Raw genomic sequence first — 72,089 nt, forward strand, 5'->3', positions numbered from 1 at the left:
AGCAAGCGTGGGGGACATAGGGAATTCCAAGGCTTCTTGGATTCCACAAATGTTCCCCATGCTTTGATTAAAATAACATCATGCTGGAAATGACCAAATGACCCATTCGCCCTTGACTGAATACAACATGTAGCACATAGGATGCCATAAGATGGTCTATTATTTTCAGGTTGCTTGTCCTAGACGGACCCAACCCCTGTGTTGAGTCCCCTAAGTCAAATGCACATGATGCAAATAAACGTTCCTACTAGGGATCCGGCATGTGGCTTTGTTATACTAGGTTCAGAACCTGGGTGTTTGTTCTAGACCTGGCTTACCCGAGCGGACAGCTCGAGCCGAGGGGGGGCAGCGTACCGGGAATACAGAAGCTTCACCGGCTTAGCAACTTGTCCGAACCTCGTTCTAAATTGGGATTTGACACTATACAGAAAAGAAGTCGTACGAAGTACACCCTTCTTCATGATTTAGAAGACTCAGAAAGGATATGGGTTTCGGCACAGTTTATATACAGTTCAAATAATATCAAAGCGGTAAAAGCAGCATTTAACACATTAGGCTCAAATATGTAAAAATCAGATAATAGATAAAGCCAAATAATAACAATTATTTTAAGCTCGAATTCTTAACCCTGAACCAGTGGTTCTGGGTCTGATCCCCAGCAGAGTCGCCAGAGCTGTCACACCTCCTTTTTCCGCACCCGGGAGGGCGCAGGGGAGTTTTTTCCAATTAAAGGACAATCGAAACGGGATTGGTTTAATTATTTCAGAGTCGCCACTTGGGAGATTTAGGGTGTCCCAAGTCACCAATTTTAATCCCGAATCGAGGAAAATAATGACTCTATATTATAGTCTGCGTACCAGAAATCCGGATAAGGAATTCTGTTAACCCGGGAGAAGGTGTTAGGCATTCCCGAGTTCCGTGGTTCTAGCACGGTCGCTCAATTGTTATATTCGGCTTGGTTATCTGATTTTAATACAATTATGAACCATGTGCAAATTTTATCTTTTACCGCTTTATTATCATTATTTTTTAGGAATGTGAACATCGCTTAAAACATATCTTTGGACTGTGTCACATGAAATGCACCCACAATCCGAAACATATTTTATTTGATGTTTTAGGATTTGGACTTGGGTCGCATGAAATACACACCCGAGTTTAAGAAAGTAGATTATTAAACGCGCGCCTAAAGAGACTAGCGTGTTGTTATTTTGGGAAGGCCGTGAAATTTGCTAAACGGACCTCCTGAATTCTAAGTAATTTTAAAACAAGTATTTACTGAGGGCCCCGCAATTTGTGTTTTTATTCGGCGAGGCTCATCTCATTCTTATTTTTTAAAAGGAATTTGCAACGTCATGGACATGCATCTCGGGCCACGTCACAATCAATGTGCCCGTGACTAGAGACATATTTCGACTCCGTTGAGATTTGGATTTGGGTCACATAAATGTGCACCCGAGTTTAGGGAGATAACATTATTAAAGGCGCGCCTAAAGCAACTAGCGCATTATTATTTTGGGTAGGGCCGTGAGATTTGCTAAACGACCCATCCCGGAATCTAAGTATTTAATACATATATTTTGTGAGGGCCCCGCAATTTGTCCCTTTTATTTGGCGAGGCTCGCCACATTTTTTTTTATTGTTTATTTATTTATTTATTTTAGAAAAAGAGACAAGGCTTAAAATAACTACATTTTTTGCTACTTTGCGAGGTCATGAGTTGTAGATTAAACTTATTTGATGAAACGAATATTTTTCCGTGGGATTAAAATTACTCCTATGATTTTAACATTACTACTATACGTACAAACAACTCTTAAGACAAGCATGTAGATAACAATAATCTTAGCATGAAGAAACAAAATGCGGAATAGCTACTTAAAATAATGAAACAAAGGAAGAGACATTCAACAAATCCGATACACAAACAGTGCATAGGAAATCCATATCATTTCATTCCATTTAAGCAAATATAACAAGTTTGGAAATGTATATGCAGCTGTTTGAAGCAAGAACGACAACCAAACTGTCCCAACAACTATCGGAAACCTCTCCAATGACGGAACCTCGATGTCAAACTCAACGATATCAGACCGGAAGCCGCGAGCACAACCCGACGACGACCTCAGACGGACAATAAAAAACTCGGACCCACAACTGTCAACGACCAGGGATTGTTTGGTTGCTGTTGTATTTTTCCGGCGCGACACCTTGTACGTGAAGCTGCAGTTAGAGGGGTCGTTTGGGCAGTTGACGAAGGGGGTGGTTGGACGACGCAGCAGCGATGGCTGCTTCTTGACGGGTGGTCGATGGGTGTCGCCGGGGGTGCGTGGGGGGCTGTTTGGACAGTGGTTTTGGGGTGAGGGTTATCGTCGCCGGTGGTTCATGGGGTGTTTGCTGGGGGTGCGTGGGGGGGGCTGTTTGGACAGTGGTTTTGGGGTGAGGGTTATCGTCGCCGGTGGTTCATGGGGTGTTTGCTGGTGTTTGGACGTGGAGATGGGTAGGTTTCAGTTGACGACGGGAGAAAGGAGGTGGTTGTTTGGGTCCTTTTGCTGGGTTCCGGCGTCGGGGTGATTGCTGGTTGGAGGTGGTTGTTTGGGTGAGGGTTTTCGTTGGTTTTGGTCCGGTGGACTGCTTGGCGACGGGGGTGCGACGGGCTGTTTGGGCAGTGACGAACGGAGTTGGGAGGAGCCGGGGTGGTGTTTGGACGGTGTTCGTTGGTTGTTTGGTCAGTGGTTAATGCGGTGGAGGAGTTGGGTTGAAGGGTGGTTTCCCGGTGAAGGGGGGGTCGGGCTCCTAGGGTTTTTGCTTCTTCTTCTTTAGGAAGAAGAAGCCTGAACAGTACCCTTTCCAAAATTGTTTAAAAAAAAAATCCGTCAAATGTGTTTGTCCGTGTTTTGTAATGTTTTGCCAAGAAAAATGAGCCCCACGCGTGGTGGGGTTCAAGGTTTATGTCCCCCACGCGTGGTGGGGTTCCCCATGTGTCCTGGACACGGTTTATTATGGGTTAGGTCCGAAATTAGGCCTAAAACCGGGTAGTTTGAACCCGAATATTATTCTTTTGCCCGGACCCGAGAAATAGGAAAACGTTGCTTAACTAGTCCTATGTAAGCAAAATAACTACCAAAAATAAGACTAGTATTCAAACAAAACTATATATTTTTTAAATATTTTTTCAAGATTTAAAATAGCTACAAAATATTAATAAAACTATTTTTGTAATTTTCGTTTTTTTTAAATATTAAGATAAAATATGAAGTAATGTTTTTTTGTATTTTTCAAAGTTAAAATGACTATAGAATATTAATAAAACTATTTTTTGTAATTTTCGTTTTTAATAAAGACAAAAAATATAAAGTAATATTTTTTTTGTATTTTTCCAAAATTAAAACGACTACAAAACATTAATAGAATTATATTTTTTGTAATTTTCGAATTTATATAAAGTACCAAAATAAAGTACAATTTTTGTATTTTTCAAGTTTATGAGAGATACATAAACTAAAATTTATATATATATTTTTTTTTGAAATTTTCTTTTTGCAATGAAATAAAGTAAAAATAGTTAAAATAGCTATACTAGTCCTAAATTAGATATTAAAGCTTAAGAACATAAAAATTCCCGGGGAGGGTCAAAAATCACGTGCTTACAAGTTTCAGAGGAGGATTAAACCGGAAGAGATTCAAAGAAAAGTAAAGAAAGAATAGGAAAATGAATTTAAAGAGAAGTGTCCCTTTCAGGGAAAGAAAGAAGGACTTATCTGGAGTGCATGCAAACTTCAATAGACATGACATACTTCTTGGACTGGATACCCGATCTGTGAAACTATCCAAATTCTCATAAACCCATTATGACCCGTGTTTTAAAACCGAGAAACCTTACCAGGACTCTTTCTGTGCCAATGGTTGTGAGGAATTTCTTCTTTTCGATCAACGACGCCCTTTGCGGGTTTTCGCCAATTGACCTCTCTCATTTCTCTCCTCACCGTCGCCTGATAGTGCTCTTTGTGAGTTTTCACTAACAAGACTCTCTCATTTCGTTTTCTCTACTCGTCATCGCCTTACGGTGCCCGTGTGGGTTTTCACCAATAAGACTCTCTCATTTTGTTTCTCTCAATCTTATGGCATTAGTTCCAAGCAACCGCATTCTCCGATTTTTTGAACATTCTCACCGATTGATCAGAAGGACTTGAGCAGGATTTGGGGTAAAAAGAATTTGGATTGAATTATAACTTTGGAATCATTCAGGTGGGATCATTGCCGAACCATTGTAACTTCTGCCCCAGTTTCAACTTTTGGGGAAATGTGGATTTTTTGTTTTGGTATGACTGAACCCCAGAGAGAGGCTGCCTACGTATCCTTTCGGAATCAAGTCGAACGTAGTTCAGGGAAAACTTTGTTTTTGATTTTGATTTGATTTTTTTAGAGACGTTTTCAGGTTCTAAAGAGGGTAATCAAAGAAAGGTAACCGGCTCAAAGGGTGAGCAAAAGGGTTGAAGTGTTTAGGATAGAGAGAATGAAAGTCTTTGTCATCCTAATCGGATAATATTGGTACTACAAAAGGGTTAAACGTAATACCTTTTGACCGCGTCTGCATTTACAGCTATTTCAGGGTCATTTCCTTCAATGTCTCCCAGGTACAATGCCCCTTTTAGCAACAATTTTCTGATAATCTATGGGCCCTTCCAGTTAGGAGCGAACTTTCCTTTTGCTTCCTTGTGATGAGGGAGAATACGTTTCAAAACGAGTTGCTCCACTTCAAAGTTTCTAGGCCGCATTTTCTTGTTGTAGGCACAGGCCATTCTTCGTTGATACAACTGCCCGTGGCAAACTGTGGCCATTTGCTTTTCGTCAATTAGGGTTAACTGTTCTAGACTGGTCTTGACCCACTCACTATCCTCAATTTCAGCCTCAACGATGATTCAGAGAGATGGAATTTCAACCTTTGCGAGTATTACGGCTTCAGTTCCATAAACCAATAAATAGGGTGTTGTCCCAACTGATGTGCGCACAATTGTGTGATATCCCAACAATGCAAACGACAGCTTTTCATGCCACTGTCTCGAACTTTGGATCATCTTTCTAAGAATCTTCTTGATGTTTTTGTTTGCTGCTTCAACAACACCATTAGCTTTGGGCCGATAAGGGGTCAAATTCCGATGTGTGATCTTAAACGGCTCACATATCTCCCTCATCAAGTGATTATTCAAGTTTGCAGCATTATCCGTAATGATGGTCGTAGGAATACCAAAACGGCAGATGATATTGGAGTGCACGAAATCCACCACTGCTTTCTTAGTGACGTCTTTGAGGGTGACTTCTTCAACCCATTTTGTGAAGTAGTCAATGGCAACCAATATGAATCTATGCTCATTTGAAGTTTTTTGGCTCGATTGGCCCAATCACATCCATACCCCAAGCAACGAACGGCTACGGTGCTGAAATAGGATGCAGTTCTGTCGGTGGGGCATGAATCAGGTCACCGTGCACCTAACACTAATGACATTTTCGTACAAAACTGAAGCAATCCTTTTCCATAGTCATCCAGTAATAGCCTGCTCGAAGGATTTTCATTGCCAGGAAATATCCATTCATGTGGGGTCCACACACTCCTGTGTGCCCTTCATGCATGATTCTTCCGGCCTCTTCGGCATCCACACATCTTAACAAGTTGAGATCTGGAGTCCTATTGTACAAGACCTCGCCGCTCAAGAAGAAATCGTTGGCAAGCCTTATAATGGTTCTCTTTTGGTCTCCATTGGCTTGCTCGAGATATTATTTGGTTTTCAAAAATCTCTTGATATCATGATACCATGGATGCATATTTGGTTCTGTCTCAACCATATTGCAATAACCATGCCTTTCTCAGATTTGTATTTCCAATGGGTCAATGTGGACATTGCCTGGATACGGTAACATCGAGGCTAAGGTAGCGAGTGCATCGACTAACTCACTGTGAAACCGAGGGACATACCTGAACTTGATGGATTTGAACAATTTGCTAAGATCTTCCACATGTTGACTATATGGTATAAGTTTAACATACCGAATTTCCCATTCACCCTGAGCTTGTCGGATAATCAAGTTCGAATCTCCCATGATTAACAATTCTTCCACATCTTGGTCGATTGCCATGTTCATACCCATAATACAGGCTTCATACTCGACAGTGTTGTTTGTGCAGAAAAATCAAAGTCGGGTTGTGGGTGGATAATGCTGACCAGTAGGTGAGATCAAGATTGACCCATTCCCGACACCTTTTGCATTCATAGCTCCATCGAAGAACATTTTCCAAGCATTGGTGTCTTCCGAAATTGTCTAAACTAAATTCACTTCCTCATCCGAAAAGTAAGTGTTCAGAGGCTGATATTCATCATCAACAGGGTTTTCAGCCAGGTGATCTGCTAGAGCTTGAGCTTTCATTGCCGTGCGAGTGACATAGACTATATCAAACTCGGTGAGCAGGATTTGCCAGTTTGCCAACCTCCCGGTGGGCATCGGCTTCTGGAATATGTACTTTAAAGGATCCAACCTGGTGATGAGGTAAGTGGTGTAGGCCAACAGGTAATGCCTAAGCTTCTGAGCGACCCAAGTTAGGGTGCAACAAGTTCTTTCCAACAGGGTATATTTGACTTCATAATTTGTGAACGTTTTGCTCAAATAGTAGATTGCATGCTCTTTCTTCCCGATCACATCGTGTTGCCTGAGAACACAGTTGAAAGAATTCTCCAAGACTGTCAGGTACAAAAACAAAGGCCTCTCCGGTTCGGGTGGGACCAAGACTGGTGGGTTCAACAGATATTCTTTGATTTTGTCAAAGGCTTCTTGACACTCCTCTGTCCATTTAATCGCTGCATCTTTCTTCAATAGCTTGAATATGGGATCACATGTGGATGTCAACTGAGCGATGAACCGGCTGATGTAATTCAACCTTCCCAGCAAGCTCATAACCTCTTTCTTGGTTCTCAGAGGAGGCAAATCCCGAATAGACTTTATCTTCGTTGGATCTAGCTCAATGCCCCTCTGACTGACGATGAATCCCAAAAGTTTCCCAGGCGGAACTCCAAATGCACATTTAGCCGAGTTTAGCTTCAAATAATACTTGTGCAGATGTTCAAAGAACTTTCTCAGGTCCCGAACATGGTCATCCTATGTTCTGGATTTAATGATCACATCATCCACATACACCTCGATTTCCTGGTGCATCATGTCATGAAAGATGGTAGTTATAGCTCTCATGCACGTTGCCCCGACGTTCTTTAGACCAAAAGGAATGACCCTGTAACAATAGGTGCCCCAGGTGTGGTGAAGGCTGTCTTTTCCGCATCTTCTTCATCCATAAAGACTTGATGATATCCAGAATAACAATCCACGAAAGACTGTATCTCATGTTTGGCACAATTGTCAACGAGGATGTGGATGTTTGGTAGAGGAAAGTTTTCCTTGGGACTTGCTTTGTTCAGATCCTGATAGTCAAAATACACTCAGGTTTTCCCGTCTTTCTTTAGCACTGGGACTATATTAGCCAACCATGTGGTGTATCGGACCACTCTGATCACACCCGGTTTCAACTGCTTGGTGACCTCTTCTTTGATCTTGTCACTAATGTCGGTTTTGAACTTTCTTTGTTTTTGCTGGACAGGGGGACAATCGGGGTAAGTTGGCAATTTGTGCACCACTAGATCAACACTTAATCCTGGCATATCATCGTAGGGCCAAGCAAACACATATTTGAATTCAAACAAAAGTTGGATCAATGCATTTCATCTGTGTGAATGCTTATCATGGTTTCTTGGACCTCTTCTGAACTACCCAAATTTACTGGCTCGGTTTCATTTAGATTTGGCTTAGGCTTATTCTCAAATTGTTCCAATTCTCGATTTATTTTCCTAAAAGCCTCTTCTTCATCATATTCCGGTTCTTGATTCATTATTTCACAATTAGACAGCGTGTTTGGATCTGGGCATGAAGTCTGCAGGCATGTCATGTTATTTAAAGCCGCATTATTAGAACTGAAAGAAGAAATAAGAAAAAGTAACAAAACTCAGAAAGAATAAAGAGAGATTCATGAACGATGAATATTGATTTCATTTCATTGAATTTTGAAGATAACAGGGTTTACATTGGAATTTAAAGATAGTAAACTAAAAGAAACATCCGAGTTACACCCTCGAATAACTCGTAATGTAAAAAAGGCGGCAAGACTGGACTATCGGGATTCCCGCCTGACTGGGAACGGGGTAGCCTTCCAGTTTTGCAGTTTGGCATTGGGCCCCATATACAGCACCTCAGCGGTGCTCAAGCCTTCTCCCGGCTAGACCATATGGGTTTCATACAACATCTGCCTCATAGTTCCACATATTTCTTTAATTTCTTTGGCTGTGAAGGCCTTATCATCTTCTTCTTCTATGTACTTGGGCTTGACGAATGTTTCATAAAGATATGGGATTGACTGAGGCAAAACCCAACCATTGTTCTTTCGTTCATTTGCCCATGTTTCATCAGCTCGTGTGGCTTGAAAACCCACACCAAAGAACTTCTCGCTAGCAGCCAGAGTGATTGGTTCTTTGATACCTTGTAATGATGTCCCGAGCCCCTTCTCGGGCTTATAACCTTGCTTGATCATTTCCTTAGCAACCATAATTGACAAATTTGAGAGAAAGGGTTGAGGACACGGGCTTCCTTCTTCACATTGGTCTGCGACCACAACCTCGAAAGCTTGATAGACTAAATGTTCGCTACCTTCCCTAGATTCGAGACATGGGACTGACGGGTCCCTATAAATTGATTGCTCGTCCTCTCCGTGGACTACAATCTCCTGATCTTCATATTCAAATTTCACCATCTGGTGGAGAGTGGAAGGTACGACCCCTGCAGCATGGATCCAAGGCCTTCCTAAGAGAAAATTATAGGAGGTATCCATGTCCAGTACTTGAAATGTCACCTCGAAATCCACATGACCAATAGTCAAAACCAAATCGATCTTGCCTATGGTGTCTCTCTTGATGCCATCAAAGGCACGCACACAGACATTGTTCGGCCTGATTCTCTCAGTCCCAATCTCCATTCTTTGCAAAGTTGAGAGAGGGCAGATATCAACTCCGGACCTGCCATCCAGCATGACTCTTTTCACATAGTACCCCTTACATTTAACTGTCAAATGGAGGGCTTTGTTGTGGGTGGCCCCTTCCGGAGTCAAATCATTCTTGCTAAAGGAAATCTGATTGACTACGAAGAATCTTTCCGCCATCGTTTCTAGTAGTCACAGTGTAGCTGATTTCTTCTCTGCTTGAAGTTGTTATTAGATTGTGAAACTCCTTTGTTACTGAATAAAGCTGGATTAGAGTTTATAGAGACAGAAGGATAAGAACCAATTTTGTTAGTGAATTGAGCTTGATTAGGATGACTTTTGTTAGTGAATAGAGCAATTCCTTCATGAACTTCAAAGACATTAGTAGTATGATTATCTAGAGATCTTCTACTTTCTTTTGAGATTATCATAGAGTAGGCTTTGTTTATGGAAGGAATAGGAGACATATTCAGAATTTGATTACTAGTCTGTGCATATGACTCGTTCAATCCCATTAAAACTGCAACATTCTCTGATATTCAAAGTGTTCCACATACCTTTTAGATTCTTCACATCCACATCCAGGGCAGGGCATATGTGCATCAAACTCAGCCCACAGTTCCTTCAGCTTTGCAAAATAAGAAGATACTGATGTAATGCCCTGTGATAGGGTGGCAATCTGTTTGTGCAAGTACAGAACTCTAGAGCCATTTACCTTCTCAAACTTTCTCTGAGATCACTCCACACTTTGTGAGCACTTATGGCATATACCATTTCACTCAATAATTTTGTGCTCACAGAGTTCATTATCCACGAAAATACTATAGCATTGCACTTCCCCTATAATTCATGAAGAGAAACATCAAATTTATCTATAGAATACCTTCCATCTACAAAACCTAGTTTACTTTTTCCTAGCAAACTAACACGCGTAGAGCTACTCCATAAGGCATAGTTTTCATGTCCAGTTAGATTAATTGAGATCAAGGATCTCCTGGAGTATCAGAAGGTTGAAGGAATAATGGATGATGTTGATCTATGACTGTAGTACCAACACGAGTGGGATCTACTACTGGAATTGAAACATCAGATCAAAATTAATTCGCATTAGCAGAAATATCCCCCAGTCCTGTGCCTGTACTAGTACCATCAGCTCCGATTGACATTGATGACCAGAAATCAGAACTTTGACTAGTAAGCAGAAAAATGGCCGATTGCTCAGTGACAATTCACTCACAACTTAGAGATGAATCGAAGCAATTGCAGGTACGAAACACGAAATGAAGACCTAGAACCAAAAATCATTTAGACTAATTTGCTTGAATTGATCGCCCCCATGTGCTCTGATACCATGAAGAGTTTTAAAATCTTCATTAATGATTAAGAGAGTGAAAAAGAAGAAGAGGAAGAGGGTTAGCTTCTGCAGAGAATCAACTCCATTTTTGTATTCATCAGAAGTGTTAGTCTCTACAGCATTCGTGTATATATATATACATGAATATCTACACCTTACTAATCCTCATTTAACTTAGCTAGTGACAGTTATCACTTATTAACAGACTTTACCTAACTAACCGATTCTAACTGCTTCTAACTGTCTTCTGCTTTAACTACTTTCTATACTTCAACACAAACCCCAAAAAACAACACTAACGTTTGTTTCCTACATATCTTCTGACCAAGCTCCGTCAATGTACCAGATCTTGTACATTCAAAATATTACAACAAAAAATATCCTTGGAAGAAACGGAAAAAAAAATGCATCATCCAATACCCATTGTTTTTTTTTCTTCTTTAATCAAAACCACAAGGAAAGTTAGTTTATAAAGTTAAATTTAAGGAGATGCCTTTAAAATTTATTCCTAAAGCATAACAACCTACAACAATTAAGTCCCGGGACATGTAGAATCTTTAAATATTTTCTTCAGCGTGTATATCAATCAAGTGAATTTTTCTCTGTGTTTACTTTTTCTTTTGGAAAATAACATAATGCCAATTGCAGAAGAAAAATTTATCCAAAAAATATCCATTTTAAAAATATTACACTGCATACCTATTTAGAGAAAAACGTTAATAAGAAAATACCAGCAGGTATTTATGTTCTATACCTTCGGGGTGTTTGAATGCCTTAATTTCACTATTTTTATTATACTATTCTTAGGGTACGCGCTTTGTGCGTGTACCTATATCATGAATATATATTTTTTTCAAAAATAGTTAACTATATTGAGTAATTTATTTGAGTTATTGAACAAAAAGTAATGAAAAAGATGTAAACTCTTAAAAAATATAAATATTGATCCAATTTAGCTACTTCAATAAATAAAACATTATGTATGTATATGCGTTATTATATTTTTCTTAGGACATATGTGGATATCTTATGAACATTATTTCTATTTTTATTACCTAATATGAAAAACAAATAACAAGTTAGACTATAACATAATAAATTTTGCTCTATTTTTTATTTTTTAATCGTCAATGCTCTTGTGAAAATAAATTTATGTAACTTAAGAATTTTATCAATTTAAAAAACAATTATATTTATATGATAATTTATAATAAGTTTGCAATTACTCCCTCCTTTCAAGTTTATGTGAATCTTTTCGCCTTTCAAGAATTAATTTGACTAATATTTGAAGCTAAATTGGATTAGGTTAATTTGATATTTTAAAGTTAAATTTTAGATATTCAAAAATTATACGAAAGATACTATAAATTGTAATATTTTCATGTCAATACGATGAAAAAAAATTAAATATTTTGGTCAAATTTAATATAGTTTGAATCTCGAAAAAGTACAATAACAACAACATACCCAGTAATATCCCACATCGTGGGATCTGGGGAGGGTAGTGTGTACGCAGACTTTACCCCTACCTTATGAGGATAGAGTGGTTGTCTCCAATAGACCCTCAGCTCAGGAAAGTATAAGCACTACATTATTGGAAATATAGACAAGAAGGGACAGTACTAAGAAGCCATATAAAAGCAGAATAAAAACAATCAGATAGTAAGGTGATCAACAATGAAAGAAAATAACGGTTAGTCAAGAAAACCTACTACCAACAGAAAGCGAGAGTGCGTGCCAATACTACTGCTATGAACACTTTAGATTACCTACTCTACTAACCTAATCCCCGACCTTCAAAACTTCCTATCAAGGGTTATGTCCTCGGTCAGCTGAAGCTGTGTCATGTCTTGCCTAATCACCTTTCCCCACCTCTTCTTTGGCCTACCTCTGCCTCTCCGTAGGACCTCCATTGTCAACCTCTCACACCTCCTCACCGGCGCGTCTGTGCTCCTCCTCTCACAAGACCAAACCACCTAAATCGTGTTTCCCACATCTTGTCCTCTATAGGAGCCACACCCACTTTGTCGCGAATAACCTCCTTTTTGATCCTATCTAACATGGTATGCCCGCACATCCATCTCAACATCATAATCTCTGCTGCATTCATCTTTTGGACATGAGTGATCTTGACTGGTCAACACTCAACCCCATACAACATCGTTGGTGTGACCACCACTCTGTAGAACTCACCCTTAAGTTTCGGTGGCACTTTCTTGTCACATAAAATACCGGAAGCAAGTCTCCATTTCATTCATCTCTCCCCAATGCGATGTGTGACATCTTCATCAATCTCCCCACCCCCCTTGAATAATAGATCCAAGGTACTTAATGCTCTCTTTCCTAAGGATGACCTGCTAGTCCAGCCTCACCTCTTCTTCCCCTGCTTGAGTCTCGCCACTGAACTTATACTCCAAGTATTCTGTCTTGGTCCTGCTCAACTTGAAACCTTTAGATTCCAGGGTCTGCCTGCATACCTCTAATTGAACGTTCACATCGTTTCGCATCTCGTCAATCAATACAATATCATTTGCAAATAGCATGCACCACGGCACCTCCCCTTGGATGTGGCATGTCAGTACATCCATCACCAAAGCAAACAAAAAGGGATGAGTGCTAACCCCTGATGCAACCCCATCATAACCGAAAAAATGGTCAGAGTCCCCACCCGCCGTCCTCACTGGGGTCTTTACTCCATCATGCATGTCCTTAATCAATCTAACATAGGCAACAGGTACACCTCTAGCCTCCAAACATCTCCACAAAACTTCCCTCGGAACTTTATCATACGCCTTTCTAAGTCGATGAACACCATATGCAAGTCTTTCTTTCTCTCTCTATACTGCTCCATCAATCTCCTAACAAGGTGGATGACTTCTATAGTCGAATCTCGAAAAAGTAAAAGGTTTTTTATAAACTAAAACTGAGGGAGTAATTAATTCAAAGACTTAATTATTTGTTCTCAATATTAAAAAATAATTTTATTTTTCCGCATTTGTGCTTAGTACTTTTCCAATAATATAAAATATAAAATAATTTTGAACTCCTTTTCTACTCGAATAATATTTTATCTTTATTAATTTTTTGTATAATATTTGAAATCTACATTCACTAATTTTAAAAATACTTAATTAGGTATAAACTTTTAATCGTAATAATATAAATAAGATCCCCCTTAGAATTCTAAGTACACTAATCTATAAGAAGAATAAAGGTCAGACATTTCATAAATATTTTCGTAAGCAAATGTAAGGAAAAGAAACGTAATACTCCTATTTTCCCAAAACATATTGTTTTAATGTCCTGAATATTAAGATTTTTTACATAATTCAAATAAGGAAAGATTTAATAATTAAGATTTTAGTTGATTTTAAAGTCCTAAATATTAGAAAATAATTAAATTACAATTTTATCTAATATAAAGTCTATTGTTAACGGGTAAATAAGGCGAACAATATTTCGCTAAGGGTTTTCGTGCTTTTAATATATGTCAAACATTTCATAAATATTTTCGTAAGCAAATTAAGGAAAAGAAACGTAATACTCCTATTTTCCCAAAACAATATTGTTTTAATGTCCTGAATATTAAGATTTTTTACATAATTCAAATAAGAAAAGATTTAATAATTAAGATTTTGGTTGATTTTAAAGTCTTAAATATTAGAAAATAATTAAATTACGATTTTGTCTAATATAAAGTCTATTGTTAAAGGGTAAAAAAGACGAATAATATTTCGCTAAGAATTTTCGTGCTTTTAATATAGTATAGATAGATATAGATATACAAAATATGAATTATATACCGTAGAGACATACAATATACTTATAAAACTGCAGCCGTTTAAATTTTTACGGGGCAAATTTTGTAAATGGGAGCAAATAAATATTTTACTCCGTCTGGGATAATCATGTGAATGTCCCTCTTCTTTTTTGACGAGATGCCGAGACCCATCAAATATAAATGTAAATTTGAGAAGAAAGTAAAGATCACTTTTTTTTTTTTGTTGCTACTTAATGTTGAAATATTATTGAAAGCATAAAAGGGTGTTTAAACAGAATTATTACAAACAGGGACTCATTGATTTGACGCATTCCTACCAAGTCTTTACTGAAAGTAATCAAAGCATGTAAAGGGGTAAGATCCCAAAATAAATTGGGAGAATGACACGGCTACCCACAAAAATAAAACTATTTATTTTTGTCTATTCTTTTTTTTTCACCCATAAACTAATTATATTTTTTACCCATTGTAATTTTTGAAGGGAATTTTTTCTTTAATCTCCAATTCTTTTTTATTTGTATCCTTCTTTTTTTTTCTCCTTTTCTTTTTTCTCGTTTTCTTCTTATTTTTTTCTTTTTTCCTTTTTTAATTTCATTTAACTTTTTTTTTTATATTCTTTTTCTCTTCATAATCTAATTTCCTTTACCATTTTCACTATTTTTTATTATTCATTTTTTATACAATAAGAAAAATAATTGAGATAGTAAATATTTGTTCACCTTTTTTTTTAATATAACTAGTACAATATACCTTTTGTTTTTTTTTTCTTTCTCATTTTTTAAATTCAATTATTAAACTGAAATAATATCAGTTGTCACTTGATCTAATTCACTGAATATCACATTGACTGTTGCTGGGCACCATAAATTACATGATCAGATTCTAAGAATCAACATGTGATTACCATGCAAATCTTGATCGCCTTCCCTATATATATTAGTACATACTATACCATTAGCAGTAATACAACCAATTATAGAGCAATAAAAAATAATCTACGGCAACCAAATCTCCATATATACAATTTAGAATAAAAAGATAATAAAATATTAAAAAATGCAACAAAAGTATAAGTAACAAAAAAGACTTCTAGTACCATGTTATACCAATATGGTATATATGTATACCAACAGAGTATATGATTTCTCTAGAATATTGCTACAACTATCTGCGACTATACTACTGTATCAAAACATTAAATGACACAATAAAAGTATGAGAAAATTACATGCTCGTATTGCAAGCTAAATATTCGCAAAACAACTTGCTCATTTCGTATATTAAGAGGGTATATAGTTGTATGGGGTCGTTCCAACAATTGCCTATAACAATAAAACTATATTACATAATACACATAATTTATGTCCATGAGCACACAAAAATTCCAGCATTGCAACTCATGTTCATATATTTCATAATAGAATTCATTTAAAATGCAGCTAAAACAACCAAAACAATGTTCAAACTACCATATGATACCAATATAGCATATAACTATACCAATATGGTATACAGTTTTACTAGTTAATTCCCGGCAACTATATGACTATACTACTATTACATAACACACATGCATAAAGAGAAAAATAAAAAAAAATAGTGTACCACATATAAATATAATAAGGTATTTCAAGATATTGTACTATATTACTATTATTAAAAGAAAATCAAATATTGTACCAATTAAATGCAGCTAATACAACCAAAAAATGATTCAACTAGCATATGATACCAATATAATATATAGCTATACTAATAGGGTATATAGTTGGAATGAATTGTATACTAAAATGGTATATTTGTATACTATTTGGGTATACAATACAAATTCGTCTTCTTCTCTGGTTCAACTATATTTCAATCCAAGTTTCTAAAATCTACTACAAAATCTCTACCAAATTGACTAAAACTTTAACTACAACCTCCAATCAACTTTCCAAACAAACCCATACAGGATCGAATCAAAACAATTAAAAACTCAAATAAACCAAGTTATGAGTTTCAAGCTTCAAGGTCCTTCGGTGGATTTAAATTTTTGTACAATAAATCTCCAAAAACTAGCATCAAGGGTACAATTTACACATCAAAGAACAATAACTAACGAATTTAAACAGTAAAACACTATAAAAAATCAGATCTGGCATTTTGAACTCATTCATATGGAGTTTCAAAAATTGATTTGTTCTTCCTATGAGGAAATGTGTAAGTTTCAAAATGTCACCATGTTAGATTAAGAAAAATGGCTTAAAAGTATGGTAAGACTAGGCGCACATCACGAGTTTGATTCCTATCAAAGGCTAAAAGCCTGGTATTTAACGGGGGCTGGCATATTATCCATGAAACTTTGAACCATACACCAGCTGTCTCTCAGGAATTTCTCTGTGATAAAAAAGAAAAATACATCATCTGTGATAACGACTAACAAGGGGTTGGTTTGGCTTTCTACAGATGGGTCCAGCGGAAGCAGAAACTTTTTGCAAGGCATTTCAACAAGTTTACAGGAAACTTGTAAGTATATACTTCCCGAAGAAGCAGAAAATTTTCCTGCTTTCTCTACGTATCATTTGCTTAAAATGTGTATCTTCATTTCATTTTAGCCAATCACCTAAAAAAATTCTGCTGTAAGTTTACTTTGGAAACCTTTATGACTTTCAGGTGAATGAAGAGCTGAGTTTGGAAGCTGCTCGGAGCTTGCTGGACTCATGAGGATTTTTTTCCTGAACTTCCAAAAAATAGTAGTATTAGTTTTATGGAAGCTTCCAAAAAACATTGTTTCTTGCTCAGCCTTTTTCTTCTAGTGAGTTCTTATTTTTCTTGGTACCTAAGAGTTTGTCAATATACATAGAAGAGTGACTGCCGAAGCAAAAACAAATACAGTTGTGAACTTTAAGAATTGGAGGAAGGTAAAATGATGAAGAAGAATAAGAACATAATAAAGACGGGTAAATAGTTTGGAGTGCATGAGTAGGAGTAGTAAATAGTTTGAGCCTGGACATTAAAGAGTAAATAGTTTGGAATTAATGGGTATAAAGTGAGATTTTTTTCAAATAAAATTTTGCTGTTCAAGGCCTGCTTTGTATCTTGATCTTTTTGTTGGAAATTGGTGAATTTTAGTTTTGATGATTAACAAATATGACAAATATATTGGGTTGATTGAAGGACATGGTGTTGCTGGGTTGGTCTTGCAGAATGCTGACACTTAATCCTAGCGTGAATAAGATTCATTTTTTAGAGAGATATTATCTTATTTCGTGTTTTTTGACTTGCTAGCCACCTAGATAATAGAAAATCTTGGTAAATCTTTATTGTTAACTTGGAGACCAAGTTTGTAAGGAAGTAGAGTTAAAGTAAATTTATTTTAGGAAAAGAATCATATTTTTCTTATACTTCCTTTATTCTCTAGGGTTAGGAGGGAGATCTTTAAGGGATATATTTTGCACGAAATTGGTGAAAATTAAACAGGTTTCTTGCTTGAAGATAGTTAGAATTGGAGTAGGAAACAAATAAAGAAAACCATGTAGTCATATATGAAGTACGTCTCTTATTATTTATTTCCTTTTATGATTTGGACTCTTCATGCTACTGATGTGTGGCTATAATTCATGGTTTAGCACATTATTTACCTAGCATTTTATATGCTTTAGTGATAAATTACACTTTATTTGTATGTAATAAGGTCCATTTTATGTGTAGGTGAATTGGAGATGAAAGTAGAGAAAAAAAAAAGAATACTTACAAGTCGAAAGCGTGCGCGGGAGCAGTTGAATAAGGAAAGCTGGCGATATACCTGGCGACACCAGGCTTGTAGCTAGCGAGAGACCTGGCAAGGCAAGGTAGAGGAAAGCTTAACCAGGCATTATGCCTGGCAACGCCAGGCCTGGGACGAGGTCCACCAGGCGTTATGCCTGGCGACACCAGGTTTGGGGCGAGGTCTATTCCGAGTTTTGAAGACTTAGTTCGTCTCCTGGTTTGACTAGGATTTGACCTACACGTTTTAGGTCTGTTCCTACACATATAAATAGTCCTAAAATGCCACTTTGAAGGAATTTTGCAACCGGAGTCAAGGATAGCTCGTGGCACAACCGTTGGAGTTAGAATCATCGATTTCTGCATCCCTTTATCCTTACTTTGTAATTAAATTATGAAAAATACTTTGGATATTGTTACTATGATTATGAGTAGCTAAACTCTTAATCTAGGGATTTGATGGAACCTATTGGAGGATGATTTTCCTGTTACGTTAATATAAATTTGTCGTAGTATTTTCTATATTTGTTCAACTATATTATTATTGTTGTTGATTGAAGGCCCCTCAATTAACTGTGCCTATTTAGTATGTATTACTGGGGATAGAGTGCATATTTAGGTAGTTATTGAACAACATCACTCCTAACGTATATGAGGGATCAATACGAAGGGTTTAATGGTGGGATTAGAGATAACAAAACCTTGGTGCAATCTGAGTGAGCTGTACTTAAGGCCAACTAGCATAATTCGAGAGAATATGTCTAGTATATTGTGGTAATTACTCGGGAGAGAGTTACCACAGTCAGAGTGCTCATGATCGGTAGAAAAGACTTAGGCAAATTTATTAGAAAATCTAGCGGAAAGGATTCCGACATTAGGGGAAATCATAACCTTAGATCATTTCAATTCTTGTCTACAACACGTTCATAGTTAGTTATTATTTATTGCATTTTCATTACGTAATATTTAGTTAGTAAATATTCAATTCGTTACTTAAATATTTCTGAAGATTTATTGCGTGAATTTGTGCGAGTCTAGCAGTTGTGCTTAATAGGTTAATTCCATGTGGGATTCGACTCATGACTTATTAACCGGAATATATTTGTAACGACCGCTTAGTACTTTTTATAAGGCATAGTTGGGTGTGTTCAAATTTTGGCACCGTTGTCGGGGATTTAACGGTATTATTAATTGCAGCTAAAAGAAGTTCTAGAATTCTTTGTGTGGACAATTTTCTTCAATTTAAACTAAATACATTGAAAGTCTAACATTTGTAGTCTTGGGTGTTACAGGTGCATGCCTAGAAACTCCTCAAGAATTGATGAAATGTTCGAAGCATTATCAGATCATAAAAAAGTTTTCAAGGCACTGAATCGTGCAAACAAGAAGGGCAAACAACAACAGAACTCAACAGAACAAATTGAACCAGACACGGGAGACGAAGTAAACAAGAGAAACAATGTGAATGGACCGAACAATCAAGGTGTGGTGCCTCTTGTGCTTGAAGAAGCATTGTATGATTGGGCACAACCTACCACAGACAACCTGGCAACCGCAGTTGCAGTCCCTCAGATACAGGCAGAATTATTTCAAATCACAAACAACATGAAATACTTGTTGCAGAACAAGGGGTTGTTCTCAGGGTCATACGTTGAAGATCCTCAGCAGCACCTGAAGAATTTTCTGTCGATATGTGTCACGCAAAGGCAACCTAATGTGACATTGGAAGAAATAAAGATGTTGTTGTTTCCATTCTCGATGACAGGAGAGGCTCGGACTTGGCCTAATTCACTCCTCATAAACTCCATCACTACTTGGGAGGAATTAGTTAAGTAATTTGTGAAAAAGTTCTACCCACCCAATAAGACTTCTAAACAAATTGATGATATATTGAGCTTCAGGCAGAAACCAACAGAAACATTACAAGAAATGTGGGGGAGGTTCAAAAGTATGCTGGTTAAGTGTCAACATCATTGCTGAAAATATGTCCACTCTAATGACGCAAATGAGTATCCTCACCAAAAAGATAGATAAATCAGGCCAGAAGCAGCAGGTACACATAGTTGACGCAACTAATGGGGCCTTATGTACGCCATACATTAACCAACCATAAATTTGCTCGTGGAGTGCAGAAGGTGACTGTTACACCCCATGTTTATGTACGTGAAAGTACGCCATAAGTAAATTGATATAAGCTCGGAAATGAGATGTTACATCCCATATTTTTGTACGTTGAAGTTTCATCGTAAGTTAATCACCATAAGTTCGGGAAAGAGATTATTTTGAGATTATAAGCATTATGCTATTTCAACAAGCGATAAGTAAATCCATAAAGGTGAGAGGGTAACCAAATCGAAGAAGATGAATTTCGTCGATGTTTGACAATTTAGGATAAAATACGGTCTGAGCTATAATACCCGGTATTTATGGACTAGTGCCATACAAGGTACCACATGACCATGATCGTAAGGTATATAAAGTGTGTTAAAAGTGAGTAGTATTTTAAGTTATTTGAGATAATCCTAGTTATGTGGATAATTGGTTAATTATTGGTTAATGGGAGATTAAAAAGTTAATCAAGTGATTAGTGAATAATTAATTCAAATATTTGGATAAGAATTACATCTCCCAACATGGAAGCACATCAAAGCCAATTGGTGACTCTTAAATCACAATGCAAGGTGGCAAAATTGGATGAATTTTGGTGGCCAAGTCTTCAAACCCCACCAAGACATTAAAACCCCTTCTCTAATTCACTTAAAGAGATGTTGATGTCTCTTTAACATCTTAGTAACATCTTCACTTCAGCAAATTCAAACAAAAGTGTTCATGCAAATCCTTAGTAACGTGACTTTATTCAAACAAGATCTCTTTGCATCTTAGCAACGTGGGATGTTGCAATTTTAAGGGAGTACAGTGCAATCTTTCGCAAGAATATCATACGGAATTTTCCCTACTCCAATCTCGCCATTACGTGATTTGTCATAATTGACATATATTAAAAGGATTTTCAAGAGAATCGGCTCAGGTATGTTAAGACTATCCCTTCTTTCCTTTTGGCATGATCTATACGACACAAATGAAATGAGCAAATGCACAACTTCCATAAATGACTCTATTCATAGAAGTATTAGAGATGCCTATGTTCTTGAATTCCCATATGTCTTATTGTTCTACCGTCTGTTCATGGGTCATATAAAATACATAATTTGAAAAGTTTACTTCATAATATTAATCGGAGGCATAATGGTCTTATGACACTCCAAAAGATTTTATTGACGTACTTCTCATGCATTGCATTCATTTATACATGTACATTGACCCATGACCAGATGGTGTGTTACATATATATATATATAATGTGTGTGTGTGTATGTATATGAGATATAGGAAAAGGTTACGACGTTATATACGCACCACCACATGATCAGCTGGTATACGTTGATAATTTTGCCCACAGTGGCCGAGATGATGTGATGGAATGCCCTCATAGGTTTGATAATGCTATGAGCACGTGTACCTATGCATGACATGACATTCATATGCATATGCATGACACTATGAGTATTTCATGATTTAATGAGTCATTCAGACTTACATGTCGAATCTTTTACTCCATGTTTCATTCATGTCTATTGTTCACTTATTTTCATTCCTTACATACTCGGTACATTATTTGTACTAACATCCCTTTTGCCTAGGGACGCTGTGTTTCATGCCCGCAAGTTCTGATAGATAGGTCGAGAGTCCTCCAAGTAGGCTATCAACTCAGCGGAAGATGTTGGTGCTCTCCATTTGCTTCGGAATTGCTTATTTGGTCAATATGATTTAGACATGTATTGATTGGTATGTTGGGGACCTATCCTGTCCGTATGACATTTATGTACTCTTAGATGCTTGTGACATATGTCATGTATATTAATGATTGTATGGCCTTGTCGGCCTATGTTCAGTATACGAGTGATTATTTTTGCCTTATATGCTTGTACGTCACATGTATATAAGTCAGTATACCAGGTTGGGTCATTTTATGTCGAGTGTATAAGCCCCCATGAATTGTACGGGATTAAAATACCCACGTAAGGTGAATCACATTGGTATGCTATGAAATACGGTTATGGAAGTATAGTATCGCCCCCAGGTGGATTAGGAAAGTCACTTCAGATATTCCTCAATGAGAAGTAAGCCATAGTGACAATGCATTAAATAAGAGGTTTTTAAGTTATTAGTGGTAGATTATAGATCAACGTTAAGGTGAATCGACAATATATGGATAAAGTTCCAACGTATGAGAGGAGATAAGGATTCCATCCTTTAGACGAGCAATAATAAGGAAGCATTGAAGGACTTGATTTACACGTCTATGATAAGAAGCGAGAGAGTAACCTGGAATTGGGTAGCATACCTCGATAATAATTAAACTAAGGTAAGAGTTATGGTATAGTATGACCTACCTAGATGAAGTAAAGTCATATGGATTAATAACCAGGTCTATGAACAAGATATAGCAATATTCATAAGTTCGACAAGGAACCGAGCAAAGAACTTCAGTATACCTATAGATGCCTAGAGGGACATCTTGTCAAGCTCTGTATAAGTTTACAAAGTGAGGTCTAGAGATTGGCTAAAAATAGGAGGAAAAAGGAGAGAAGAATCGCATAGGCGCACTCATAAGGTCAGAGTCGTACAAGCTTCATGATAGAAGGTAGCAACAGTTACGAGATAGGAAGGATTCCAGCCACAAGTCGTGATGTGAGAAAGAGGCCCAAAGGGAGGAATGCCCTGGCCTTTGGATTTATTCACAAAACACTTGCCTAGATGGCAAGGAGAGTACTAAAGTATTCGGAGGACATAAGTTATGAAAGTGATAAGTACATCAGTCAACATTCGAATGATGAAAGTTCCAAACGGGAAAACAATGTTACACCCCAAGTTTTTGTACGTGAAAGTACGACATAAGTAAATTGATATAAGCTCGAAAATGAGATGTTACATCCCGTATTTTCGTACGTTGAAGTTTCGTCGTAAGTTAATCGACGTAAGTTCGGGAAAGAGGTTATTTTAAGATTATAATCATTGTGCTATTTCAACAAGCGATAAGTAAGTTCGTGAAGGTGAGAGGGTAAGCAAATCGAAGAATATGAATTTAGTCGAAGTTTGATAATTTGGGATAAAATACGGTCTGAGCTATAATACCCGATATTTATAGACTAGTGCCATACAAGGTACCACATGACCATTATAGTAAGGTGTATAAAATGTGTTAAAAGTGAGTAATATTTTAAGTTATTTGAGATAATTCCTAATTATATGGATAATTGGGTAATTATTGGTTAATGGGAGATTAACAAGTTAATCAAGTGATTAGTGAATAATTAATTCAAATATTTGGATAAGAATTACATCTCCCAACATGGCAGCACATCGAAGCCAATTGGTGACTCTTAAATCACAATGCAAGGTGGCAAAATTGGATGAATTTTGGTGGCCAAGTCTTCAAAGTGGGCCACACCACCAAGACATTGAAACCCCTTCTCTAATTCACGTAAAGAGATGTTGATGTCTCTTTAACATCTTAGTAATGTCTTCACTTCAGCAAATTCAAACAAAACTGGGCATGCTAATCCTTAGTAACGTGACTTTCTTCAAACAAGATCTCTTAGCATCTTAGCAACGTGAGATGTTGCAATTTTAAGGGAGTACGGTGTAATCTTTTGCAAGTATATCATACAGATTTTTCCTTACTCCGATCTCGCCGTTACGTGATTGTCGCAATTGACATATATTAGAGGTATTGTCAAGAGAATCGGCTCAGGTATGTTAAGGCTATCCCTTCTTTCCATTTGGCATGATCTATACGACACAAACGAAATGAGCAAATGCACAACTTCCATAAATGACTCTATTCATAGAAGTATTAGAGGTGCCTATGTTCTTGAAATTCCATATGTCTTATTGTTCTATTGTTTGTTCATAGGTCTTATCAAATACATAAGTTGAAAAAGTTTACTTCATGATATGAATCAGAGGCATAATGGTCTTATGACACTCCGAAAGGTTTTATTGACGTACTTCTCATACATTGCATTCATTTATACATGTACTTTGGCCCATTACCAGATGGCATTATACACACACACACACACAAACATACACATACACACACACACACACACACATATATATATATATATATATATATATATATATATATATGTACATGAGATATGGGAAAAGCTTACGGCGTTATATATGCACCACCACCTGATCAGCTGGTATACGTTGATGATTTTGCCCACAGTGGCCGAGATGATGTGATGGGATGCCCTCTGAGGCTTGATGATGTTATGAACACATATACCTATGCATGACAGGACATTCATACGCATATGCATGACAGTATGAGTATTTCATGATTTAAAGAGTCATTCAAACTTACATGTCAAGTCTTTTACTTCATGTTTCTCTCATGTCTATTATTCACTTATTTTCTTTCCTTACATACTCGGTATATTATTTGTACTGATGTCCCTTTGCTTAGGGACGCTGTGTTTCATGCCCGCAGGTCCCGATAGACAGGTCGAGAGTCCTCCAAGTAGGCTATCAACTCAGCGGAAGATGTCGGTGCGCTTCATTTGCTCTAGAGTTGCTTATTTGATCAATATGATTTAGACATGTATTGATTGGTATGTCGGGGCCCTATCCCGACCTTATGACGTTTATGTACTCTTGGAGGCTTGTAGACATATGTCATGTATATGAAAGATTATATGGTCTTGTCGGCCTATGTTCAGTACACAATGATTATTTTGGCCTTATAGGCCCGTATGTCCTATGTATAAGTCAGTATGTCAGGTTGGGTCATTTTATGTCGTGTGTTCCCTCATGTTTTATTCTTGTTACTTCATACGGCCCTTTTGGCCCATTTACCCATGTTGGTGTAATGAGAAAAATACGTTACGTTGGTACTCAGTTGAGTAAGGCACCGGGTGCTCGTCGTGGCCTATCTGTTTGGGTCGTGACAGTGACTACCAGTAATATCAAGAAGATATGAACTATGTGGCCAACTATGGGGGACAGAGGCAAGGTGGTCAGAATTGGGGTCAGTAGAATTAACAATATAGACCAGCACAACAATAGTACAATAACAGCAACAATCCTAGAGCTATGCGACCACAGGGTCAAGTGGTGCCTTACCAAAGGCAATAGGGTTACAACCAACAAAATCAGCATCATGCTTATCAAAAACCTCAACAACAACAGATTGTGAGACAAGATGATGGGTTTGCTGAACTTAAGGGAATGCTTCAACAACTGATTGGGTCCACGGGAAAAATAACTGAGAGAGTAGAATCACATGAATCAGCGATAAAGGGTATTAAGATTTAATTAGGAATGATTTCGATGGCTCTAAATAATTATCCCCAAGGGACATTACCTACAGACACACAAATCAATCCAAAAGAGCAGGCCCCGAAATAGCTTATGGTAGTGAGTTTACAAAATAGTAGAGACCTAGATCTGGAGCAAGAAATTGCTCATGAAAGCCGACCTACTGAAACACTTGTGCCAGTACCCATTGAGAGAGATAATTCAACAGGGTTAACTGAAGTGACGGTACAACATGCACAAGAGAACGCCAGCAAAGAAAAAAAGGTTGCAAAAGAGACTGAGGTAGCACAAGAAACGATAGTAGAAGCAGTGCATGAGCAAGATAAAACTGAAATCACAGGGAAGAAGCGACCTCTAGCACCATTCCCAGAGAGATTGGCCAAGTATCAGAAAGATGAGTAGTATAAGAAATTCTTGGAGATGTTGAAGCAAATTCAGGTGAACTTTCCATTGATTGACACCTTAAAAGAAATGCCTGGTTATGCAAAAATAATGAAGGACTTGATGTCTTATAAGTTCAACTTTCAATACTTGGCCACGATTACACTAACTCAGACATGTAGTGATGTTGTGACGAGACCCATAGCTGAAAAGTTGTCCGATCCAGGGAGTTTCACAATCCCATGCACAATAGGCAACAATGCATTTGCTAAGGCAATTTGTGATTTGGGGCAAGCATAAACTTGATGCCCCTGGCTATCTAAAAAAGTTTATGCATTGGAAGAGCTAGACCCACGTCCATGTTACTACAGTTGGCTGTCCGGATAGTGAAGAGACCCTCTGGTATCCTTGATGATGTATTAGTACAAGCTGGGAAGTTTGTGTTCCCAGCAAATTTTGTCATTCTGGACTGTCAGGTTGACGAGGAGATTCCCATAATTTTGGGAAGACCATTCTTGGCCACTGCGAGAGCTTTAATTGACTGTGAAACTGAAGAGCTCAAAATGAGACTAAATGATGAAGAAATAACATTCAACGTGCAGAAATCTATGCGGCAACCAAGTAAATTTGCTAATTGTTCTCTAATGGAAGCCGTGGATGTAATTTTGGAGGAGGAATATGAGACATTGAACATTAAAGACCCTCTAGCAGCCTGTCTCATGAACTTGGATGAATCAAATGGAGAGGACTTGGCTGCATGGGTAGTGGCTCTTGAAGGCCAAGGTTTTTGGAGAAGGGAGCTCGAATTTGAGCGAAAACTCCTCCAGCTAAGCCATCGATAGAAGAGCCACCAAGGTTGGAACTAAAGCCTCAACCACCTCATCTCAGGTATGCTTTCTTGGGGATCTAACTCAACTTTACCTATTATTATCTCATCTAGTTTGTTAGATGTGCAGGCAAAACAGCTTTTGCATGTATTGATGGAGTGCAAAACTACAATTGGTTGGACCATTGCAGACATTAAGGGTATCAACCCGGCCTTCTGTATGCATAAGATTTTACTGGAAGATGGGCACAAACTTTGCTAAGAACATCAAAGAAGGCTGAACTCCAACATGAAAGAAGTGGTGAAGAAAGAAGTGATTATGTAGTTAGATGCGAGAATCATATTCCCCATTTTTGACAGTAACTGGTGTTGATACCCAATTTTTTCCTATATATTTTTAATATGCAAAATACTTTCAAAATAGTATATGTATGCATATATAAGTATGTCCAAATGTTTTATTATTTTTCCTTAATTTTTAAAAAATTTTAAATCAATTTATTGCTCTATCTTATCCAGAAAAAACCCAATAATTATTCCCAAAATTATCATTTTTGGTGATTCATTTATTTATAGTAAAATAGATCTAATGTAATTTTTGCATATTTTTACAAACTTATTTAGTATTTTTAAAGCTAAATTGCATATAATTGCAACATTAACCTCTTTTAGATTAATTACATTTAGGTCTTTTAAAATTAGGTCCAATATTTTTAATTTAACAATTATGTGTTGTTAATCATTTTAGTACATTTAATTTATTTTCCAAAATTATTCTAATATATTTATAAAATAAATAAGAGAAGAGTGGCTATTTAAAATACAGCCCAATTGTGTTTCAATCGTAACCTGAATTGAACCCCAATTTTAAACCCAATTACCCAGCCCAAATCCTAGTCATACCCGGCCCACGACCCAATTAGAACAACACGACCGGATCCTCTACCTACCCATTCAATCCAGGCCGTTGATCAAAATGATCAATGACCACCACCAACCCTTTCCTAAATTAATTCCTAACTACCCCCAAACCCTAACCATTTCTCGCCTACAGCCACCTTGAACCCCCCTTCTCTCTCAGTTGTCTCTCATTCCCCTCTCAAACCCTAGCCACCACCCTCAATTACAACCTGAAAATCTCTCAAATCCATGGCCTCCGAAGCCATTGGAGGCCTGTATCCACTTCCCTTGGCTTCTATGTGTTTGAGTACTGTGGTTTCAAGGCCAAATCGGAAAAGCTCGGTCCATACCTTGGTCGATTTCAGTTCTTATGGCTGTCTCCGGTCATCTTTGACTTTGCTCCGGATAGCCATGGCTATTCAAGCCGAACTCTTGACTTCTCCTGCTTAGATTGATGGTTTCCAAGCCTTTCTCACCATCTAGGGTTCTTCTAAAACCCTAACCTTTGAGGTTCTTCCGATTTCTTTAGATCTGTGTTTACTCTAAACTTTTAAATGCTTTCTCAAGGTTTCGTTCAAAACTCTACCTTTAAGAACCCTTATCTTTTCCGATTTGAGTTTCTGTTAAGTTATTTCGAAGCTTTCTCTAATTTTCTAACATGTTCTACTGTGTTTCCTTATGTTGTTCTTTTACTCGAGTTTGCATGTTAAGGGTTTTGACCTTTCGAGATTTCTGAATCTATTTTGTTAGTATTTGTCCGATTTACTTCCTTTTCATCTCTAGAACTCAATTGATGGTGAAAACCCTAAAATTTGGGTTCATTCGAGTCCTGTGACTACTTTCTATATGATTTACTTGTTCGTCATGCTCTGAATTCGATTAATTTCAAAACCCTAATTTCTCTGGACCTATTCGAACTTTTGAAAACTGCTCCATCTGTTTGAATTAGCTCGACTGGATTCGAAGTCTTTTTTGTTTCAACTTCTATTTCTCTATGTGATTTGATTTCTTGCAAGCATTGAAACTAGACTATATTTTTCAGAAAGTCTTTTTACCCGGACTTTTGCATGCTTTTGATACCCTCTTTCCCTATTACTAAGTTGACCTATGTGACTACTATGTTGCGATAATTCACTATCTACTGATTTTGTGACTGTTATTCTCTTTGTCACAAGTTCAGCGTCGTATGCCTAATATTTATGCACTCTTTTATATGCTAAATTCCCCTTTAAAATGACCTTCAATTTTGGACTGATTTCAAACCTCCCGTGTAATTCTGATTGCACTCATGTAATTGCTTCTTTACTTGTGTTACTGATTTCCCTATTTTTTTTGAATTGTTTTGAAAACTTCCCCTTAGACTTTCGATTCTCTTATCTTTAACTTGTTTTACTTGTTTATTCTTGGTAACCCATGTCACTCTCCTTAAATCAACAACAACAACAATAACAACAACAACAACAACCCAGTGCAATCCTACTAATGGGGTCTGGGGAGGGTAGTGTGTACGCAGACCTTACCCCCACCCCGAAGGAGTAGAGAGGCTGTTTCCGAAAGACCCTCGGCTCAATAAGACAAAAGGACAAAAGAAAATAATATTAGTAACACCACAGAAACTATATGAAAGAAATATACATATATGAAAAATAAGAACAACATGAAATCAAGAGGAATAATACCAAGAAAAAGCAAAATAGTATCCTTACCAAACTAGTCCCCCAAAGTTATGACATAAGACAATACTCAGCTACCTCCTAGCCTACAACCTTAATACTCGACCTCCACATATTCCTATCAAGTGCCATGTCCTCGGAAATCTGAAGCATCGCCATATCCTGCCTAATCACCTCCCCCAATACTTCTTAGGCCGCCCTCTACCTCTTCTCGAGCCCTCCACAACTAGCCATTCACACCTCCTTACCGGAGCATCTGGGCTTCTCCTCTGAACGTGCCCGAACCACCTGAGCCTTGCTTCCCGCATCTTGTAATCAATGGGAGCCACGCACACTTTCTCTCGAATATCATCATTCCTAATCTTATCCATCCTACTATTCCCGCACATCCACCTCAACATCCTCATTTATGCTACCTTCATCTTCTGGATATGTGATTTCTTAACAGGCCAACACTCAGCCCCATACATCATGGCCGTCCTAACCACCGCTTTATAGAACTTACCTTTGAGTGTCAGTGGCACTCTTTTGTCACACAATATTCCAGATGCTAACCTCCACTTCATCCATCCTACCCCGATACGGTGCGTAACATCCTCGTCGATCTCCCCTCCCCCTGGATAACTGACCCAAGGTACTTGAAGTTGTCTCTACTTTGGATGACCTGTGATTCAAGCCTCACATCCACGCCCACTTCCCTCTGCTCAGCGCTGAACTTACACTCCAGGTATTCCGTCTTTGTCCTGATAAGCTTGAAACCCTTAGATTCAAGAGCTTGTCTCCAAACCTCCAGCTTCTCATTAACACCGGTTCGCATCTCATAAATTAGAACTATGTCATCAGTGAATAGCATGCACCATGGCACATCCCCTTGAATGTGATGTGTTAACGCATCCATCACCAGGGTGAATAGGAACGGACTGAGTGCAGAACCTTGGTGTAACCCCATAACAACCTAAAAATCCTCAGAGTCGCCTCCCACTGTCCTAACCCGAGTCTTTGCCCCATCATACATGTCCTTAATCGCCATAATGTAGGGAACCGACATGCCTTTTGCCTTCAAGCTTCTCCAGAGAACTTCTCTAGGAACCTTGTCATACGCTTTTTCTAGGTCAATAAACACCATGTGCAGATCTTTCTTCTTATCTCTGTACTGTTCAACCAACCTCCTAACAAGGTGTATAGCTTCTGTAGTAGAACGACCCGGCATGAAACCAAATTGGTTGTCGAAGACGGATACCGTCATCCTCAACCTTGCTTCAACTACCCTCTCCCATACTTTCATAGTATGACTTAGTAATTTGATACCCCTATAATTGTTACAGCTCTGGATATCACCTTTGTTCTTATACAGTGGGACCACCGTACTCCACCTCCACTCATCTGGCATCCTCTTCCCCTTAAATATAACATTCAACAACCTAGTCAACCACTCCAAACCTGTTTTCCCCACACACTTCCAAAATTCTACCGGAATCTCGTCAGGCCCGGTCGCTTTGCCCCTACTCATCTTACTCATAGCTCCCACGACCTCTTCAACCTTGATGCGCCTGCAGTACCCAGAGTCAGTGTGACTCTCGGAATGCTCCAATTCATCGAGCACAATATCCCGATCCCCTACTTCATTAAGAAGTTTCTGAAAATAAGTCTTCCATCTCCTCCTAATCTGGGAATCTTCCATCAATACTCTCCCATCGTCGTCCTTGACGCATCTCACTCGGTCTAAATCTCGAGCTTTCCTCTCTCTCAGCTTGGCCAGCCTAAATAACTTATTCTCCCCTCCTTTTTCGCCTAGTTCCTCCTACATACGACTATAAGCCGCAGTCTTAGCCTCCGTGACCGCCATCTTTGCTTCCTTCCTAGCTACCTTATACCTCTCCATGCATGCTCGCCTCTCCCCCTCGCCTATGCTCCCCCCTAACGCCCGGTACGCCTCCTTTTTGGCTTCTACTTTACCTTGTACCACTTCATTCCACCACCATTCTCCTTTGTGCCTGCCGGAGACACCTGTTGAGATCCCTAACACCTCTCTCGTAGCCTCTCTTATACAGTTTGCTGTCATTGACCACATAGAGTTCGCGTCACCACTGCTCCTCCAAGCTCCCATAACCGACAACCGCCCTTCCAACTCTCTTTGTCCTTAGTTAAGGCTCCCCACCTGATTCTCGGTCTTCCTCGACCCGACATTTTCCTCCTCTTCACCATAATACCAACGTCCATCACCAAGAGCATATGTCGCGTCACAAGTATCTCATCTGGAATCACCTTACAGTCCTTGCACAAGCCTTTGTCGCGCCTCCTGAGGAGGAGATAGTCAATTTGAGTCTTCGCCACCACATTTTGAAATCAGTGATTTTGAAATCCTTAACTCCCTGATTTGCTATGTACTATTTTTTGATTGTCCCCATATACTACAACTTTACTTTGTTTTCTTACCTTATTTGGCTAACCGAGTATTTCAAAGATTCTTTCCTTAATTAAACCTCTATGTACTTACCCCTAATTGTCTACTCTGCACATGATGCTTACTTGATTTCTTTCCTTAAATATTTTCTGCCCGTTACCGTTTGTTTTTAACTCCTTAATTAAAGAAAGTCCTTATACTGATTTGATTTTAATTGGTACATAGTTCCATAATTACTGCTAAACTATGATCCTTGCCTTATTTTTTGCCTGTCTTCAATCTATAAATACCCTGCTCTTTCATTAACACAGAAAAAAAGACACTTAGTTCTGAAATCACTTACACTTAAAATATTCTCTCTTGCTACTTGTACTGTGGCCTGTCTTCAAAGTCCTGCTACCTGCTTTTACTATATTTTGCTTCTTTGAACTGGTATGTTCTGATTGAGATTTCAGCGCCATAACAATATGTTTACTTAATACTTTTGCCTTCTTGTTTGCCTACTGCTTGTGTTTAGTCCAGTACTTAATTTAGCACACTGTAATTTCCTTCTACCTGTTTTGAATCTATTATGTGTCCTAAACCCCTACCTCAATGTATTTGATACTGATAGTTTGTTTGAGGCATAACAGTATTAAGTATTGCTGTCTATGACTCAAACGTGATTCCCTTCGGATCATACCCTCTATGTTACCATTATGTGATTGTGTATTCTTGTTGATTTTGTAAGCATAACAACACTCCTTATTGCTGTGCATGCCCAAAATTAACTAATGCCTAAGTGCATAGGCTCTTTGCAATCCCTGAACCCCTTTGTGTGAAGTCCTTAAGTTTGTAACTGTTTCCCAGCACCTCTTCCCCTTTTCTTTACTCTGTTTCTTCACCTGCACTCTCTCTTAGACTTAAGTTCTGCCCCCCCCCTTGTGAGCCTTGCTTTGGGACCCATGAGCTCCCTCTAAATTGGACACTTGAGGGCTGGCACTTCCACACTGCACTTGTCCCTATTCTGGTAATACAATTTGGGTGTGAGCACTGCCTAGAGTCCCATTGAGTCTCTTAGGGAACTCTAACACACTCAAATTGGAGAAAGACTTTGGATCAATGGTCTTTCAGTTGGTTTATCTCGTAACTCAGAGAGGAAGTCAAGAATCAGGCCTCCTCTAGTTGTACTTTCTTTCTATTTTTCTGTTCTGATATAATTTGTTATTTTGGTTTGTAATAAGTTGTAATAAACACTTGGGGCTGGCTAGTGAAAAGGGATGGGTAACTATGCATGCAAGGGTAGAAAACATGCCTATAGGGTGTTTTAACTTCTGTATATTTGAAGTTCACGTAGAAAACCAGCCTATAGGGTACTTTTAATTCTGCATATTCAAACTTTATTTAGATGCCATGCCTATAAGGTTTAAAACGAGTAATGCATAGACATCATGCCTATAGGGGTTTCTTAAATCAATCTGATTCGTTGTCATTCGCAGTCAATGTTAGATAACATGCTCCTAGGAATTAAAGTCAGTAATAGTAGATACTACCACCTACAGAACCTGTAACCAGTTCAGTTTTTTGTTCATTCTACTTCTCTTAATAACCTAATTCCCTTGCTTAACAAGGTGTAACAAGCATGCTTATAGGATTTCGAATAATTTATTTTAAGCTTCTATTATCTCATTACTTTTTAAATTCAGTAGATATCATGCCTATAGGACCCCGTCTAAACACTTAGGCAAACCTTAGAATAATAACTGTAAAACTGAATATGTTAATCACTACAACCAGCAGGCAAGCCTGATTCGGACTTCCTTTTTGAGTTATGCAATAAACTAAAACTGCCTCAACAATCTCATCTCCCTCGCTTTAATGCTTTTAAATCAAACCTAAGCAGTATGTGTAAGACATGCTACTTTATGTGTTTGTTCGAGGAGGTATACTTGAGCCTATATGCTTATGTGTTTCCCCTTTCATATGCAATATGTATTTTTGTATGTCGTCATACAATTTTTACCTTTGAAACTCCAAATAAGCCTAGCATCCCTCCATTTTAGGATTAGTAGTCCTAAGTGCCTCCGGGATTGATAGGAATGGGACGGGTAATAGCATGCAATAAGTAATCGAGACCAATCCACGCTTTAATACCTTAACGGGGTGGGAGGGGTAGATATGGATATGATGACCACGCGATAATGTCACGTGTAGCCCCTCATTGAGGAGTGATTATCGGACATTGTGTGGGGTGATCCATATTTTTTAATAAACCTAGGACCCCTTTTTCTTTATTCTTTATTCTTTTAGCAATTTAACTCCTTATTCTAAAAAACCAGCTTTTCTAATTGTTCTTTCAAAACTTTTTTACTTTCAAATCATTATGTGTTGAAATCCCTTATTATTTGAGCCTTATTTGCTTATACGTTAATTTCACCTCAATTCACAATAATTGTCTGGCCGAGAACCATACTAGTGGATTCTAAGGGGTGCCTAACACTTTCCCCTTAGAATAATTTCAAGCCCTTACCCTATCTCTGGTTATTCAAATCGAACTCTTTTGGTGTCCTAATGCACCGTAATCATTAGGTGGGGACTCTTCAAAATTGCAAACCCCTTCCCAAAAGGAAAAGAGTTGTCCTATGCCAAAAATGTCATGAACCCGATTTCCTCTTCGGAAACAAAAAAGGGGCCCGATAACTGGGTCAGCCCAGTTCAATGTCTGCCAAAGAAGGTCGGTATGAAGGTAGTGAAGAATGAGAAGAACAAGTAGATCTCAACACGAACAGTCACAGGTTGGCGAATCTGTATGATTACAGAAAGTTGAATATGGCTACCCGGAAAGACCATTTCCCACTGCCTTTCATTGATCAAATGCTACATAGATTGGTAGGGAGGTCCCTCTTCTGCTTTCTGGATGAGTACTCGGGGTATAATCATATCTCTATTGCTCCGGAGGATAGAGAGAAAACATTATTCACCTACCCTTATGGTATCTATGCCTTTCGGAGAATGCCGTTTGGCCTATGCAATGCACCTGCCACATTCCAAAGGTGCATGATGGCCATCTTCACAGATATGGTAGAGGAAATAATGGAGGTTTTCATGGATGACTTCTGAATGGTGGGGAACTCATTCGATGATTGTCTTATAAACTTGAGAAGTATTGAAGAGGTGTATCGAGACTAATCTGGTACTTAATTGAGAAAAGTGCCAATTCCTGGTATGGGAAGGTATAGTCTTGGGGCACCTAGTGTCTATTAAAGGCATTAAGATAGATCGTGCAAAGGTTGATGTGAAGGAAAAGTTTCCACCACCCATTTTCGTCAAAGCAATAAAAAGTTTCCTCGGGCACGCCGAATTCTATAAGAAATTTATAAAATATTTTTCCAAAATTGCTAACCCCTTGTGTAAATTGCTTGAGAAAGATCACCCTTTTGTGTTTTCTGATGAGTTCAGGGTAGCTTTTGAGGAATTGAAGAAGAGGCTAATAACAATACCTATCATAGTTGCACCTGACTGGGATAAACCATTTGAGCTGATGTGTGATACGAGTGACTATGTTGTGGGAGCAGTTCTTGGGAAACAAAAAAAACAAAGTCATGCATCCAATATACTACGCAAGTAGAACTCTGAGTAGTGCCCAACTAAAATACACAGTGACCGAGAAGGAGATGCTAGCACATGTGTTCGCATTTGACAAATTCAGGTCATACCTAATAGACTCGAAGGTAATTGTTTATACTGACCATGCTGCTCTCAGGTACTTAATCGACAAGAAAGAGTCAAAGCCGCGCCTGATTTGATGGGTGCTACTACTGCAAGAATTCGACTTGGAAATCTGTAACCGAAAGGGAATGGAGAACCACACGGTTGATAACTTGTCTATGCTGGAGGGAGCCGAGAAGAAGGTTAAGTTGGAAGAGATTGTGGAGACTTCCCTGGATGAACAACTATTAGCCACGAGTCTTGAGGTAGCGCCACGGTACATAGACATCGCAAACTACCTGGTGAGCGGTATTATTCCTTCTAACCTATCCTCTGTCCAAAAGAAAAAGTTCTTTCATGATTGTCGCATGTATTATTGGGATGAGTCTTATCTACTCAGGATTTGTGTTGATAACATGATCTGGAGATGTATCCCCGAGATAGACCAATCTTCTATTTTGCATTACCATATGGTGGCTATTTCGGGAGAGTAAGGATAGTGACGAAAGTGTTGAAGTCGGGTTTCTACTGGCCGACATTGTTCAAAGATGCACACTTATGGGTGAAGGGTTGTGATGAATGCCAATGAACCGAGAATAGTTCCCGCTGACATGAGATGCCTATGAACCCAATTCAGGAGATAGAATGTTTGATGTATGGGGGATCGATTTCATAGGGCCTTTCGTCAACTCATATAGCAACAAGTACATACTCGTAGCTGTGGACTACGTATCGGAATGGGTAAAGGTTGCGGCGCTCCCTACAAATGTTGCAAATGGGGTAATTGGTTTTTTGAGAAAGAATATATTCACCCGATTTGGCACTCCAAGGGCAATAATCAGTGACATAGGCACTCAATTCTGTAATCGAGCCTTCACAAAGTTTTTAGAAAAATATGATGTACACCACAAGGTTGCCACCCCATATCATCCACAAATGCATGGGCAAGTGAAAGTTACAAACAGAGAGATAAAGAGCGTTTTGACAAACTGTGAATGCTACAAGAACGGATTGGGCGAGAAAGCTAGATAATGCACTCTAGGCCTATCGCACCGCTTTCAAAACTCTGATTGGCATGTCGCCGTACAAATTGGTATTTGGGAAGGTGTGTCACTTACTAGTGGAGTTAGAGCATAGAGATTTGTGGGCGCTTAGGCAGTTGAATCTCGATATAGAAGCTGCTGGTACAAGTAGAGTCACGGAGTTGCATGAGCTTGATGAGTTTTGATACCACGCTTTTGAGAGCACAAGATTATACAAGGAGAGAATGAAGATGATACATGACAAAAATATTCTCGAGTGGAGTTTTAAACCCGAAGATAGGGTATTGCTATACAATTCAAGATTGAGGTTATTTAGGGAAAATTAAAGTCAAGATAGTCAGGACCATTTTGTGTGGTAGAGATCCACCCCACTGGTGCCGTAGAGATTATTGCGGAAAATGACTCTCACACATTCAGAGTCAATGGGCACATGTTAAAATATTATTTGGGCATGGATGACGCGAAAGTAGTGTCAGTGACTCATTTGCTCGAGCCACCGATGTTGAGCATGCCTTAAATGCGCTTACCTGCATCGTGCCGCGATGTTATATCAGGCGCCTCATGGGAGGCAACCCATTTGGACTGTTGTATTCGTCAAGCCACGAGGTTAACTAAGGCGCTCGTTGGAAGGCAACCCAATTCGTAGTGGACTTTTAGTATAATTAGAGTTTTTCTTTTCGTTTTTAGGTACTAACAAGTTTGCAGGTGATTTTGGGCAAGTCGAGCAAAGTTTTCAGCGTCACATGAAGGAAACCAGGCGATAAGCTTGGCGTCGCCTGGGGTAAAGCCAGGTACACTAGGCGTTGAGCTGGCGTCGCCTGGGGTAAAGCTGGCGCTGGAGCTGGCATCGCCTGGGGTAATGTGTTAGCTGTATGTAGTTCAAGTTTACTTCATTGCAGGCACACACTTCCATTATTTCTTCAGAGTAAGTTGAGAGAAAAGTAAGAAAAAATGAGTTTAAAATTCTTAACTGGATATTGAAGTCTGGAATGTGCAGAAGAACCAGACTAGAGAACATGTTCCTCGATATAGTATCAAATCCATTGTGTCTAGTCTAGTTCATTGTATTAGGCTTATTGAGTTGTAATCTTATTTGCTCATATAAGAAGCATTTTGAGAGATTTTTCTCTGTGAGAGAATTCAAGTCTTAGGCTAGAGTTAGCTTGAGCATTTTGCTATAATCAGAGTGGTTGTAAGCAGTCACGTGGCTAGGATTTAGTCTCTTTGTTTATAAGAGATTTGTAACCGGAAACTGCTCGTTGTTTTAGCGAAGTTTTTGTGAAAAATCCCAGAGATGGGTCGTGGTTTTTACTCACTTGAACAAGGAGGTTTTCCACGTAAAAATCTTATATGTATTTAATTCTGCACTTTTCTATTTTAATTGTTTAACGAGAAGCATATATAAGAACCAAATTCTTATACGGTGTGTGAAAGAGTGCACCAAGCTAACACTTCCAAATAGGGACATAGCATCTGCGACGTTATTCGCCTCCGTGTATACGTGTTCCAAGGATGGGCAATTCATTGCGTCCAACAGAAACATGCAATCATTCAACGTATGTAAAATGGTGCAGTTTTTGAGTTTGAAGAATTCACGTGCATGAAATTTAGACCCATTCAATAGTTCACTTTTCGAGTGATCTTCTAACACACTATCTATGATATTTTTATTATTTCCTTTCATTTTTTTTATTTGTACTTTAATAGAATAAATTTTATCCAAAATAATTATCCTAATATCAATTACTTTTTTAATTTATCCTTGATCCAATACACGATCTCTGATTTAATTAAAAAAATCCCCAAATATTGAGAAGAGATAAAGGATAATCGGTGCCATTAAATAATTTTCGTGATGAATGTGTCAAATCTTAAACTACAAAAAGAATCAAGGAAAGTAGTGCATAAATTGTTCACACAAAAGGTAAAGGTAATCTAACTATAACAACGAGTAAGTTTTCATAATAAGCGTGATAACTTTAAAAATAGAGTAATGCTTTGCTATATTTGGTTAGATTTTACAGACAAATTAAAACTTTAACTATCAATATATATAAAAATTAAATCCGTTCTCTATTTATAGTCAGTTCGAGGATACTAGCTCTCATACACAGAAGATTAACAAGATGAGAGTTTCAGGCTTTCACTCAATACGTCTTCTTCTTGTTGTTATTCTTGTTTCATGGGGAAGCTCAAGCTTAGCCCAAGATCAAGATCATCTCAGCTTCATTCAATGCCTTAAACTCTATTCAGATACTCTTTTCCCAATCTCCACAAACCTCTACAATCCAGAAGACGCTTTATATTCATCCGTCCTTAGTGCTTCCATTAGAAACCTTCGTTTCAATGAGTCTTATACCCCAAAACCCCGCCTCATTATCACAGCTACTCATGAATCTCATGTCCAGGCTGCCATTTTATGTGGCAAGAGCCATGGCCTTGAGATGAGAATCCGAAGTGGTGGCCATGATTATGAGGGTTCTTCTTATGTTTCGTTTGTCCCGTTCTTCGTTCTTGATCTTTTGAACTTTAGGTCCATCATTGTGAACATCAAAGAAGAGACTGCTTGGGTTCAATCTGGTGCTACTGTTGGGGAGCTTTACTATGCGATCGCAAATAAAAGCAAAGTTCACGGTTTCCCTGCTGGAATGTGCCCTACTAATGGTGTAGGTGGACATTTTAGTGGTGGAGGCTTTGGTAACATGATGAGAAAATACGGTCTTTCTGTTGATAATATTATTGATGCAAAATTAGTTGATGCACAAGGTCGTATTCTTGAGAGAGAGTCAATGGGGGAAGACTTGTTTTGGGCCATTACAGGGGGTGGTGCAGCAAGTTTTGGTGTGGTCTTAGCATATAAAATAAAGTTAGTCCCTGTGCCACAAAATGTGACAGTCTTTCAAGTAGAAAAAACTGGTGAAGATAACATTACTGAATCTGTTCACCGTTGGCTAGAAATAGCAGATGGTTTTGATAGAGATGTATTCTTCAATATGATTCTTGATGTAGCAAATCATGGAGTAGAGAATAAAAACAGGACGATCCGAGCCACATTTATGGGATTTTTCTTAGGAGATTCAGAAAGACTCATCACTCTCATGAATGACAATTTTCCAGAACTGGGATTGGAAAATCAAGATTGTCACCAAGTAAGTTGGATTGAATCAGTGGTCTATTGGGGCAATTTACCCATTAATAATGGCACATCAACTGAAGTTCTACTCAACAGAACACCTCCAGAACTGTATCATAGCAAGATAAAATCGGACTATCTCCAGAGGTCTATACCAAAAGAAGGACTAAATTTGATATTCAAGAAAATGGTTGAACTAGAGGCTCCTTACATGTCTTTCTACCCTTATGGAGGAAAAATGAGTGAGATTTCACCTGATGCAAAACCATTTCCTCATAGAGCAGGAAACATAGCAAATATTATGTATGGAACAGATTGGACAGAGCATGGATTTGAAGCTGAATACTATTACAGTGGTTTAACAAGAAAGCTGTATGACTTCATGACTCCTTTTGTGTCCAAGTTCCCTAGGGAAGCATATTTGAACTTCAAAGACTTTGATTTAGGAATCAATCACCATGGACAGAACAGCTATTTACAGGGGAAAGGATATGGAGACAAGTATTTCAAGGAGAATTATGATAAGTTGGTGGAGATTAAGAGTAGAGTGGATCTTGAGAATTACTTCAAGAATGAACAAAGCATCCCACTCCGTCCACTTTCGGCAGAAGGCAAACTGCAAAAGGGTATTAGCGTTATTTAAGCTAACTATTTGAAGTATTTGGCTGCTAAGTTGTATTTTCAACTTGTTCACTCAAGTGGTAGTGTAATATTAAAATAAAGGGAAGTTCATTATGCAACAAGTCTAGTTAATTAACCGTTGATTAATGCATGGTTATTTTGTTCATCGATGTGACATTAACAGGAGTAACCTAGAAATTTCCTAAGTACAGTTCACACTGGTTTTAGTTTTCACTTTCTATACGGAATTAATATGACTGGTCAATCTGAAGGGTTTTTTTCACCTTCTCCATAATCACAAGTTTTCCTCGTGCGTCATGGAATGAAAAGTTTGAACTGATGTTTTATACTTCTTTTTTTTATTTATTAAATTCATCCGCCCAGGCTTTCATCTCTCACGGTGATGGGGGATTATCATGGACCCTACATTGTATATTATTGAAGAAAGAAAGGAGTACATTAAGGGGACATAAATCTTACCTCTAACGAAAAATACAAGGAAAAATTAGGGGAAAAATGAGCGAGCATAACCTCCCTAACAAAACGACCCTTAGACTGTTTGGCCAAGTTTTTTTTGGCCCCAAAAGTACTCTTTGTTTTTTGTCAAAAGCACTTTTGGCCAAAATTTGAGGTGTTTGGCCAAGTTTTTAGATGGAAAAAAGTGCTTTTGAGGAGAAGCATAAACAGTTTTTGAGAAGTAGAAAAAGTAGAATCTCTTCAAAAATACTTTTTTGGGAAGCACTTTTAAGAATAATACACTTAGAAGCAGTTTTCAAAAGTTTGGCCAAACACTAATTACTGCTCAAAAGTGTTTTTCAAATCAATTAGCCAAACATAAACTGCTTCTCACTAAAAGCACTTTTTCAAAAAATACTTTTGAGAAAAGCACTTCTTAAAATAAACTAATTTTAGAAGCTTGACCAAACAGGTTATATGAATGTTAACAACCTCCTATTATACCGGATGGTCATTGACCTTTAGACTTGGGAACTTAGGAACATATTATTCCCGCTGTTTCAATTTAGATGAGGTAGTTTGACTCGAGACGGAGTTTAAGAAAAAAAAAAGACTTTTGAAACTTGTGGTCTTAAAATCTTAAGGGATAAAAGTTTAGTGGGGCCTGACATTTGTGTAAGTGTAAAAACATCTCATTAAGGGTGAAATGGGTAAAATGAAGAGTTTAAAATTGAATTATTTCAATATATAGAAATACATCATTTATTTTGGAGCAAACTAAAAAGGAAAGTACCTCATCTAATTTAAATGGAGCGAGTACAAAAGAGACTTAAATAATAATGTTCCTCCTTTCCTATACTATGTAGTTCAGCTCATGGTGGTTCAAACAATCAAGTGGATTGCTTTTAGTCCTCCTGAAATTGGGAAGTATAAGTTGGCTCATCCTTTAAGTGGACTTGTTAATTGGGGCGGGCTGACCCGTTTTCAACCCGCTTCGGTCCGGGTTAGCCTGGTTCAGCCTGTTACTGTACCATATTGGGGTGGGCTGGGACAGGTTGGGAGGGGCGGGTTTTAGACGAACATATTTTGGATACCGGTGCACCGGAACCCGCTAAGCCTATTAAGCCGTTAACGGGCTGTAGCCCGGTTTAGTCCGGTAACTGTTACTAATTTTTTTTTAATTTTGTGGATCGTTGCCAGCGGTCAAATTCAGAAATGACCGTTGGGAAACGACCATATTTTGCACAAATGGCCATTTCATCATCCCCCATTAACAAAATAGCCCTCTCACCCCTAATAATTGAAAAACTACAATTTTAACCTTTTAAAAACTACAAATAGCCCCCCTTCTTCTTTATTTTTTCTCACAATTCACTCTCTTACTACTCTAATTCTCTCTTGATATTATTGATTATTGTGCTTAAATTCTTAATTACTTATTATTTCAAGTTTTATCAAATATTTAGTTTATCCATTACAAAATTATTATTATCAAATATCAAGTATTCAAGTGAAGTGTGGTATCAAGTACTATCAACTATCAAATATCGGTCTATCAATTGAAGTTTGATTTTTGATATCAAAATTAGTGCGGCCTTCGGAATTCCGATACACTCGTTCCATCTCTTTCTCTTCTTTGGTGTATACTTATTTTATTATTTAGAATTATTAATTTAATTTCTTATTTTAATTTACATAATGAATTTACTTAGAGCAGCCAAAAAAGCGTGCACTAGTAGAAGTGGTAGCAAGAAAACTTTCAAAAGATAAAAAGGTGGTGTTGGTTCTTCTAGTAGCTTTACACATATTTATGAAAGTTCACCTGAAAATTTAAATGTAGATTATGAGAGAATGCAAGAAAATTATGGTATAGATTATGATTTAGATGATATTTTAGATGATATTCAATCACCCGATAATCTTAAAACACCACCAGCTACACCTGGTAATGCTAGTCAAACTCAAAATATTAGGGGTGGAACAAGTAAGCCTCCCCTCCCTATTAAGAAGAACCGAAGATTTAGAAGTAAGTGTTGGATTTTTGTTTGACAGTCTAAAAGATCAAAAAATTATGTAAAATGTAAAATTTGTAATGAACTTTATAAACATGGGCCAAGTAAGGGAGGGGGAACGGGTCAACTTCGTAGACATATGGTAGAGCTCCACCCTCTTAATTGGGGAGTAGATGAGGAAGATGAGCAACAAAAACATAAACCGAGTACTGAGGGGGTTAATGGGTAAATACAATATTATGAATGATCGGGAAGAATTAGCTAAAATGATTGTTTTAGGTTGTTTACCTTTTAGTTTTGCTTCTTCACCGTATCTTGTTACTTATATTCAAAGAATTTATAACCTTTTGTTTAAAGTTATTCCTAGAAGTACTTGTAGAGCTGATATCTTTAGGCTTTTTGGACAATATCAGACATATATACGTTATTTGTTTTCCAATCTTTCTTGTAGAGTTTCTCTTACTTCTGATATTGGTCATGCTGTAAATGAAAATGATTATTTGTCTGTTACATGCCATTAGATAAATGATAATTTTTGTATGCAAAAAACGTATTATTGCTTTTAAATATAGTGAAAATCAAAGTCATACTGGTGCAGTTATAAGTAATACTATCCATGAAGTTGCTATATTTTATAATCGTGCAGAAAAAAATTTGTGTATGTCATTTGATAATGCTTGCTATTACAATATTAAAACTGCATCTACACCCACCACTTCCTGAAATATTTCATGTTAGATGTGCATGTCATATTTATAACTTGATTGTGAAGAATGACCTTGAATTATTTAGAGATGAAATCACTTTAGTTAGAAGAGCTGTTGGTGCAATTCAAGAAAATAAGAGAAGTGCTAGATTAAATGCATTTAAGGAAAAATGTGTACACTATGGACTTAAACCAAGACTCATGCCTGAAGAAATAGTTTCTAGGTTGAATTACACTTATTTATTCTTAAGATGTTATTATAAATATAGAATGCCTATAACTGAAGTTGCTAATTCTCATTGTAAATATCCTAGCCGTTTGTTAACATTTAGAACTTGGGATGTCATTGAAGATGTTGTACAATTTTTACAAAACTTTTATGTGGCTATATTTGAGTCTTCTAAAGCTTATTATCCTACTATTGTTAATGCTTTAGTTCATATTGCTAAAATTTCTCTTTTATTACATAATTTGAAGAAGAAAGAATGATATACTTCTGTTGTTGAATCTATGCTAGATAAGTTTAAAAAATATTTCTACCCAATTCCCCATATTTAGCTAATTGGTGTTATTTTAAACCCTTCTATCAAAATGATAAAGTTATATTGGGAAAATTGAGTTTACATATTGAAGTGATTGGAAGATGATGTGTCATGACACGAAGGCTGGTTCGTACCTATTCATACCCAAAAATCAAGGAGAATGAATCTGACAGCACAAGAGAATACATATACAATATTTAATAAGCATTAGATACTAAAAAAGTTAGAGAATCTATATTAAATTACAATGATTATGTAACATAGTATTTAATGCCTTTAATTGTCTATAATGGCCTTATTATGAAAAAGGCAAAACGTATATCTTTGAGATAACTATAAAAGGAGAGAATGAATCATTTGTAAGGACACGAGAAATCATCTTAATATACTGGATTACTTTATTTTCTTCTGTCTATCTTGTTGTTAGAAAAATTAATTTCCCTTATTCATTTCTGATTATCAGTAACCCGAGTTCTTCTAAATTAAAGCTTTGACCGAAGTTCAACTTTTTGGTTAAACAAATTGGTTCCGTTACCAGGAATCTGATAATCTATTCTTTCTTAGCCTAACCTTTTTTGTTGCATCAACCATGTCAAACATTAATGATAACTCCCAAGTTAACCAAGGAAACCATCAACTCCAGGGGAATCCACAGGATGATCACACCCCGATCCCTTCTCCCCAAAGCTCCCCTCGGCGGTCTCGAGAAGGTACTCCTGATGGATCTCATGCAAATGGAAACGCTCAATTTGAAAATGATGAAGATATCAATGAAGCTTTGCAAAAGATAATCGCTCAATAGGTCAATGAAGCTCTTGAGGCCTTTGTCATCCAATTACCTGTTGCACCACCAACACCTACTCCAAATAACAACACTTTGGAGAATCCTCGTTCTGGGCTTGCTAATTCAGGTAGTGGTGGAATCCCCAACAAGTCACGAGAAGGAGAACCAGGTAACTTAGTCAATTCCGATTTACAAAATTTAGTACTAACATTGCAGAAACAACTCAAGGAGCAAAGTAACCGCATAGAGCAAATACCTGGAGTACCACCATAATCAAAGGGATAGATATAGATAAATATTCACAACAACCTTGGAAGCCAAGTGCTGCTCCCCTCCCAATTCCAAAGAAATTCAAAATGCTCGATATTCCAAAATACGATGGAAGAACTGATCCACGAGACCACGTGACTGCATTCATAACAGGTGTAAAAGGCAACGACTTGACCAAACAAGAAATTGAATTAGTATTGGTCAAAAAATTCGGTGAAACACTCACGAAGGGAGCATTAACAAGGTATTCTATTTTACCCAAAAATTTCATAAATTCTTTTGCTAAGCTTGTAGATTCATTTATTAAAGCACACTCTGGAGCTCAAAAAGTCGAAAAAAGAATGGAAGATATTTTCAAGATTAAGCAAGGGGACTCAGAGTTGCTTAGAGAGTTCGTGGATAGGTTCCAGCGTGAAAGGATGACGTTAGCGCGTGTACCTGACAATTGGGCAGCTATAGCCTTCACTAGTAATTTGAATGAAAAAAGTTCAGAAGCCACGAGGCGACTCAAGGAAAGTCTTCGTGAATTCCCCGCCACAATGTGAAATGACGTTTACAACAGGTATAGCACAAATCTAAGGATAGAGAAGGATATTATTTCACGATCTCAAAAAGAAGAAAAAGTATGTTCAAGACGGGTGGAAACCGAAAAAAGGTCCAGTAAAAACATATATGAACCATATATGGGCCCAATGGGAAAAGATTCACGGTCAAAACAAGACAATCCCAGGTACGATCATAGGTCGAGGAATAGAGAGTCGGGCTCGTCATCAAGATTTGGGAATGACCAAAACACACGAGAAATCATCTTAATATACTGGATTACTTTATTTTCTTCTGTCTATCTTGTTGTTAGCAAAATTAATTTCCCTTATTCATTTTTGATTATCAGTAACCCGAGTTTTTCTAAATTAAAGCTTTGACTGAAGTTCAACTTTTTAGATAAACAAATTGGTACTTGATTTCTAAGGGATTCCCCATCATTGTAGAAAGATAGTTCCGCAGGAACTATTTCTTCTACTGTAGGTTCATGAACAGGTTTAGCGGGTTCTTTACCCCTGGAGGAAGATCTTTGTGAGAAAGAACCTCTGGTTCTAAAAGAAGGACTGGAACTAGATGAAGGAAGATAAGAACCACATATAGAAGAAGACCCTAAATTATGAAGTTTACCTCCTCTTCTACTCCTGCTAGGGGAAAGAGGAAAGTTATCAACTATGGGGACTCTTCTAGGGTTAGGGTTTGATGAAGACATGATAGTACGAGGAAGAAGCAAACAAAAATTTAAGAATTGAATATTCAGAGAATTTTATGTGATAAGGATAAAGACGAAAAATATATTTATACTAAGAAGCAACCGTCAAAGGAAAATGTGCAATGATGGAAAGGTCATAATGAGAACTGTCGCTTCGTGATTAGTGAAGCCGCAAAAAAGCCTTAAAAAGCGCTGCAAAGTTGCAGAGCCAATAAAAGGGGGCCACGTGTGATAAGTATTAAATGGAAGTGACAATTGAAGCGTCGATTCTATCATAGCATTAATGGCGACAAATATTCCCGCTTTAATTAAATCCACTTCCCAAATATTCAATTGATGAATAAATGGCAAGTGGAGGGACTATCTGTATTGGGAAAATTGAGTATACATATTGAAGTGATTGGAGGATGACGTGTCATGACACGAAGGCTGGTCAAAGAGTGATGATTGGAAAAGAGGCACGAGTTGCAATAGATACGAGTAGAGGTACAAGTAGAGGCACGATCAGTTATTCAAAAGACTCAACGCTCGTACCTATTTATACCCAAAAATCAAGGAGAATGAATCTGACAGCACAAGAGAGTACAAATACAGTATTTAATAAGCATTAAATACTAAAAACGTTAGAGAATCTGTATTAAATTACAATGATTACGTAACGTAGTATTTAATGCCTTTAATAGTCTATAATGGCCTTATTATGACAAAGGCAATACATATATCTTTGAGATAGCTATAAAAAGGAGAGAATGGATCATTTGTAAGGACACGAGAAATCATCTTAATATACTGGATTACTTTATTTTCTTCTATTTATCTTCTTGTTAGCAAAATCAATTTCCCTTAATTCATTATTAATTCTCAGTAACCCGAGTTCTTTTAAATTAAAGCTTTGACCGAAGTTCAACTTTTTGGTTAAACAAATTGGTTCCGTTACTGTTTGAACTTCTGTTTAAGGACTTACTGAATAACTTGCATTTTTATTCTTCAAAAATGCTTCTGTTAACTTCATGAATACTTGAATTAATCATGAATTTTATAAAAGAGGGCCCTTTTATATTCGACACTTAATGAAGAAGACGTCTCGATTTTATAATGGTGTTAATGTACGATAAAAGAAATAGGAATACACATGTTTTTTTGGAATAACTTCGACAAGTTTTTATTTGAACTTTGTCAAGTTTTAAATAACACTTTACATGTATTTAAATTACTTCTATAACTTTCTCGTAACTGTTTCCCTTACAACAGATTTCAAACAAGAGTAATGAATACAAGGTTTTTACTTATAACGCGTTTTAGTACATTGCCTTTACCCTAACTATGATAAGGTTTTTCTTTGGCCTTAGCTCGTGACTTTGCTCTGCACTTGAATCACTCAATGAGTAAACTTCTCTGGCTTGAACTTTGATTATTTTCCAATCTTCTTTGCCTTCTTTATACATATGTATATGTATATTATATAGTCCCCCAAGTGTTTGAGCTTTGAAGTATGAAATCTCGAGCACTTGATTGTTCCTCTAATTTGGTCCTTTCCCTGAAAAGGAAAAACACATGGGACTCGGAGGTGCGATTATAGATGAAGACTGCTTAACCCGTGTGAATATCTATTCGAATAGTTGTAACCCTAGACCGGAAATTTTAATTTATTCTACGTGCCTTGCAGATCGTAATTCATCATTTAGTACGGGTTAGCTTTTTGCCTATGATCTAAAATCGTTAGTACAATTTTAACAATTCAAAAATAAAATTTTAAAATATGGATACCTGACCGTGGGTATTCCTTAGAAATAGTATCTCTTCAGGTGAACGACATTCCAGTGTGAAGGTAGTATCTTGCCATCCATCGTTTCCAGCTCGTATGCTCATTTTCCTGCGATACCATGAATCCTGTAGGGTCCTTCCTTGGTTGGACTCAATTTTCCCGTATTAGCTGCCTTCGTAGATTGAAAAACATTTTTGAGCACGAAGTCCCCAATCTTGAAGTATCTTAGACGCGCTTTTCGATTGTAGTATCGTTCCATGACCTGCTTTTGTGCTTCCATTCTTATTAATGCAGCTTCCCTTTTTCCTTCAAGTAGATCAAGGTTTATGCACATTTCTTCGTCATTGTATTCTTCTGACGCTTGTGTAAACCTCGTGCTTGGATCTCCTATTTCAACTGGAATTAAGGCTTCAACATTATAAACCAATGAGAATGGTGTTTCTCCCGTACTTATTTTTACTATTGTGCGGTATGCCCATAAAACACCAGGTAGCAATTCTTGGCAATTACCTTTGGATTCCTCCAAACGCTTCTTTAAATTGTTGATAATGACTTTGTTTGTTGACTCAGTTTGTCAGGATGATTAGGTATGGATGTAATCCTTTTGATCTGCCAACTTTGAAAAAACTCTGTGATTTGTACGCCTATAAATTGAGGGCCATTATCACACATGATTTCCTTTGGCACACCGAATCGACATATGATATTTTGCCAAATGAAATCTCTAACTTCTTTTTCTCGCACCTGTTTGAATGCTCCTACTTCCACCCATTTAGTAAAATAGTCAGTGAGTACAAGCAAGAATTTTACCTGTCCTTTTGCTTGTGGTAGTGGTCCCACAATATCCATCCCCATATTTCATAAATGGCCATGGTGTAATAACCAGATGTAACAACTCCGTAGGTCTATGCATGTTATTACCCTATTTTTGGCATCTATCACATTTAGCCACGAAATTGTCCGCTTCTTCTTCCAATTTAGGCCAATAATAACCTGCCCTAATCATGGTTCTTACCAATGATCTTCCTTAGTCATGATTCCCATAGTGCCCCTCGTGTATTTCTCTCATTACATATTCCGTCTGTGAAGGCCCGAGGTACCTTGCTAAGGGACCACCGAACATTTTTCGATAAAGATTGCCTTGCTTTAAACAATATCAAGCAACCTTTTTTCGAAGCGCGTGAGATTTTTTCTTGTCTTCGGGGACGGTTCCATAATGCAAAAAAGCAACAATAAGTACGGGAGAAACACCATTCTCATTGGTTTTTGGAGCTGAAGCCTTAACTCCAGTTGAAATAGGAGAGCCAAGCACACAGGATGATGATAGAAACTTGAAGGCAAGATTTGGCAGTTATAATTTTAATGTAAACACTTCCGAGCTTGTAGCTGTTTTAAAAAGCATGGGTGATAAAGTGCGGTGGCCAAAAGAAATGAGATCGAATCCAAACAGGCGCAATCCTGAACACTGGTGCGAATTTCCTAATGATCACGGGCATAAAACGGCAGACTACAAGTTGCTACAAGGTGAAGTTTATCATCTATTAAAGCAAGGGTATCTAACCGAATTATTCAGTGAGAGAGGTACGCAAGCATACATGAAGAATAGGCAGGAGCCACCTAAACCACCTTCTCCCAAAAGGACCATTAATGTTTTAAGCGGAGGTGAAGACATCAATGGTGTGACATACACAACAGCCAATAAAATTTCCAAAGTCGCAATTACCCACGGGAAGCGGGTGCGACATGCCTTAGAAGAAAAAAGTATTACGTTTGATGATGCAGATGCGGATGGCGTATTATCACCACATAACAATGCATTGGTAATATCTCTACTTGTACATGATACTAATGTGAAACAAGTTTTGATTGATCCAGGAAGTTCCGTGAACATTATTCTGCTAAGAGTACTCTGCGAGATGCAAGCTGAAGATAATTTAGTACCAAAGGCGCATACTTTGTCTAGATTTGACAATTCCATCGTCGTGACAAAAGGGTAGGTAATACTTACTACATTCGCAGGAGTTGTCAAAGATACAAAGTTTCAGGTGGTAGATATGGAGATGACTTACAATATGATTCTCGGAAGACCATGGATCCACGAGATGGATGTCGTTCCGTCAACCTTACACCAAATAATTAAATTTCCATCACCATAGGGAGTATGTCCAATCTATGAGGATCAACAGACATCCAGGAGCATCAACTCTGTAATAGATTCAAGTACGAGAAACGAAGAAAAATAGCAGTTACAGAATCCAGTTGAGGGTACCACAACACAAACCTCAACTGAACAAGGGCGAACAGATGCGGACTCAAGGCCTGATGCCATTCAAGAACCAGAGGAAAACGAAAATATCAAAACAACAATTGAAGAACTGGAGGCTGTAATGTTATTCACACAATGGCCTGAAAGGAAAATTTACGTAGGGGCCAATCTAAGCCAGGACATGAAAGGTAAGTTGATTGAATTTTTGAAAACTAACGTGGATTGTTTTGCTTGGTCCCATTCTAATATGACAGGAATACCACCAGAGGTAATGACTCACAAATTAAATGAAGACCCATCATATCCGCCTGTCAAACAAAAAAAGAGAAAGCAAGGAACTTTCAAAAATCAGGTGATTCAAGATGAGGTCCAAATATTACTAAAAATAGGGTCTATCCACGAGGTAAAGTATCCTAACTGGTTAGCTAATACTGTTGTGGTACCAAAAAAGAATGGTAAATGGCATGTTTGTGTAGATTACACAGACCTTAACAAAGCTTGTCCTAAAGATTATTTTCCATTACCACATACAAATCAACTAATTGATGCTACTGCAGGGCATGAGTTGTTAAGTTTTTTAGTTGCGTATTCAGGATACAACCAGATCAAAATGGATCTTACAGATGAAGAAAACACTTCATTTATAACAGAAAGGGGGATTTACTGTTATAAAGTAATGCTTTATGGTCTCAAAAATGCTGGTGCAACATATCAAAGACTAGTGACCAAAATGTTTCAACATCATTTGGAAACAACTATGGAGGTCTATATAGACGATATGATAGTTAAAACTCAACATTCAGGGGACCACTACCACAAGAAAAAGGATAGGTAAAATTCTTGCTTGTACTCACTGACTATTTTCCTAAATAGGTGGAAGCAGGAGCATTCAAACAGGTGCGAGAAAAAGAAGTTAGAGATTTCATTTTGCGAAATATCATATGTCGATTCGGTGTGCCAAAGGAAATCGTGTGTGATAATGGCCCTCAATTTATAGGCGCATAAATCATAGAGTTTTTTCAAAGTTGGCAGATTAAAAGGATTACATCCACACCTTATCATCCGGTGGGTAATGGACAAGCTGAGTCAACAAACAAAGTCATTATCAACAATTTAAAGAAGCGTTTGGAGGAATCCAAAGGTAATTGGACAGAATTGCTACCTGGTATTTTATGGGCATACCGCACATCAGCAAAAACAAGTACGGGAGAAACAATATTCTCATTGGTTTATGGAGCTGAAGCCTTAATTGCAGTTGAAATAGGAGAGCCAAGCACGAGGTTTACACAAGCGTCAGAAGAATACAATGACGGAGATATGCGCATAAACTTTGATCTACTTGAAGGAAAAAGGGAAGCTGCATTAATAAGAATGGCAGCACAAAAGCAGGTCATGGAATGATACTACAATCAAAAAACGCATCTAAGATACTTCAAGATTGGGGACTTCGCACTCAATTTTTTTTTTCAATCTACGAAGGTGGCTAATGCGGGAAAATTGAGTCCAACCTGGGAAGGAACCTACAGGATTCATGGTATCGTAGGAAAATGAGCATACGAGCTAGAAACGATGGATGGCAAGATAATACCTTCACATTGGAATGCCGTTCACCTGAAGAGATACTATTTCTAAGGAACACCCACTGTCAGGTATCCATATTTTAAAATTTTATTTTTGAATTGTTAAAATTTTACTAACGATTTTAGATGATAGACAAAAATCTAACCCGTACTAAATGATGAATCACGACCTGCAAGGCACGTGGAATAAATTAAAATTCTCAATCTAGGGTTACAACTATTCTGATAGATATTCAAACGGGTTAAGCAGTCTTCATCTATAATTACACCTCCGAGTCCCATTTGTTTTCCCGTTCAGGGAAAGGACCAAATAAGAGGAACAATCAAGTGCTCGAGATTTCATACTTCAAAGTTCAAAAACTTAGGGGACTATATAATATACATAGACATGTGCAGAGCAATGTCACGAGCTAAGGCCAAAGAAAAACCTTATCATAGTTAGGGTAAAGGCAATGTACTGAAACGGGTTATAAGTAAAAACCTTGTATTCATTACTCTTGTTTGAAATCTGTTGTAAGGAAAATAGTTACGAGAAAGTTATAGAAGTAATTTAACTACATGTAAAGTGTTATTTAAAACTTTACAAAGTTAAAATAAAAACTTGTCGAAGTTATTCCAAAAAACATTTGTATTCCTATTTCTTTTATCGTACATTAACAGCATTATGAAGTTGAGACATCTTCTTCATTAAGTTTCGAATATAAAAGGGCCCTCTTTTATAAAATTCATGATTAATTCAAGTATTCATAAAGTTAACAGAAGCATTTTTGAAGAATAAAATTGCAAGTTATTTAGTAAGTCCTTAAAAATAAAGGCAAGAATAAACAAAATAGAAGTTCAAACAGCAAGGGAAACTTCTTAATATTAAAAAATTTAGACTAAGTATGAACTTAGTCATAAACCAAAAGTTGTTTATACAAAGTGCCCCATAGAAGTTATGGGTACTTGACATTTTCGACAAACCCTTAAAAAGACCAAGGGTCACAATCACATACCACTAAAAGAAAAAAAACACAAAGGAATTCAAACAACATAAACTTTTCACTGAAAAGATGAAGGAACTGAAGGACGGACATCAACAGCAGCAGACTCAACTTGTCTTGAAGGAGTGGAGATACCCGTATCATCTTCAACATTTTCAGAAACTTCAGCCACGGGAGAAGAAAAATCTTGGTTCTGCTGAGTCTTATCAATCGTCTCTTTGGTCTTGGCTAACTCAGATTCCAAGTTAAAATTCTCCTGGCTAACTTCAACGAGGGTATCATGGTTAAAATTTAAAAACGCCCAACTCACTTCAATGGCAGTTTTATCTTCAAGGATCTCGTAATCTCTTTCCCAGTCATTCTTAACTTTACATTTTCAGCCAAAGAAGATTCATAAGAAGATTGAAGAGAAGCGTGAGAATTTTCTAAAGAACAAACCTTATCAGAAGATACCCGGAGGTCTTCTTGAGTTTGAGTCAAATTTTGCACGAGTTCACCAGCATATGCTTCTTTTTCACCCAAGAGAGCCCTCAACTCTCTAATTTATTCACTTGCCTTGGACAATTGCTCGGAAAAAGAGGTTTCCAGACGAGCCTTTTCCTTACCTGCCTGATTTGAAAAAGCTTTTTCAACTGCTAACTCTGAAGTCAAAGCCCGTACCTGCTGCTCTAAGGTACTTTTACTTTCTTCTAAAGTTTCCACGTCGATCTGAAGACTTTCACACTGTTCCTTCCAATTATCCGCCTCCACTTGGTAGTCACACACTAATTGCTCTGAGAGGGTAACCCTTTTCATCATCTCCGTACCAATTATATTGACCTAATAAAAGGAGGAAAAAATGAGAATCCTGAAGATAGGAAAATGACAAAGTAAAGCTTGAAAAAGGAATACATTTAAAGAAGCGTGCACTATATCATTCATCAAGGTCACAGAACTATGACTATCAAACTTAGCTCTCTCAACTGGACCAATCAAAGGCTTTAGCCACACGTCAGCTTGACCTGATTTCCTTAAAAGGTTACCTTCAGCGAGGACTTCAATGGTAACTCGCCTCATAACACCACTCCTACTTAAAGAACCAACTTCTGTGTAAGGAACAATTAAAGGAGGAGTAGTCAAGGGAGGAACTGTAGAAGCAGTCATAATAGCCTGGGGAGGAACGGTAATAGCCACGATCGACAAAGGAAGAATCACATGAACGGGAGTAGAAAAAGAAGCAAGAGGTGCTTCATCAGAAATCGGACCTAAATTTTCACCACCAAACCCGTGGTTAAAAAGTTGCTCGACTGAATCATGAGCAGCAACGAGAACATCATCATCAGGGATTGTCATCGAGGCTTCAATAGACTCGGTAAGAGGAGCAAAACGAGGGGGGGAGGCTTCATCATCAGAAATGATTCGCCTACGAGCGCGTGGCCTTTTTACCAAGGAACCTCCATCTTCCTCTTCTTCAGAGTCTTGGTCACTAGCAGCTTTCCTTTTTGATGAAGAACCCAAGATTATCTCTTGGGCTCTTTCCAAAGAAATACGGGAAGCCACGACCGCCTCGGCACTAATCCCTCGAATAGGAAATCCTGATAAAAAGAAGGATTAAAATAAGTTCCGGGAAAAACAATAAAGAGTTAAATAAAAAATAAAAAAAACTCTTACCATGAGTTTTCACTTTCCAACCAAATCATTGGAAAATATTCTTCCAAGATCTATCCTCCATTGAGGCTGTATTCAATAACTTTCCTACCCAACCACGGAAATTTGGAATTTCCTCAACAATTCCCATGGTTGCTGAAAAAGAAAAGGAAAATGAGAGTAATGATCATCAAAATTGAAGAAAAAGGTACGAGAAAGTTATTAAAAAAGAAAACTCACATGCAAAATTCCACTTCTCGGGGAAGGGAACATTTTCATCACCCACTAAACTAATAGTGGGGGCAGCAACAAACCTGGCGTACCAGCCACGGTATCTGTCATCTTCTGGACTAACCAAAACTCTTTTGCTCCTTGCTACTAAAGTAAAAATACCTTGGCGGAAAACTTTGGGAGATTAAAGGTGAATTAAATGAGCAAAAGTGAAAGGCACACCGACCATGTTAGTCAAGTGCCTCAACCAGGCAACAACCCTCCACACTAAAGGGCCAATTTGACTTAAGTAAACATCGAAAAAACGACAGAATTCGAGAATAATAGGATCAATAGCAGGTTTGAATCCTAATGTGAAAGGTTATGTATAAACAAAAGAAAATCCAATTAAATAAGAGATGATTCTTTGATTCGCATTGGTAATTATGATAGGGAAGTCATGACTCCAATGACAGTCTTTACGAACAGACCCTCTGTGATCTCAGTTGGATAGATATCAGCTCAATCTAAAGAGGATACTTGATTTCTAAGGGATTTCCTATCATTGTAGAAAGATAGTTCCGCAGGAACTATTTCTTCTACTGTAGGTTCACGAACAGGTTCAGCGAGTTCTTTACCCCTGGAAGAAGATCTTTGTGAGGAAGAGCCTCTGGTTCTAAAAGAAGGACTGGAACTATATGAAGGAAGAGAAGAACCACGTATAGAATAAGACCCTAAATTACGAAGTCTACCTCCTATTCTACTTCTACTAGGGGCAAGAGGAAAGTTATCAACTATGGGGACTCTTCTAGGGTTAGGGTTTGATGAAGACATGATAGTACGAAGAAGAAGCAAACAAAAATTCAAGAATTGAATATTCAGAGAACTTTATGTGATAAGGATAAAGACGAAAATTATATTTATACTAAGAAGCAATCATCAAAGAAAAAAGTGCAATGATGGAAAGGTCATAATGAGAAATGTCGCTTCATGATTAGTGAAGCCGTAAAAAAGCCTTAAAAAGCGCTGCAAAGTTGCAGAGCCAATAAAAGGGTGTCACGTGTGATAAGCATTAAATAGAAGTGACAATTGAAGCGTCGATTCTATCGTAGCATTAATGGAAGCAAATATTCCCGCTTTAATAAAATCCACTTCCCAAATATTCAATTGATGAATAAATGGCAAGTGGTGGGACTATCTATATTGGAAAAATTGAGTTTACATATTGAAGTGATTGGAAGATGACGTGTCATGACACGAAGGCTGGTTCGTACCTATTTATACCCAAAAATCAAGGAGAATGAATCTGACAGCACAAGAGAGTACATATACTGTATTTAATAAGCATTAAATACTAAAAACGTTAGAGAATCTGTATTAAATTACAATGATTATGTAACATAACATTTAATGCCTTTAATTTTCTATAATGGACTTATTATGACAAAGGCAAAACGTATATCTTTGAGATAACTATAAAAAGGAGAGAATGGATCATTTGTAAGGACACAAGAGAAATCATCTTAATATACTGGATTACTTTATTTTCTTCTGTCTATCTTGTTGTTAGCAAAATTAATTTCCCTTATTCTTTCTAATTATCAGTAACCCGAGTTCTTCTAAATTGAAGCTTTGACCGAAGTTCAACTTTTTGGTTAAACAAAAGTGTCGCTAATTAATTAGTGCCTTATATACTTATATGGATATTGGACCAACTGAAACTCCTGATATTGACACTTGTATTTTTTATCTACGCAAACATTTACAAACTTTATATAATTATTATGCTAAAATTGTTGATGCTTCTTCGATTGTAGATGAAAATATTCCTTCAAGTAGTACTTTAACATCTGGAACAACTGTGGATGATGATGATGGTGTTCAAGATTATTTGATTTGGTCTACACTAGGAGAGTATCAACAAACCAGTAGCAGGAATATTGATGAACTCCAATTCTACTTGCAAAGTCACCAGAGCCCCTCACAAAGGATTTTCTACTGCTGGGTTGGTGGAAAAGCAACTCAAATCAATTTCATGTTCTTTCTTCCATGGCTCGAGACGTGCTAAATATGCCGATTTCAACAGTCACATCAGAGAGCGCATTTTGCCAAGCAAGGCAGCAGCTAGGAGATACACGCCATTCATTGGGCAGCAACGCTTTGAAAATTCTAGTGTGCTTCAGAGATTGGATAAGATCAGAATGGCGAAATCAAAGGCGTACCGAGGTAGACAAAGAGGAGGACCAAGAAATTGGAGATGTAATGGTTTATGGTTCCGATTCAATCAATGTCGGAAATCAAAAACCTCATGTTGACATGGAAGAACTTACAAAAATGATGCAAAACATGTGATGTACTATTTCTTATTTTTTATAATTGTTGTAAACTTTTAATTTGCAAGTTCAAAAATAAAAAAATCAACAAAGAACTTGCAAATTAATTTGAAGTATTAAAAATATAATATGAAAGCCTTCGGAGTTTGATCCTTACATATTGCCTATTGGTCTTCTTAAATAACTTTTTGTAGCCACTTACTTTCTAATTTCAATTTTAAAATTTTAAAACACAAATTTCAAAATTTAAAACTTTAAAGTTTAACCTTCAAAGTTTAATTCTAAGCCTTAAAAGTTTGCAAACACTTAGGTATCAATAACATTGAATAAGAAAAATAAAATTTAATATATATATATATATATATATATAAGCTCGGCCCGGCCCGCCCAAACCCGTTAAGCCTAAACCCGGACGGACCCAAAATAACCCGAAAATATCCAAGCCGCCACCAACCCGTTATCCCATCCCTCTAGCTAACCTGGTCCGTTAATGGACGGGCTGGTTTTTTTTTGTTCAGTCCATCCCAACCCGCCCGTTAAACAGCTTTATCCTTAAGGGACATCTTACCTCTCTTGGTAAGTCATTCTCCTGGAAGAAAATCTTTTGATCTGGAATAGTTGTGGCACACTTAGCAAGAGCATTAGCTACTTCGTTTCCTTCTCTGCAATAGTAATATACTTGAATATTTGTTTGATGAATCTTTCTCTGGATATTTTCAATGATTCTTTGTAATTTCCATGGAGGCTTATAAGTTCGCTGAAACGTTTGATCTATGATCATGAAGTGTAGTTCCAAGTCTAGACAACTGAATTCTTGCTCACAACACCATTTAATCCCGATAAGTACAGCTTGAGCTTCACTAATATTGTTAGTAAGGAATTGTGTTGGATAGGCATAGGCCGTAATCATATCCTCATTTTTATTTCTAACAATTCCACCTCCTCCAGTCGAGGCACATGAAAAATTCCCACCAGTAGTGAGATTCCATATTGATTGGTCATTAATGAGTGCATTACCAATGTCCACCTCTTTAATCTGTTCTATGATGTTCGAAACTTTATTCTCAATGCTTTCCAGATCCCAAGAGTTACCTCGTATAAACTTGTTGATCTTCTCATTTCTTGATTTAGAGGGTAGTTTTATTTGCTTGTACAAGAACCCTTAATTAGTCCATTCATCCCACCAAAATAAAGTATTTCCATTATTAATCCTTCAATTGATATGTGCTTCTATTTTTTCGCTTATAACCAAGAGTTGGAATCTTTGGAATTAGAAACTTTGGAGATTGGCTTGCTTCTGGGGCAGTATTTAGCTTTTAGGAATTCAGCCCATAAAGAGCATTCTTTTATAAACCTTCACCGTCTTTTAGTGTTGAAAGAGTGGCAGATGTCTTGTAACCTTTGGAATCCCAAATCTCCTTCCTCTTTAGGAAAACACAGAAAAAGTTTGAGAAATGATTTTCAATCTCTTTAAGAGTAGTTTTTGGGGGTATGAGTGCAACAAAAATATATAGAGTGTGAGATTGCAGGATGTGATTGATAATAATAGCTTTACCTCCTGCAGAGAGCAATCTACCTTGTCATCCACTGGTCTTGCTAATGATCTTCCTGGAGAGATCAGAGAAGTGACTAATTTTTCTTCTTGTTAAGTATATAGGACAACCCAAGTATGTGAAGGGGAAGGTAGAGTGCTTATAGCCTATGCATTTCTGAATCATCCTTCTAGTAAGTCAGCCTTGGTAGATGTTTTATACTTCAATACCATACAAGAAGGAATCGATTTGTGTAATATCCAATTTTCACGTGCATTAGATTATTGGAGGACCTGGTTCTTTGATATATTCCTTACACTATAATTTTGGAATAAAATAATGCAAAAAATAAAAAACACAAAAATATTATAAAAAATACCTAGCTAAAAAAATGCAAAACTACGACCTATTTCCCATAGGATTTTTCTAAGTACTTCACTAACTACTGAGCCAAAATAAAGTTTATCAGCTCTTGCAAACTTAATGATTAAACTCTAATCTTTGTGGCAACAAACCAGAGGTTGCTGCGACTACTTCAAGTTAACTCTAACTTAAAATTGTAACAACTCAAATACCTATTACAATTCATTCTAATAAAAGTTGAAAGAGGTTTACCCTATAAATGGATAACAATTAAATTTATATTGTGATTTTAAGGACACGTGATTTTACTCGTTACAAACTGAGGAAAAATGCAAATTGACATTGAAAATGACTGTAAAAGAGTTAATGCAAACCAAGCGAAACAAGTAGCCTTCTCCCTCGAATTCGATCACCCTTGAACCAAGTGGAGATTCAGCTGATACAAGAACAAAGTAACAAGATAATGAAAGCTTAGAGAAAGATAGTATATTACTTTATGTAGCGTGAATATGATGATGTTTACAAATGATCAAACCCCATTTATATAGTAGGGCAGTCCCACTCTTGATACAATTCAAAATACAATAAAAAAATCCCATGTTTGGCTAATTATTCTCCAACTTATTCGGTCACGATCTTGGTCGATCTCGATCTTGGTTGATCTCGGTTTTGGTTGGCCTCCATCTTAATCGGTCTCAGGGTCTCGAGCTCGATGATCTATCTTTACACCATGGTCCGATATAGCATGCGGTCGAACCTTGGCCTGTCACGTTGTCACGACCCGGATTTTCACCCTCGAGAGTCGTGATGGCGCCTACTAGTGAAAGCTAGGCAAGCCAACCTTTTGAATTATTTACCTTTTTCCCATTTTTAATCATTTAACAATTAAGATCCATCATTTATATAAACAGCGAAAATTTAAAAGCGGAAGACTGAAGCGTAATATATAACAAAGATGCCAATACCAATCCATATATAAACTACCCAAGACTGGTGTCACAATTTCACAGACAGTCTAGGAATACTACAAATAAAAGTCCGAAAGATGCATTACAATACAGTCTCTGAAATACATAAAAGAAACAAAATAAAAGGATAGAAGGAGACGCTAGGGCCTGCGGACGCCTGCAGGACTACCTCGGATCTCCGAATGGACTGAAGGCAGCAACCCCAAAGCTAAGGTCCAAAAACTGCTGCACCGGGATCTTCACACAGTGCAGAGTGTAGTGTCAATACAACCAACCCCATGTGCTGGTAAGTGCCTAGCCTAACCTCGGCGAAATAGTGACAAGGCTAGGACTAGACTACCAAATAAACATGTGCAGTTAAATCATATATAGCGGAAAATAAGGGTAGGAATGTACAGTTAAGGATGGGAGAGGGAACATGCTGCGGGGAAACATCAAATGATAACAGATGGACAACAGGTAAATGTAAGGAACAACATAACTCAATTATCAACAAGAATCAGAAGTCAAACAAGTGCACGACATCACCCTTCGTGCTTTTACTCTCGTCCTCACCATAAGAATCAGTATAGTCTGCACGGCATCACCCTTCGGGCTTTTACTCTCGTCCTCACAATAAAAATCAATGTAACCGGTAAAGAATTTTACATCGTGCGTCACAGCATCACCCTTCCTGCATTACACTCTTTCTCACAAAAATCATACACGGCATCACCCTACGTTCTTTAACACTCTCTCACCAATACAATGCACGACATCACCCTTCGTTCTTTAACACTCTTCCTTACCCAAACAACAATCAAAAGCAATAAGGGCAAGGAAATAAATAAAATCACAATAAAATTCCGGCGAAGGAAAAATAGTACAACAATCAAATTCCGGCAAGGGAACAATATCAAAAGTATCAACATCCCGACAAGAGAGATAGCATTAAAAGCAACAACATCCCAGTAAGGGAGACAATATAATAATCCTCTTTTTTTCCATATTTACTTCACAACTCACTTCATAACTTGAGCCAATGCTCAATAAGGTTCAATTGCCAATTATACTTCCACAATTCATTTTACAACTTGAGCCAACGCTCTTCAATATTCAAATACTAATATTACTTCCACAAGCTTTGCGCAACAATATAAATCATTACATAAGGTATGAAAAATACAAACAGAGTCACATTAATCATAGTATAAGACTCACGGGCATGCCTGACACCAACGTATAGATACTCGTCACCATGCCTATACGGCGTACTTAACAAATAACATGTAGCAAATAAGACACAACTCCAAATCCCTCAAGCTAAGGTTAGACCAAACACTTACCTCGATGCCACAGACACAATTCAAGCCTCAACTACCGCTTTACCTCTTATTTCCACCACCAACTCGCTTGTATCTAACCACAATTTACTTAACGATGTCAGTAAATGCTAAATGAATCAGCTCTAATGCATGAAAATAGGTTTTATAAAGTTTTCCCCAAAAAGTCAAAAATCGACCCCGGGCCCACTTGGTCCAAACCCAAAATTCGGACCAAAACCCGATTACCCATTCACCTCGAGCCCGGATATATAATTAGTTTTGGAATACGACCTCAATTTGAGGTCTAAATCCCCAAATTTCAATATTCTTAGGTTTTACCCAAAATTCCCAATTCCACCATGAAAACCCTATATTCTAGGATGAAATCTTGTTAAAAGAAGTTAAAGATTGAAAGAAATAAGTTAGAAATCACTTACTAATGTTTTGGGAGAAGAAAATGTGTTTGGAAGATCGCCTCTTATGCTTTTAAGGTTTTGAAAAGTGAAAAATAACTTAAAAGTCCGCTTAAATAGAGAACCTCTCTGCGGACCGCATAAAAAGGACTGCGGCCGCAGAGCTCCACCGCGGACTGCAAGAAATCGAGTGAGGTCGCAAAGGTATGGCCTTACCCCACCACGGACCGCATAATTCCCACCGCGGCTACGAAGGTCTCTCCGCGAACCGCGAGACCTGACTTCAGAGACCTGCAACTTTTCTAAGTGTAAAAATACCCCGGAAACTATTCGAAACTCACTCGAGCCCTCGGGGTTCCAAACCAAATATGCATACTAACTAAAAAACATCATATGGACTTGCTCGTGCAATCAAATCACCAAAACAACATCAACAACTATGAATTTAGCATCGAAATCAAAGAAAATCTCAAGAACTTTCAACGTTTCAAATTTTACAACTAAGGTTCCGAATCACGTCATATGACCTCCGTTTCTTACCAAATATTACAAGCTCAACTTAAATCACATATAAGACCTGTACCGGGCTCCGGAACCAAAATACGGGTCGATACCATCAAATTCCAAACACATTTCATTTCTAAAAACTCATATATTACAAAAAATAATTTTCTTTAAAAATTCATTTCTCGGGCTTGGGACCTCGGAATTCGATTCCGGGCATACGCCCAAGTCCCATATTTTTCTACGGACCCTTCGGGACTATCAAAGCACGGGTCCAGGTCCATTTACCTAAAATGTTGACCGAAGTCAACTCAAATTCTTTTTAAAAGCCAAATTCATCATTTTTCACAGATCTTCCCAAAATAGCTTTCTGTATACATGCCGAATTTTACATACATATCGAGGTGAGACAAAAAGAAGGTTTTAAGGCCTCAGGAAACTGAATATACTTGCAACACAAGTGATGACCCAAAGGTCATCACATTCTCCACCTCTAAAACAACTGTTCGTCCTCGAACGGACAAAAGAAGGAAGTACCTGAGTCGGAGTAAAGATAGGCATAACGGCTCCACATATCGGACTCGGACTCCCAAGTCATTGCCTTAACATGCTGACCTCTCCACTAAACACAAACAGAAGGAAAACTCTTCGATCTCAACTGACGAACCTGCCGGTCTAGAATAGCTACTAGCTCCTCCTCACAGGACAAGTCCTTGTCCAGCTGGACGGTGTTGAAGTCTAACATGTGGGATGGATCGCCGCGATACTTCCGAAGCATGGACACATGAAACACTGGATGCACGACTGATAAGCTCTGCGGCAATGCAAGTCTGTAAGCCACCTCTCCCACTCAATCAAGAATCTCAAACGGGCCGATGAACCTAGGGTTAAGCTTGCCCCTCTTCCCAAATCTCATCACGTCCTTCATAGCCGACACCCAAAACAACACTCGCTTACCGACCATGAACGCCAAATCACGAACCTTACGGTCGGCATAACTCTTTTGCTTGGACTGGGCTGTACGAAGCATATCCTGAATAATCCTGACCTTGTCCAAGGCATCCTGTACTAGATTCGTACCCAACAACCGAGCCTCTCCCGGCTCAAACCATCCAACCGACAACCGACACCACCTACCATATAAAGCCTCATAAGGAGCCATCTAGATGCTCGACTGGTAGTTGTTGTTGTAGGCAAACTCTGCTAAAGGCAAGAACTAATCCCACGAGCCTCCCAAGTCAATGACACAAGCTCAGAGCATATGTTCCAAAATCTGAATAGTCCGCTCGGACTGCCCATTTCTCTGAGGGTGAAATGTTGTGCTCAACTCAACCCGTGTGCCCAACTCCCGTTGAACTGTTCTCCAGAAATGTGAGGTAAACTGCATACCTTGGTCCGAAATGATAGACACGGGCACACCATGAAGATGAATAATCTCCCGGATATAGATCTCAGCTAACCTCTCTGAAGAATAGGAGACTACCACCGAAATGAAATGTGTTGACTTGGTCAGCCTATCAATAATAACCCACACTGCATTGAACTTCCTCTGAGTCTGTGGGAGTCCAACAATGAAGTCCATAGTGATACGCTCCCACTTCCACTTAGGAATCTCAATCTTCTGGAACAACCCACCAGGTCTATGATGCTCGTACTTGACCTATTGACAATTCAAATACCGAGCCACATACGCAACAATATCCTTCTTCATCCTCCTCCACCAATAATGCTGCCGCAAATCCTGATACATCTTAGCGGTGCCCAGATGAATAGAGTACCAGGAATTGTAGGCCTCCTCTAGAATCAACTCTCGAAGTCCATCCACATTAGGCACACATACTCAACCCTGCAACCTCAAACTCCATCATTACCTAATGTAACCTGCTTGGCACCACTGTGCTCCACTGTGCCACTAAGGACACACAAATGAGGATCATCATACTGTCGATCTCGGATACGCTACAATAAAGAAGAACGAGCTACAGTGCAAGCTAACACACGGTTGGGCTTAGAAACATCCAACCTCACGAACTGATTGGCCAAAGCCTGAACATCCAAGGAAAGCGGTCTCTCACCGACCAGAATATACACAAGACTGCCCATACTGGCTGACTTCCTACTCAAAGCGTCGGCCACTACATTGGCCTTCCCTGGATGATATAAGATGGTGATATCATAGTCCTTTAATAGCTCCAACCACCTTATCTGACTCAAATTTAGCTCCTTCTGCTTGAACAAGTATTGCAAACTGTTGTGATCCGTGAACACCTCACATGACACCCCATACAGATAGTGCCTCCAAATCTTCAACGCGTGAACAATGGCTGCTAACTCCAAATCATGAACCGAATAATTCTTCTCGTGAATCTTCAACTGCCGTGAAGCATAAGCAATGACCTTGCCATCCTGCATCAACATCACACCAAGTCCAATATGAGATGCGTCACAATAAACCGTATATGGCCCTAAACCTGTAGGCAAAACCAATACCGACACCATAGTTAAAGCTGTCTTGAGCTTCTGAAAGCTCGCCTCACACTTGTCTAACCACCTGAACTAGGTACCCTTCTGGGTCAACCTGGTCATCGAGGCTGCAATAGATGAAAACCCCTCCACAAATCGATGATAATAGCTTGCCAAACCCAAGAAATTCTAAATCTCCATAGCTGATGCGGGTCTAGGCCAGTTCTTGACTGCCTCTATTTTCGTTGGATCAGCCTGAATACCCTCTACTGATACAACATGACCAAGGAATGCAACTGAACTCAACCAGAACTCACACTTTGAAAACTTGGCATACAACTGACTGTCTCTCAAAGTCTGGAGGACCACCCCGAAAACTCTAGAGCGGCGGTGCATGGATAGGAGCTGGTGGTGCACTGATAGGAGCTTGTGGTGCACTATAGGACTGCTGATCAGAATATTGCATATGAGGATCACTGCCACCTGAAGTACCGTGAGAAACCTGAAGTGCTGACTGAAAAGGCCTAGGAGGATAGCCTCTACCATACGAATCCCTGCCTCCAGACGAGGCGCCACTGAATTTGCCTAAATGACGAGGCCTCTTGTCAGAACCCTGTCCACCTCCTTACGATAGAACCATCTCAACTCTCCTGGCCACCTTGGTCGCCTCCTGAAAAGAAATCTCACTCCCCGTCTCCTTAGCCATATGAAATCGAATAGGCTGAATGAGTCTCTCAATGAACCTCCTCACTCTCTCTCCCAATGGGAAGTATAAGAAGAGCATGATGTGTCACATCAATAAACCTGAACTCGTACTGAGTAACAGTCATAGAACCCTGTTGGAGACGCTCAAACTGCCTCTGATAGATCTCTCTGAGTGATAGGAAGAAACTTCTCCAGAAATAGCTGAGAAAACTGATCACAAGTCATAGCTGGTGATCCAACTAGTCTAGCCAAACAATAATCTCTCCACCAAGTCTTGGCGGATCCAGTTAAGCAAAAAGTGGCAATGTCAACCCCATTGGTCTCCACTATCCCCATGTTCCTGGGAACCTTATGACAACTGTGTAAATAATCCTGGGGATCCTCAAAAGATATACTGCTGAAAGTGGTAGTGAAGAGCTTGGTAAACCTGTCCAATCTCCACAAGGCATCAACAAATATAGATGCTCCATCATCGGTCTGAGCTACCACACTTGGCTGTACTGCTCAAACTGGCTAAGCTGCTGGAGTCTGAAACTGGGGAGCCATCTGCTCCGGAGTGCGAGCAGGAGTCTGGGCTCCTCTTCCAGCCTGAGAGATGGCTGGTGCTATAGGAAGCAAGACTGCCCAGGTGACACTCTCCATAAGGCCCACTAGACGGACCAAAGCATCCTGGAGTACTGGGGTAGTAATGAACCCCTCTGGGACCTGAGCTGGGCCCACGAGAATGGCCTGGGAACCTCATCATCAAACTCAACCAGAGGCTCTGCCGCTGGTGCTACTGCTTTAGGCTGAGCTCTGCCCCTGCCTTGGCCTTTAGCATGGCCTTAACCTCGCCCTCTGCCCCTCGTGGGAGCTGCTGCTGGGGGCTCGGGCTACTGATCGGTGGATGAGGAAGCGCGTGTTCTCGCCATCTGCGAAAGAACAAAGTAGAAATTCAATTAGCAATAAACCAAACCGCACGATAGGAAAGAATAGATGTGAAGTTTTTTCTAACTCTGTAGCCTCTGGAGGATAAATACAGATGTCTCCGTATCGATCCCTCAAACTCTACTAAGCTTGTCTTTGAATTGTCAGACCTAAGTAACCTAGATCTCTGATACCAACTTGTCACAACCCGGATTTCCCACCCTCGGGAGTCATGATGGTGCATACTAGTGAAAGCTAGGCAAGCCAACCTTTTGAATTATTTACCTTTTTCCCTTTTTTAATCCTTTAACAATTAAGAGCCAACATTTATAAAAAAACAACTGAAATTTAAAAGCGGAAGACTGAAGCATAATATATAACAAAGATGCCAATACCAATCCATACATAAACTACCCAAGACTGGTGTCACAATTTTACAAACTGTCTAGGAATACTACAAATAATGGTCCGAAAGAGTCATTACAACACTGTCTCTGAAATACATTAAAGAAACAAAATAAAAGAAAAGAAGGAGACGCTAGGGCCTGCGGACGCCTGTAGGACTACCTCGGATCTCCGAATGGACTGAAGGCACCAACCCCAAAGATAAGGTCCAAAAGCAGTTGTACTGGGATCTGCACACAGTACAAATTGTAGTATCTGCATAACCGACCATATGTGCTAATAAGTGCCTAGCCTAACCTCGGTGAAGTAGTGATGAGGCTAGGACCAAACTACCTAATAAACCTGTGCAGTTAAATCATATACATCGGAAAATTAAGGCAGAAATGTACAATTAAGGATGGGAGGGGGAACATGCTGCGGGGAAACATCAAATGATAACAGAAGGACAACAGGTAAATATAAGGAACACCATAACTCAATTATCAACAAGAATTAGAAGTCAAACAAGTGCACAACATCACCCTTCGTACTTTTACTCTCATCGTCACCATAAGAATCAGTATAGTCTGCATGGCATCACACTTCATGCTTTTACTCTCATCCTCACCATAAAAATCAATATAATCGGCCTGGAATTTTACATCGTGCGGCACGGCATCACCCTTCGCATTACACTCTTCCTCACAAAAATCATACACGGCATCACCCTTCGTGCTTTAACACTCTCTCACCAATAATATGCACGGCATCACCCTTTGTGCTTTAACACTCTTCCTTACCCAAACAACAATCACAAGTAATAAGGGCAAGGAAATAAACAAAATCACAATAAAATCCCTGTAAGGGAACAATAGTACAACAATCAAATTCTGGCAAGGGAACAATATCAAAAGCATCAACATCCCGGCAAGGGAGATATCATTAAAAGCAACAACATCCCGACAAGGGAGACAATATAATAATCTACTTCTTTTATTTTTTCACATTTGCTTCACAACTCACTTCAAAACTTGAGCCAACGCTCTATAAGGTTCAATTGCCAATTATACTTGCACAATTCATTTTACAACTTGAGCCAATGCTCTTCGATATTCAAATACCAATATTACTTCCACAAGCTTTGCGCAACAATAGAAATCATCACATAAGGCATGAATAATACAAACAGAGTCACATTAATCATAGTATAAGACTCATGGGCATGCTTGACACCAACATATAGATACTCGTCACCATGCCTATACGTCATACTCTACAAATAACACGTAGAAAATATGACACAACTCCTAATCCCTCAAGCTAAGGTTAGACCAAACACTTACCTCGATGCCACGAACACAATTTAAGCCTCAACTACCACTTTACCTCTTGTTTCCTCCACCAAATCGCTTGTATCTAGCCACAATTTACTTAACGATGTTAATAAATGCTACATGAATAAGCTCCAATGCATGAAAATAGGTTTTATAAAGTTTTCCCCAAAAAGTCAAAAATCGACCCGGGACCTGCTTGGTCCAAACCCGAAATTCGGACCAAAACCCGATTACCCATTCACCCCCGAGCCTGGATATATAATTGGTTTTGGAATTTGACCTCAATTTGAGGTCTAAATCCCCAAATTTCAATATTCTTAGGTTTTACCCAAAATTCCCAGTTCAACCATGAAAACCCTAAATTCTAGGATGAAATCTTGTTAAAAGAAGTTAAGGAGTAAACGAAATAAGTAGAAATCACTTACTAGTGTTTTGGGAGAAGAAAGAGTGTTTGGAAAACCGCCTCTTATGTTTTTAGCATTTTTAAGAGCTAAAAATAACTAAAACGTCCACTTAAATATACCCCACTCAGACCCTCTCCGCGGACCGCATAAAAAGGACTGCGATCGCGGACCGCAAGAAATCGAGCGCCGCCGCAAAGGTATTTCCTTGCCCCACTGCGGTCGCGAAGTCCCCACCGCGGCCGCGAAGTTCTCTCCGCGGACCGCGAGACCTGACTTTAGAGACCTACAACTTTCTCTGAACCTGCAACTTTTCTAAGTGTAAAAACACCCCAAAACCTATTCTAAACTCACCTGAGCCCTCGGGGCTCCAAAACAAATATGCATACTAATTCAAAAACATCATATGTACTTGCTCGTGCAATCAAATCACCAAAACAACATCAACAACTATGAATTTAACATCGAAATCAAAGAAAATCTCAAGAACTTTCAAAGTTTCAAATTTTACAACTAAGGTTCCGAATCACGTCATATGACCTACATTTCTTACCAAATTTTACTGGCTCAACATAAATCACATATAAGACCTGTACCGGGCTTCGGAACCAAAATACGGGCCCAATACCATCAAATTCCAAACACATTTTATTTCCAAAAGCTCATATATATTCCAAAAAACAATTTTCTTTAAAAATTTATTTCTCGGGCTTGGGACCTCGGAATTCGATTCCGGGCATACCCCCAAGTCCCATATTGACCGAAGTCAATCAAATTCGTTTTAAAAGCAAAATTTATCATTTTTCACAGATCTTCCCTAAATAGCTTTCAGGATATATGCCCGAACTATGCACGCATATCGAGGTGAGAAGATGACATTTTAAGGCCTCGGGACACTGAATTTACTTGCAACACAAGTGATGACAAGCCCGATTTTGACCGTATACAGATAGTCTCCTCGTTTCTCGCGGAGAAGACGACGAGAAACGATATGAATTTTACGAATCCCATCTCGATGTGTCATGGCTTAAGCTATGAGACCGACCATGATGTTAGTGAGAAGTGGATACTGAAACATCCTGTCAGTTCGGGCATCAAGACATTAAATGCCTGTCATTTGTTGTCGCCACTACCGGATTTGAACCGTCATCTTAAAACTATAAATATATCTTTTTTCTTTTGCCCAAACTTTATTTTCAAATCATCTTCACTCTTATCTTCTAATCCTTCGCTTTCCTTAGAGCTTTGCACTTTTAGATCTTGGTGTTTCTTTGCCTGTTTTATCCCAAAATACCAAGTATTCCTTTTCAATACCTATTCTTCTTCATCCATATAAATTAAATGGATAAAACTTCAAAAATTGTTCCGTAAAAGAAAACTGCTTCATCATCCCAGCCGGCCAACGAGGCACCAGCGGCGGAGCCACAGAATGAAGAGTCTTTCCCGGAGGGTGTGTTATCGATTCCGACTTAAAGGTTAAAAAGGCCTCCTCGATTCCGACTTGGTACCAATAACCTCTTCTCTCAGGTTAAAAAAGATTGCAACTGGGTAAAAAACATGTGGTGGTGCCCGCTCCAGAAGAATTAATGGAGGGGTTCTTAAGTTTTTACACTTACCCCTTCACGTTGGGTCCCTTGGATCCGATTATCGTAGATTTCTGCAAGAAGTACGAGGTGACCCTAAGTTAGATTCATCCATTTTTCTGGAGGATAGTAATATTACTTTATTTCTTCATAAGCAGAATCGACGAGCTTCCCTTCACCCTCGACTACCTCATACGCCTGTATAGCCCCAGACTCTATCGAGGAGGACTAATAAAGCTTCAACGGCAGGCCATGAGGGCACCTTTCTCGAGCATAGATAAGGACAAAGACCGGGGATGGATTAGCCGATTTGTTCGAGTGAAGGCCTCGAACTTGATCCCGGCCGAGAGGATGCCATTTCCTGAGAAATGGAATATGAATCATAAATATAATTTTGCCCTTAATTTCTATTTATTGTCTTCGTTTTTCTTCCTTTCTTATTAGTGTTTTACTTGATGTAGCAGTTTTTTGGATGCCGGGTGCGGTTCCCCAACTCGAGGACTGGGTCAAGAGCCTAATATAGCAATCGACACATGCTGAGCGCGCATGGTACAATTTGTCAAAGGGTCAATGGAAGGCCCATATCCATGGTAAAATTTTCTTTTCTGACTCAATGATTTGACCATTGTTCGAATTTCTTCCCGAGCTTACTCATCTTTCTTGTTTTGTAGGTCTCCGGAAAGACGTGGCAACGAGCCCCCCATCTGGTGATGAAGAAGTCCTTCCCAAACCATCTGTTTCTTAGCCGGTGAGGGAGACAAAGAGGAAAAAGGCTTCAAATTCCATGAACTCTGAGGGGCAGAAACGCAAAAATAAAATAGCTCGTAAACCCAACGGGAACATCATCCCTCTATCTATGGAGTCATTCCAATGGCTAAGGGATGAGCCTGAAGAAGAAGGGGAAGAAGACTCCGAGCTGGTGGCTCGTGTGCGAGCTGGAACCGAGATTCGAGGAACTACTAAGCCGGTGGGAGCTGAAACTACTTTGCCTCGACTTGATGAGATTGAGGGGGAAGCCTTGGCCGAAGTCTCTGAGCCAGAAAGAGCTGAAAACGCTTCACCTAGAGGTGAGAAGGCTATCGAGGAGGCGACTGATGCTGGTGTAGAAACCATGCTTGAGGCTCCCCAAGGTGATGGCAGTGCCCCTAAAGATTTACTTAGGGTGATAGATATCGGAGATTACCCCTCATTTCCTTCACTCACTGAGTCGATGATACATGAAGCTCAGACAGTGGAGACTTTCCACGGGGAAGGGGTCCATGGAGCAGAAGATTCTTTTCGTGGCTATTTTGTTGGAGTTGAAGATTTCACCGGCCTGGGTGACTTGGAGGTACCAAGGAAGAGCTCGAGTGAGGCTTCCTCGAGCTTTAAAATGACCAATCAGTTTTCGGCCCCTAGTGTTGATCCCGAGCGTAAGCAATCAATTATCATCTCGGTCCTAGAGGATGCTCGGTTTCTTTTTCTCCTGTAGGGGTGGCTAGGTATCTCGATGCTTGGTCATCGAAAAAGACCAAGCTAAGATAGATGAGGTTGAAACACCCTGTCTTTTCAACGAAGCCCAACAGGCTCTAAACCGGGTAATCCCAATTTTCCTTGTCGATCTCAATTTTTGTACTTAGACTTTTCTCCCTTTATATAACTCTTTTTTCTATGTTTGTAGGCTTCGGTGCTTCATCATGAGGCTTTCCTCCGATCCCGAGGGGAGCTGAGCCAGTATGAGACAGATAGTTGAGGGCTTACTGAGGAAAATGATGCCTTCAAGCTTCTCAGTGAGCAAAGAGAAGGGGAAGCTAAAGGCCTCCGTGTTGAGCAAGAAATGGCATTGAAAGAACATATCGAACTGGCCGAGCAGGTAAGAAGAATCTTTGAAGTTAGTGGCGGTGACTTGGGCATGATGGATAATGGTTCAAATCCGCAGGTCAAACAAAAGCTCGATATGATCGGGCAACTTCGCGAGGAAGTAGAAGCAGTGAAAACTAAGGGTGAAGATGGAAGAAGAACATGGATAGCCTTGCCTTAGAAAAGGAGACTGCCCGGGCCCAACTGGCCTCGGCCGAAATCCAACTCCGAAGCATGAAAGAGAAAACCTTGGTGCAAGCTAAGAAAATCGAGGAGCTCCAGTACCAGTTGGGTTTAGTAGATTTTGTTCAGGAGAATCTGGTCACGTAGCTTGAAGCGGCCAAATCGGAGGTTAAGGCAACCAAGGATAATGCTATTTCTGTAGTGACTATTTACAGGGCTGATACTGAAGCCGCTAAGGTTCGAGCAAAGGAGGTTGCTGAGGCCGCTCAAATTCGAGCAGAGAAGATCACCGAGCACGCCAAATGTTAATCTTGAAGGGAGACCCTTTAGGAAATCTATGCTTGGGGCTTTAATCTTCCAACCGAGATCAAGAACGTTAAGAAGCTTGAAGCTGAAGCTGGGAAATTAGC

The 72,089-nt window shown here is 38.5% G+C and overlaps 3 protein-coding genes and 1 long non-coding RNA gene across 4 annotated transcripts; 3 read left to right on the plus strand and 1 right to left on the minus strand.

The window, feature by feature from the left end:
• Positions 1–6,318: 6,318 nt before the first annotated feature.
• LOC138887577 (uncharacterized) lies at positions 6,319–9,250 on the minus strand. Its single transcript, XM_070169341.1, has 2 exons — positions 8,321–9,250; positions 6,319–7,089 (listed from the first exon to the last, which is right to left on the minus strand). The coding sequence occupies exons 1-2, from the start codon at positions 9,248–9,250 to the stop codon at positions 6,319–6,321; spliced, it is 1,701 nt and encodes a 566-aa protein (XP_070025442.1).
• A 7,121-nt stretch (positions 9,251–16,371) lies between these two features.
• Positions 16,372–18,473, plus strand: LOC104219902 (uncharacterized). The gene is made up of 3 exons (XR_709400.2): positions 16,372–16,713; positions 16,861–17,002; positions 17,899–18,473. It is a non-coding gene; the product is annotated as an uncharacterized lncRNA (long non-coding RNA).
• Positions 18,474–38,353: 19,880 nt separating this feature from the next.
• Positions 38,354–40,178, plus strand: LOC104219903 (berberine bridge enzyme-like 8). Its single transcript, XM_009770672.2, has one exon. It carries the CDS (start codon positions 38,385–38,387, stop codon positions 40,032–40,034), a length of 1,650 nt encoding a protein of 549 aa, XP_009768974.1. The 5' UTR covers positions 38,354–38,384; the 3' UTR covers positions 40,035–40,178.
• A 9,021-nt stretch (positions 40,179–49,199) lies between these two features.
• Positions 49,200–49,796, plus strand: LOC138887578 (uncharacterized). Its single transcript, XM_070169342.1, has one exon. The coding sequence runs from the start codon at positions 49,200–49,202 to the stop codon at positions 49,794–49,796; it is 597 nt and encodes a 198-aa protein (XP_070025443.1).
• Positions 49,797–72,089: the final 22,293 nt, after the last annotated feature.

This window comes from Nicotiana sylvestris, chromosome 3 (genome assembly GCF_000393655.2).
Source record: "Nicotiana sylvestris chromosome 3, ASM39365v2, whole genome shotgun sequence".
Taxonomy (NCBI): Eukaryota; Viridiplantae; Streptophyta; class Magnoliopsida; order Solanales; family Solanaceae; genus Nicotiana; species Nicotiana sylvestris.

Excerpts from the sequence above, each read along its gene's own strand:
- LOC138887577 (XM_070169341.1), bottom strand. The coding sequence starts at position 9,250 with ATGGCGGAAAGATTCTTCGTAGTCAATCAGATTTCCTTTAGCAAGAAT. Across the intron at positions 7,090-8,320 it reads TGTTGTATGAAACCCATATG|CTAAACTCGGCTAAATGTGC; the intron begins GTCTAGCCGGGA and ends TATTATTTGAAG.
- LOC104219903 (XM_009770672.2), top strand. The coding sequence starts at position 38,385 with ATGAGAGTTTCAGGCTTTCACTCAATACGTCTTCTTCTTGTTGTTATT.
- LOC138887578 (XM_070169342.1), top strand. The coding sequence starts at position 49,200 with ATGGGTGATAAAGTGCGGTGGCCAAAAGAAATGAGATCGAATCCAAAC.